The sequence below is a fragment of the Cryptomeria japonica genome, chromosome 10, assembly GCF_030272615.1.
Source record: "Cryptomeria japonica chromosome 10, Sugi_1.0, whole genome shotgun sequence".
Lineage (NCBI taxonomy): Eukaryota > Viridiplantae > Streptophyta > Pinopsida > Cupressales > Cupressaceae > Cryptomeria > Cryptomeria japonica.
In genome coordinates, this window is record NC_081414.1 from 72,859,481 (window position 1) to 72,931,569 (window position 72,089).

At 37.4% G+C, this 72,089-nt stretch overlaps 1 pseudogene; it reads left to right on the forward strand.

Annotated features, from left to right (window-relative positions):
• The first annotated feature begins 23,298 nt into the window (after positions 1-23,298).
• On the forward strand, positions 23,299-45,688 carry LOC131033260 (palmitoyl-acyl carrier protein thioesterase, chloroplastic-like; annotated as a pseudogene).
• Positions 45,689-72,089: the final 26,401 nt, after the last annotated feature.

Below are 72,089 nucleotides of genomic sequence, written 5' to 3' on the forward strand. Positions count from 1 at the left end.
TGGAGAATGGAATATAGAAGAAGATAGGAAGTTAGCAGGAAGCAAGATAGAGGAGAGCAAGACCGTAGAAGAGCGACAAAGAGATTAGAGAGAATAGAATAATGGATATTTTGACGTGTTTACGACCGAGTTGTAAGAGATCAATGATGATCATCTCCGATTTAGTGTCAAACTTAGAGGTTACACTCGTGAATGCGTGTTAATTACTTTATTATTATCAAATAGAGAGCTCTTGAGATAGAAGAGCATTGAGGAGGAAAGCATTGGAATCCGGACATATTGTAGACAATTTAAAGTTATCAAGGATCGTAATAGCCATGGATTGTTCTTCTTGAGGTAGGCTCAAATCTAGTATGTTTTGTTGAAGAGATTTAAGAGATAAAGAATGATCTAGATTTAGATTTATGAACTATTCTAATGGAAGAGTTAGAGTCACAATATGAATAAATCTATAATTTTTTAAATTATGATCATGCAAATATAGATGCAATAATGATATATTTTATGAAAGTTTGTTGATAAACTTAGTGAAACTCTTAGAAATTAGATCACCCAATCCTCTAGAATCAGAGTAAGAGGATGGAGAGAGAGAAACTGTAAAATTGAACTGTGAAGAAGATGAAATATTAGGATTATGACTTATTAAATAGTGAAGTTTATTTTGATATCATAAGAAAAGACTTACACTTTCAAATTAGATCATTGCACGAAGATAAAAGAGGGTTATCAAGTGTCTCATTAAAAAATGCCATATAGATAGGGGCTTTATGAATTTTCATCATGTTAGATAATTATTATGGTAATTATTAAAATTAGTGAGTTGAGTATTTAAATCATGAAAAGTTACATATTAATATTAAACAAAATATGTTGTTTGAGAAAAGAGGTAAATGAACCAAGACATATGGAAAGATAGAGAGCTTAGACTATATAAAACTTAGATTTTTAAACCATGAGAAATGGAATGCATGTTAATGATTACGCTATTTAAATGTTTTGATAATTGAATAAAAGAATATGTACTCATTTTATTTAATTTATATGTAAGATATATACATGTGTTACACCTTTTTACTTTGTATTTATTTGAATAATGTTGATGAAATTATACTTGCTTTTCAAATTACGAAATATTGTATTCATTTAGGTGAAAGAAATGAAATAGTGTTTAATTTACGAAAGTAATAGGGAAGATGTTATTTCAATTAGTCAAAAGATTGTATTCTTAAAATGTATTCTTGTTTGTGGGAACCAAGCTATGGATAGGCTTGTGTATAGAGAGTTACCTTCCGGGACAGGTGTCAAATATGGAATCTTAGAGAGAATAGTTGCTTTTTCCAACTATTTATTTTTGCTATGCATGGCATTATACTTGGCCGAGTAATGATTTGAATTATCAATAGAAATAGATGGAATTCTTTATTTCATGCTCTCTACCATATCCTTGATTGATAATGAATGCTTTTTTCTTAAAAGAATTAGAAAAATGAAAATGCTTGTATCATCTAGGCACGCACCATATTCCCTCTTGTCTTTCGAATTCTTTGGTTAAAGCAATTCATGTAGGGTCGGGTATTCTTGATTGACCAAGAATTCCGAGGAAGCGTAAGCTTCAAGGTTGGGCGGAAAAAGCACCTGAATCTTGTTCTCGTCTTCATTTGATGGACTGAAAGGAAGTGACTCATAATGGAGATTGACAGATGTATCTCACCTTCTTTGTATTTGTATATTACTTAAAGTGATATGAAAGCCTAAGTAGGGAATAAGGATATATATATATATATATAGACAAATTTGTACCTTTCATTTTACATGAAAATTGTATTTAACTCTTTGATACCTATGGTCGTTTTATCAACTTATTGATATTTCTTTATATTGTCTATGAAATAGACTTCTTAATTGACCTATGAGTTTATTTATGAATAAAGAGTAGATTATGTCTTATATATTAATTTACGTCTTTACACTTATCTATTAATAAATCACTTATCCCAATGTTTCAATCCTTGAGTTATTCTTTCTACTATTGTCTTATGTTATTTATAGATTTTTAACATATTAAAAAATAAATATTTAATTTTCTACAAAATAGAATGTTTAATCAATTAAGTCACAAGAATTGTTCTTGTTTTAGATAGATAACTATTAATTGTTGAAATAAACCTCACATAATAATACTATTAATTGTTCAAATCAACCTTTACACTCTCTGCATCTATCGGTATCTCAACATTTTCTTGTACATTTGTATCTACCAGGGGTTCAACATCCACTATCTTAATGTTTTTAAAAATTGAGGGTGAAGTAACCATAATAACTTTACCCTTCCCTTCAACCGGGATGTCTGCAGTATCTATCTTAGATTCTGGTGAAGTATAAAAACCACAGTTCTCTTCAAAGAGTTTAACTCATGCCTTGTGGGTCTCCTTGATTATCTCATTGACCCTTCCTAACATAAGACTGATTATTCTATGCTTGTTGTTAAATATTTTCCTATCTACAACTTCAAGTGTCTTATCCATCTCCTCTAGAGCAATAGAAACACAAACTAATAATAACTCTTGAATCTTTATATGCTTGTCCTCTTGCATTGTTGATAGTCTTCTAGCATCTAACATATCATACAACTATGCCATTATTTGGTCTTCAATTTCTAACAGGGCTTTCTTATAAATATCCAAATATAACAAAATTGCTTCCTCTACTTCTCTTTGTTTATCATTATCTAAATATTCATAATAAAACTATACATGTTCTTTAACATACCATCTTTAGTAATTTCGTCAGCTAACTCTACACAAGTCTTTGGTGGAATAATAGTTCCATTACCAGATTCAATTGCAAGATCAATGTCATCCTTCTTCTTCATCCTTCCAGTACCAGATGGGGTTGAAGGTGTCTCTTTTGGTGCTCTTCTCTATGTCAGTACCCTAATCGTAACTTTCCTAACTGGATTCTTCTTAGCCTCTACCTTATTTTATTTAGTTTTCTTCCTCAATACCCTTTTAAATGCCAAGGGTTTGTCATCTTTAGATGTAGATTTAGTTGCAATATGTTCAATGAATATTTCTGGTTCTTTTCTCTTCCTGCCTTTCTTCGAGACAACATCAATCAATGCTTTGATGTTGTGTGAAACCTTTTCAAAAAAACTTACTTTCCTTACCTTTCTTCTTCTCTCTCTTCTTCCGGTTGAACTCAAGTTCAACTTCTTGTGTCTTCTTCTTAGTAGTGCCAAAGGTTTTTATAGATTCATCTACTGGTGCATCAATTAGCATTTGTGCATAAGCATCATGAATATGTGCATCAACTTCATAACCCATTTCCTCAATCCAAATCTTCTGGGGCCTAACAACTTCCATCAAAGTTTCATCTTTCTTGACCATGAAGCTTATGTCGATTGAATACTTCTCAACAATGTGCTTGGGAACCCTCATACTAGAATTCATAGCCTTTTGAAATGCTTTAAATTAACCCCATACTTTTTCATCTCTCTGACTACCCAATGTAGCAATAGACTGTTTTAATTGCCTCCCTGTCGGGATATCGAATGCCCATTTTCTCTTGCCAAAACCAAGAGTCTCATTGATGAAAAATAACATTAAACGAACAATTAGGTTACCATACCGAAATGTCCCTTTCTTTTCTCCTTTAATCTTTCCTAGGTTAATCGACTGTTCATCCAACATCCAACCACATAGATCCAACTTCTCATTCTCCCTCATGATTTTATGAGCTGCATACATGTAGGAGCTAGAAATAGAATTCAGTCGATTTGATTGAGTTGCCTTGTAACCAATGGCCATGCTATCAAAAATAATATCTATGTCAGTGATAGTACTAATCCTCATTGACTATTTGTCTGATGTTGCACCGATAATCTTGTTGACCTGATCATTTGAAACTTTCTTCTCCAGATGTTGTCCAACTTGTGGTAGACTGATGATTGCCCTGATGGCCTCCTTTGTAATCTTATATGGTCTATCCAACTAGATAAACTCTCCATGCACTCTGCTCAAAACATACCTAACAATTTCATAGATTCAAATTTTGAAATATAAAGAATGTCGGTAAACCATAGATCAACAATATGCTGGTATTTAGGTTTAATCTTTTCAGAATCTCCCATTAACTCATTCATGTACATGCTCTTGATATCAATCATTCCCAAATCCTTGATATGATAGTGAATGTAGGCTCTTACATCTGCAACATACATGACTCCTTCTAGAACACGGGAAAAAGTGCCAACTAAATCATCCAGGGAAGCAACCTGTAGATATCGCTTGAAAATCGGCCTGGGACGGTCCTTGACCTCAACAATAGTCATCTTTGCAACAAACATAGGTACATATGATGATCTTACTTCCATGATTGAAGATAAATACTTGTGATTCACTACCGATGAAAGATCCTAAAGACCTCTTCCAATCACTGGTGAAATCACTCAACCTTAGACTTCCTCTGAATCGATCTAAATTGCTCTGAATGAAAAGCGATCAGAAATGAAGTGAATTCAACCTTTTATCCTCTAATAAAAACCCAAATCCATCATTGATATTATTGACTTCTAGTGGAAGATACCAGATTTCGATAAAATATCTCCATGTTGGATAAGCATCTCCAATGTCTAGAACATCTTCCAGAACCTCTTCACGGGGCATATACAACATCTTCATGAATTTTGCCTACCCCTAAGACATCTGCCTTAGTTGCCGGATGAGCTTCTTACCAGTGCAAGAGCAACCTCCTTTGTTAGTTGAGTAATCGGTGCATCTATTGATTATTCTTCTGACTTCTTGACCCATCTTTGGGTATGATCTTGTCAAATTTCATCAACCTTTTCTTTCCCTTTCTCATTTGATCCTCCATTACCAACCGGTGGATTTATGCTTCTACAGAACTTAGCAATATTTCCAACCTCATTACATGCATAATATGTAACATTGCTCTTTTGATTTGCTTTGCTAAAACCAGTATAATTGCTAGACCTACACTGATTATCCATATGTCCAAATTTTCCACATGCATAACATTTTACATTCATTATGCAATCTTTTTTCTTATGTCCATACTTATTGCATTTAGAACATTGACCGGGAGCAGAATTAGGGTTCTGATTTTCTCTATTTCTACATTGCCTAGCCATGTGACCAAATTTACTACAAACAAAGCATCTACCATTAAATTTATAAGCATTGAACTGCCTTATCAATGCCTTATGGTTTTGATCTTCATTTTCACTACTGGAACTCTGTCCTTGTTCAAATCCAAGTCCACTGGAATCTCCATTCTGCCTATGTCTTGTCAATAACTCATCTAGTTGTGTTGAACTAACAAATGACAACCTCTCCTGTAGGACAAGAATGAATTCCTGAGAAAAATTCAATTCATCTTGTAGCTTCAAGTTCTTCATCCTTTCAGCATCATAATCTTCAAGTGCCACCTCAAGTTTCTTTTCCAAAATCGTATCCATGTATTCAGGATTCAAGATCTCCCTCAAGCTGTTAAAATTACTCCAAGGCACAAGGCTCTGAAACCAATTGTTCAAATTGATAGGGAGGCTCCTAGTTGCGTGAGTCAGCTTGACTCACTCCAAGGCCTTTTCTCCTAGCTTAGTCCAGGAATACTCTTCTCTATTCCCCTAATTTACTCTAGGACCTCACTATCAAGGTTTGTTCCTCACTCATGAATTCACTTTTGTAAATTCAACAGCTCATCAGACACCTTGCAGGGTTGCTCTACCATAGTTTAATCTAACAACTCCTCTCTATTTGTTTCTCAATAATCCTAGGATCTTCTCTCCCTTTGATCCCATCTCCCTTGTTCTAAGGCTAATAGCCTAGACTCCCAAACAACCCTTCTTATGATTTTCCTTAGTCACTGGTACCTAGTCGGGCTATCATCAAGCTCGCCTAGGACCAGTCTGTTGAAACGCCCATCGTCATTCCTTGGAATCCTATCAATGGAACCTTATAGTACATGTCTGGCTATTCTTGACAAATTCCAATGGTCATGAGGATCCCACGAAGGAGCTTCAAGATAGAGCCATGGCTGCAATTACTTGTCACCAATAGGAAAAACAAGAAAACAGAACAACAACGCTATCTATAGAGTCGAACTTGGCATGATTATAGAATTGAAATTCACACAATGTAGGAAAGAAACTTCTACACTATCTACATCACCATCTAAAAATTTAAGTTAAAATTAACAATAGAGAGGAAACTAGGAAATGATCTTTTTATTTATTGTTCACAGAAAAATTGTCTTATGGAAAACTTCAAAATCCAACCGAACCCTTTCCAGAATTCCCATTGGGTCTTATATCTTTTTCACATGTTGTGCATCATCCTTGAATGGATGAGATGCACCCTCGACACAATTAGTTGCCTGCAGTAATCGTCCTTCAACCTCCATCGGGTCAACGCAACACAAAACACTTGGCTTCCGAAGAGTGGCATTGAACAAACTTAGGCCATGATGAGCTCCGGAAATGTTCCATCGACGGCTTGTTTTTATCAACATCAAGAAAACATGGGCCACTTTTATCAATATCAAGAAAACTAATGCCACAGTTAGTCCTGAACAAGTTCCATCGATGGGTCAGTTTCATCAACATCGAGCAAACTTAAGGCTGTTTCATCCATGACCTCCAGTAGTCACTTTTCCCTCGGGTCCGCGGGGTAGCTCGAACAAGTCATGTCGATCACCAATGGTGGGCTCCATTGCTGGTGGTCAAGGGAATATTTACAAAAGAAGACAAAAAGTACTCCACGCCGCTCTAAGCTTGAAATGCAGTCCTTAGACAAAAACAAAATGAAAATTTGCAAAACTTCAAAGGGTATTTGTTCACCCTAAGGTGCTCTTGCACCATACTCCCAAACAAAAGAAAGTTAAGTCACCTCTTTTGGGATTAGTTTCTGACCAATGCCTAGCTTCTAGAATTTTGTTTCAAGCACCCATGTAGCTTTTGCATCATCCATACCCCGCCATTTGATTAGGTGCTCCCAATAGATTTGATGCCTTGTCTTCTTGGCAATCCTTGAACTCAACACTTTCTTAGCCTTTGGATTTGATTTTTCTAGTAGTTGAAGGTTGTTCACTTCATTTGATACCTCTAAGTGACTGCAATCTAAACCTTGAATTGGTGCTTTGTAGGCAACTAAGTCTGCTATGTTGAAAATTGGTGACAATCTTATGTCACTAGGTAGGTCCACCTTGTATGCATTTTCTCCATGCTTGGCTAGAATGGCACATGGACCCAACCTTCTCATTTTCAAGTTGTTAGGCACTCCTTGTTGTAGCCTTGCTTTGTTTAGGTGCACCATGACAAGATCTCCGACTTGAAATTGGAGGTTCTTCCTTCTCTCATCAACCTTTTGTTTGATCTTAGCTATGTTATCCTTCAAGGCTTGCTTGACTGATTCATGTACTTCCTTCATTGACTGAGAAAAGCCTTCTGCATATCCACTTCTTATTGCTGTACTACCTAAGTCTCTCAACTCCAAAATACCCCTTGGGTGAACACCATAGATCACTTCAAAAGGGCTCTTGCCGGTGGTCCTATTTATTATGTCATTGTAAGCATATTTAGCTTGAGAAAGCACTTGATCCCATTTCTGACCACTTTCTTTGGTAAGGCACCTCAAAATATTTCCTAAGCTCCTATTTACCACCTCGGTCTGTCCATATGCTTGGGGATGGTATGTAGACCTAAAGATAGGTTGGTGCCAAGTTTTTGCCAAAGTGTCTTCCAAAAATGACTCATAGACTTTGAGTCCCTATTTGAAACAATACTCATGGGCAATCCATGTATCCTAATTACTTCCTTAAAGAACAACTGAGCAATACAACATGTATCATGAGTGGTCTTGCAAGGTACAAAGTGGGCCATTTTCTTAAACCTATCCACTATGACATAAATGCTATCAAATCCCTTCTTTGTCCTTGACAACCCCACTACAAAGTCCATACTAATGCACTCCCAAGGTCTATTTGGTATGGGAAGAGGTTGGTATAAACTAGCATTTGAAGAAGTACCCTTGGCCTTTTGGAAAACTATGCAAGTCTCTACATACTTTTTCACATCTTGATTCATCCTTGGCTAGTAGTAATACCTCTGAACCAACTCTTGAGGCTTATTGACTCCAAAATATCCACTAAGGCTGCCATTATGCTTTTCTTGTATGAGATTTTCTCTCATTGAGCCTCTAGGCACACAAAGCTGCCCACCTTTAAACAATAGTCCATCTTGTAAAGTAAATTTAGAATACTCACTATGGAAGTGATTTTGATACTCCTTACACACCTTGTAGGCATTTGAGAAATCTTCATCCTCTAGGTATAGGTCTCTAAAACAGTCAACTCCTATGCTCCTCAATTGGATTTCTTGGACTGTTAAAAGTTTCCTGCATAATGCATCAGCAACCCGATTTAACTGTTATTTCTTGTGCTTGATTATGAATGTGTAGGTTTGCATGTACTCCACCCATTTCATGTGTTTAGGATTGAGTTTTTCTTGTGAGTTTAGACAGCTCAATGCTTGATTGTTCGTATATACTATAAGTTCCTTAGGAAGGAGATAATGTCTCCACTTCCTCAAAGCTTGCACTAAAGCATATAACTCCAAGTCATAAGAGGAGTATTTCCTCTTTGCATCACTTAGCTTCTCACTATGAAAAGCTACTGGTCTTTCTTCTTGGCTTAGGACGACACTTACTGCAACATTGCTTGCATCACATTCCACTATGAAAAGTTCTCAAAACTAGGTAATACCAACACCGGTTGAGTAGCTATCTTCTCCTTCAAGGTTTCAAATCCTCTATTTGCTTGTTCACTACACCAAAATGTTTCCTTCATTCCGCCTCTAATGGTGTCTAACATTTGTGCACATATAGTACTGAATTGCCTAATGAACTTCTAGTAGTACTGAGCTAGTCCATGTAAGCTTCTCAAATCTATTGCTGACTTAGGAGTAGGCCAATTTACAATGGCCTCAACCTTGCTGGGGTCCATCTTGAGGTTTCCTTGAGACAACACAAACCCAAGGTAAACCAACTCCTGCTTAACAAATTCACACTTATCCAAGTTCATGGTTAGCTTTTCATCATACAATCTTTGTAGCACATCTTGCAAATGATTAACATGATATGCCCTATCCTTACTAAAAATGAGAATATCATATAGATATACCATCACAAATTTACCTATGAATTCATTCATCACCTCATTCATGAGTCTCATGAAGGTGCTTGGAGCATTGGATAATCCAAATGGCATTACAATCCATTCATAAAGACCCTTTGTAGTCTTAAACGTAGTTTTCCACTCATCACCCTCCTTAATCCTAATTTGGTGGTATCCACTTTTAAGGTCAATCTTGGTAAAGTACTTGGATTCCCCTAAACAATCCATTAGGTCTTCTATTCTAGGAATTGGAAACCTATATCTGATGGTGATCCTATTTATAGCTCTAGAATTAGTACATAATCTCCAAGTACCACCTTTCTTTGGGGCTAACATGGTAGGGACAACACGAGGGCTAATACTTTTCCTAATTAGGCCTTGGTCTAAGAGCTCTTGGATTTGCTTGGAAATATCAACATTTTGTTGGGAAGTCATTTTTTAAGCTGCCTTGTTAGGTAAGGATGCTCCAAGAATGAAGTCTATTTGATGGCTTATGGTTCTTTTAGGAGGTAAGGTGGCTGGTTGTCCATCACTCACTATGCCTTTGAACTTCTTCAATAGGTCTTGAACCTCTATTGGCAAATTTGGCTGCTCTTTCTTGTCTTCCTCCTTAGGCTTCACTACTAACGCAAACCCTATACCTTCACCTTTCTCAAGTGTCTTCAAGAACTATTTTTCACTCACCGAAAGAACATTAGGACCTACTGCCCTCTTTTCACCTTCTTCAAGGATAGACTAAATCTTGAATGTGAGTCCATCTTTCTTGAATGAGTATGCATTCTTGGTTCCATCATGAATAGCTTGTCTATCAAATTTCCATGGTCTTCCCAATAGAATATGGCATGCATCCATGGGTAGGACATCACATAACACCTTGTCCTTATGCCTCCCAATGGTGAAATCCACCCATGCTTGCTCATTAACTAGGACATGTTGGCCTTTTTTCAACTAAGTGACTCTATATAGGTTGTTGTGAGGTATCCTTTGTAATTTGAGCTCACTCACTGCCTCTTCTAACACAATGTTGTATGTTGACCATGAGTCAATGATCACTTTGCAAACCTTGTCCATAATCTTGCATTTAATCCTGAATAAGGATCTTCTTTAGCTAGGCTCTTCTCTGACCGGTTCTTTGATCAAAGTTCTCCTTATCATCAATTTGTCACCTACCTCTAATTATAAGGCAACCTCTGAAGTCTTGTTTCTTGAAGACCCTTCTTGAAGATAGTTCACTCTCCTTTCACTACCTTGTGATGATGATCCCTTCTCTATACACCTATATGCTCGATGACCAAGTCGGTTACAATGGTAACACTTCATTCTTGCAAAATATGAGGAACCTCTACCTTGTCCACTAGATCATCCTCTAAAAACACTGTTTGACCCCCTTCCTCTATTGAATTATCCTTTACTAGTGCCACTCTCCTGCTACTAAGTGAGTTTAGACTCAAACCTTGTGTTCTTTGTTCAGAACTTCTTCCTCCAAAGCCTCCCCTATGGTCTCTATTGTCTTTTCCTCTACCCCTGCCCCTATTGCTACTCGAGTCATGTCTTCTTTTCAGTTTTTCTTCCACTTTAAGGGCAAGTTGATAGGTTTGATGAACTGTCTTTGGGCTCATTAGAAATATTTCTTCTTGGATGTTCCATCATAGATCATTTAGGTACCTAGCAACTTTAAGACTCTCTTCTTCCAATGTATGAGATCTAAGGCTAAGTTTATGGAATTCCTTCATATAACTACTGACATCAAGGTCTTTTTGTCTTAATTTTTGTCTCTTCCTATGAATTTGCACTTCATGGTCATCACGGAGATAGAATTCTTTGATTTTGACTAACATCCCTTTCTAAGAAGAGATGGGTGCTTTGCCCATTTTCTTTCTCTCATCTTGCACAAATTTCCACCATGTGAGAGCATCTCCTCTCATCCTTTACTTGGCCACTTTAACTCTTTGGGCTTCAATTATGCCTTCACATTCAAAATGGTTCTCCATGCCTTCTATCCATTCTAAGACCACTTTTGCCTCCATCTTATCAGTGAAAAATGGCAATCCTTCTAGTGATTTACCACTTAAGGCCTTCAATGCCTTTAGGAAAGGTTCTTGTTCTAGGACAGGATCAAGTTCAAGTACTTTGTCTATCTCTAACACTTTTTTAGCCTTCCCTTTTGCTCCTTCTATTGGTATTTTGGTATGGTTTTGTCATTGATGTCAACACCTGCTAAATACACCTACTTTGGAGATCCAGCAACATTCACTGGCAAACAGTAAACTGTGCAAATAGTTACCGGTATATGGTTAACCGGCAGGATATAATGTTCACCGATACCTACATTGACAAGGAAGACACTTGGTAATGTCGAAGACATCATGTGGACACTTTACTTTGAAGTAATAATCATTGGTATATTCTCATTTACATATTTTCTTTTACCGGCAAATAGGTCCAAGTTATCTAGGGTTATACTGGCAGGGTTATCTTTTCCAGATCAGCATGGCATGCTATGGAGATGATTTATTATTTTTGTAAATGCATTAAGCCAACATGTTCAATCAATTATTGCATCGGATATTGTATTGTTTGTAAAATGTTTTTATTGTAATATCTTGTAGAGCCGACCTACTAAAATTGGTCTTAGGGTATGATATAAATGTAAGATCTTATTTTTAAGATGAGGTGTGGAATGCGAAAAAGATTCAACGAAGGGTATATGCGAGATCAAGAAGGGATATACATGAAGACATCATTTGAAGGTGAAGTTAGGTTTTTGTAGAAGCATATCAGCATTACACCAGTACTGAATCCAGCATATGAAGATGCTATTTTGTGCAGTACATTCTCATTGGATTTAACCATCCAACTATAGTCAGTGTGACTCCCATTTGTGATTGAGCAGTGAGCTCTAGGCTGTTGGCCTTTCTGTATGTGTAGACCCCTCTTTGTACACTTACTATCTGTAGTAGTATCATCTGATTGTGGGTAAGGTTTCCCACCATGGTTTTTCCCCTTACAGGGTTTCCACGTACAAATATTCGTGTCATGTGTTGTGGATGACTTTGTGCTTATGTTTCATGCATTAATACTTACCGGTACAACAATTTTGTATTAACATTGTCTACCGACATACTTATTTGATTTACCGATATTAAGCATTAAGTTGGTTAATAAGTTTTTGGTTTGAATTTATTAGACAATTGATTCACCCCCCCCCCCTCTCAGTTGTCTCTAGGACCTACTATTGGTATCAGAGCCTAGTCCTCTTTTTGCAGAAGTTTAACAACTTGAGGAGATCCAATGTCTACTAATTATTTCAGAAAGGATAGTCCTAAACTTGATGGAACCAACTATGGGATATGGAAAATCAGAATGGAGACACATCTGAATTGCATTGGTAAAGACATCTAGGAAGTTACTAAGAATGGTTATATTGTTGTTGTAGCTAGTCAGACTGCTCCCATTACTTTAGCTAAAGATGAAGAAAATGATTGCAAAGCAAGAGAAGCACTTTTGAGCGCATTATCAAATCAACAAATCATGGGATTATCAGATAGATCCACTGCAAAAGCTATTTGGGATCATTTGGAAACACTGAATGAAGGGGATTCCATAGTCAAAATTGCAAAACTTGAAAGCTTCTGAGTCAGGTATGAACATCTGAAAATGGAAGAAGATGAAAGGATTTCTACTTTTATGGAAAGAGTAAATGAAATTGTTTTGGGTATCAAATGTTGTGGAGGAACCTTGAGTGAAGATGAGATTGTTTCAAAAATTTTAAGAGGTTTGCCACCGGCATATAAAATGAAGGTTACTGCTATAAATGAGTTGAGAATAATGCCTAATACATCAGTAACTAGGGATACATTGATTGGAAAACTTTCAGCTTTTGAAATTGAGGAATTTGGTCCTATTACTACTATAAAAATTGATTTAGCCTTCAAAGCATCAACATCATCTGCTCCATCCTTTGACAAATTAGACTGGAGAGCCTTTTATGCAAGAGAACTTGAAGAAACCAGGAAGGAGAATGAAGAGCTTGAAGAACTTGAAGCACTATTTGCAAGAAAAATGCCAAAAGGTCCAATTGGAAGTAAGTATGAAGGTAAAGAACCCTTTAAATGTTTCAACTACAATAAGATTGGTCATATGGCTTCAAGATGCCCTGATAGACATGCTAGACTAAGAGAAGAAGCTAGAAGGACTTACAAACCTAATCCTGAATATCAGAGATACAGATTTAAGAAAAACAAAGATAAATCTTATTACATTGCTGATGAAGGTGTGATTGATGATTCTGATGAGGATCCAACAGACAACGGATGGGTCTTTGTTGCTATAACAAAAGATCAATCGGTACCTATTGCTCAACCGGTAGAACAAGCCCTAGTAGCTAAAGTTGAATCAAAGGATGAATGGATTATTGACTCAAGATGCTCACATCACATGACTAGAGACAAAGGTAAATTCTTAAACTTTCAAGAAAACAATGGAGGTTTAGTAAGATTCGGAGATGACAAAGCCTGTTCAATCAAAGGTAAGGGTTCAATATCTCTTGATGGTAAACATAACACTGACAATGTCTACTATGTTGAAGGATTAAAACATAATCTTTTAAGTGTTGGTCAATTAGTTGAGAAAGGTTTTCAGTTACAATTTAAAAATGGAAAATGCAAAATCATGAATAGAACTGGTTTGGAAATTGCAACCGGTAATCAGACTAGAGGTAATATATTCCATTTGAATAATAGTGAAAAGGCATGCTTAATTGCACATATAGATGAAAGTTGGCTATGGCATAAAAGACTATGTCATGTAAATTTTGATTGCATGGTTAAAATCAGTACTTCTAAGGCAGTTAGAGATCTGCCTAAAATTGTGAAACCTCATAATACAATTTGCAAGGAATGTCAATTTGGAAAACAGGTTAGAGCTAGTTTCAAAAGCATTCTAGAAAAATCCAATAATGCTCTTGATTTAATTCACACTGATTTATGTGGTCCAGCTAGAACTAAAAGCTTACAAGGTGATAGATATTTCATGCTAATTATTGATGATTATTCTAGAATGTGTTGGGTTACTTTTCTCAGAGAAAAATCAAAAGCACTTGGGAAGTTCAAGCTATTCAAAGCAATGGTTGAAAATGAAACCAGTAAGAAAATTAAATGTTTAAGATCGAATCAAGGAGGAGAATTCACATCTAGAGATTTTAATACATTCTATGAAGTAAATGGAATCAAAAGACAGTTATCAGCACCTCGGACACCACAACAGAATGGAGTTGTTGAAAGGAAAAATAGAACTATTTTGGATGCAGCAAGAAGTATGTTATCAGAAGAAAATCTACCACATGTGTACTGGAGAGAGGCAGTAAGCACTGCTATCTATACATTCAACAAAGTTCACATCAAAGGTGAAACCAGTAAGACCCCTCATGAACTATGGTTTGGTAATACTCCTACTCTTAAGTATTTCAGAATTTTTGGAAGTAAATGTTATATTAGAAGAGATGAGTATATTGGCAAGTTTGATCCTAGAAGTGATGAAGGAATATTTCTTGGTTATTCATCTAAGAGTAAAGCTTATAGATGTTTTAATAAAAGATTACAGAAAATTGTTGAAAGTACAAATGTAAAGATTGATGAACAATTCAGAGGAACTTCAAGGTATATAGACTTTAAAACAGTAACATAAATTATGACAAATGAACCAACAGTAAATCCACCGGTACAGAATGATGATCCAGTTACTCTAGTATCATCAGAGGATTCCACAGTAATTGAAGAACAACAACAGACTAAGACACCCCGGTATGTAAGACTGAATCATTCTAAAGATCAGATAATTGGAAGCAAATTTAAAGGAGTCATGACAAGAGGAAGATTGGTGAATGAAGAGGTATGTCTTATTTCTCAAATTGAACCATTATCTATCCGTGAGGCATGTGAAGATAAATTTTGGATTAAAGCTATGGAAGAAGAATTAGGACAAATTGAGAAAAATAATACTTGGACATTAGTTCCCCAGCCTAAAAACAAAAATGTAATTGGAACCAAATGGGTATTTAGAAACAAACTCAATGAAGATGGTAAGGTTGTCAGAAATAAAGCAAGACTAGTGTGTAAGGGATATTCTCAGAAAGAAGGAGTTGATTACAATGAGACCTTTGCACTGGTAGCTAGAATTGAGGCAGTTAGACTATTCTTGGCCTTTGCAGCTCACAAGGATTACAAAGTTTATCAAATGGATATTAAATGTGCATTCTTGAATGGAGATCTTGAAGAGGAAGTCTATATTGAACAACCTGATGGATTTTCCTTGACAGATGACAATGATATGGTTTGCAAATTAAGAAAAGCTCTATATGGATTAAAACAAGCTCCAAGAGCTTGGTATGCAAGATTGGATAAGTATCTTTTAAAGATTGGTTTTACTAAAGGAAATGCAGATAGCAATTTATATTACAAAGTAACTAATGATGACATCTTGAATATGGAAGTATTTGTTGATGATATAATCTTTGGAGGAGAAGATGGATTATGCAAAGAATTTTCTCTTGAAATGCAGCATGAATTTGAAATGTTTATGATCGGAGAAATAAAATTCTTTTTAGGATTGCAGATTTTACAGACTGATAAAGGCATATTTTTGAGTCAATCTAAGTACCTGAAAGAACTACTTAAGAAATTTGGGATGGAAAACTCTAAACCAGTAAGCACACCTATGACTACAAATGACAAATTATCTCAAAGGGATGAATCTACACCTGTCAGTCCAACTAGATACAAATCTATGATAGGAGGTTTACTGTATTTGACACAAACCAGACCTGATATTATGAATGCAATATGTATAGTTTCTAGATTTCAGAGTAATCCTAGGGAAAATCATGAATCAGCAGTAAAAAGGATTTTCTAGTACTTACAAGGCACAACAAATCTTGGATTATGGTATCCTAAAGATGAAAATTTTGATCTATATGCATACATAGATGCAAATTGGGCATGAGATGTGGATGATAGAAAAAGCAGCACTGGAGGAGCATTCTTTCTTGGAAAGAGATTAGTTTCTTGGTTAAGTAAGAAACAAAGTTGTACATCTTTATCAACAGTAGAATCAGAATATGTTGCAACAGCAACAAACTGTACACAGGTACTTTGGATTAAGCAAATGTTGAAAGACATAAAGGTAAAATGCAAGGAACCTATTACTATATATTGTGATAACACTACATCAATTGATATATCTAAGAATCCAATATTACATTCTAAAACAAAACATGTTTCTATCAAATTGAATTTTCTAAGGGAAAAAGTTGAAGAAAAGGAGATAAAACTGGTTTATGTGAATACTAAAGAACAACTTGTAGATATTTTCACTAAACCTTTGCCTAAGGAACTTTTGAGTATCTCAGAGATCAGCTCGGAGTCTTACCTCCACCAGTAGAGACTTAGACAGTTGATGATTGTCATCAACCGACAAAATTAAATGGACAAATCTTTATTCTAGTATTTGATGAGGAAGCTACCTCCCAGGGGGAGTAGTTGGTATACTGACTTGGTTGGTATTTTGTATGAACTTGACTTTTTGTGACTTTGGCATTTGATGTCAAAGGGGGAGAGATATATGGAGAAACATTAGGGAGAGATGTATGAAAAATGCATTATCTTTTTGAGGAGAGATTGGTATGAGAGTTTGGTATAAACACATATTACTCCCAGGGGGAGAAATGGAGATTGTTGGTTTTTGTACTTGGCATTTCTGTTTTGGCACTTTGATGGTTTTTCCATCTTGTGTTTCCATCAATGCCAAAGGGGGAGATTGTTGGTATTTTGGTATGGTTTTGTCATTGATGTCAACACCTACTTTGGAGATCCAGCAACATTCACCAGCAAACAATAAACTGTGCAAACAGTTACCAGTATATGGTTAACTGGCAGGATATAATGTTCACCAATACCTGCATTGGCATGGAAGACACTTGGTAATGTCGAAGACATCATGTGGACACTTTACTTTGAAGTAATAATCATTGATATATTCTCATTTGCATATTTGCTTTTACCGACAAATAGGTCCAGGTTATCTAGGGTTACACTAGCAGGTTTATCTTTTTCAGATCAGCATGGCATGCTATGGAGATGATTTATTATTGTTGTAAATGCATTAATCCAGCATGTTCAATCAATTATTGCATCGGATATTGTATTTTTTGTAAAATGTTTTTATTGTAATATCTTTGTAGAGCAGACCTACTAAAATTGGTCTTAGGGTATGATATAAATGTAAGATCTAATTTGTAAGATCAGGTGTGGAATGCGAAAAAGATTTAAGGAATGGTATATACAAGATCAAGCAGGGATATACATGAAGACATCATTTGAAGGTGAATTTAGGTTTTTGTAGAAGCATACCAGCATTACACCGTACTGAATCCAACATATGAAGATGCTATTTTGTGTAGTACATTCTCATTGGATTTAACCATCCAACTGTAGTCAGTGTGACTCCCATTTGTGATTGAGCAGTGAGCTCTAGGCTATTGGCCTTTCTGCATGTGCAGACCCCTCTTTGTACACTTACTATCTGCAGTAGTATCATCTGATTGTGGGTAAGGTTTCCCACCCTGGTTTTTCCCCTTATAGGGTTTCCACGTACAAATATTGGTGTCATGTGTTGTTGATGACTTTGTGCTTATGTTTCATGCATTAATTCTTACCAGTATAGCAATTTTCTATTAACATTGTCTACCGGCATACTTAACTGATTTATCGGTATTAAGCATTAAGTTGGTTAATAAGTTTTTGGTTTGAATTTATTAGACAACTGATTCACCCTCCCCCCTCTCAATTGTCTCCGGGACCTACACCTTCAACCTTTACCAACACTTCATCTGCCTTGGTTTCAACCTCACCAAGATTACTTTCCAATTCTAGAAACTTCTCCTTCAGGAGTCTATTCTCTTCCTCTTGATCATCCACTTTCTTTTCCAGCTCTACATTGGTCACCATGTTGTTGTCTCCTACAGATTCCACTAAGGACATCTACTCACCTAGCCCAAATCTTATCTACTCTAATACCAATCTGATAGGGAGGCTCCTAGTTGCCTGAGTTATCTTGACTCACTCCAAGGCCTTTTCTCCTAGCCTAGTCTGGTAATACTCTTCTCTATTCCCCTAATCTACTCTAGGACATCACTATCAAGGTTTCTTCCTCACTCCTCTTGAATTCACTTTCGTAAATTCACTAGCTCATCAGACACCTTGTAGGGTTGCTCTGCCATAGTTTAATCTTACAAGTCCTCTCGACTTGTTTCTCAATCATCCTAGGATCTTCTCTCCATTTGATCCCATCTCCTTGTTCTGAGGCTAATAGTCTAGACTCCCAAACAACCATGCTTATGATTATCCTTAGTCACTGGTACCTAGCCGGGCTATCATCAAGCTCGCCTAGGGCTAGTCTGCTGAAACGGTCATCACCATTCCCTAGAATCCTATCAATGGAACCCTATAGTACATGTCTGGCTCTTCTTTCCAACTTCCAATGGTCGTGACGATCCCATGATGGAGCTTCAAGACAAAGCCATGTCTGCAATTACTTGTCACCAATAGGAAAAACAAGAAAATAGAACAACAACGCTATCTATAGAGCCAAACTTGACACGATTACAAAATTGAAACTCACACAATGCAGGAAAGAAACTTCTACACTATCTACATCACCATTTGAAAATTTAAGCCAAAATTAACAACACAGAGGAAACCAGGAAATGATATTTTTATTTATTGTTCATAGAAAAACTATCTTATGGAAAACTCCAAAATCCAACCGAACCCTTTACAGAATGCCCATTGGGTCTTATAGCTTCTGCACATTTTGTGCATCATCCTTGAATGGATGAGATGCACCCTTGACACAATCAGTTGCCTGTAGTAACCATCCTTCAACCTCCATCGGGTCAACGCAACAAAAACACTTGGCTTCCGAAGAGTAGCATCGAACAAACTTAGGTCGCAATGAGCTCCGGAAATGTTCCATTGATGGCTTGATTTTATCGAGATAGAGAAAACGTAGGCTGATTTTATCGACATCGAGAAAACTAAGGCCACGGTGAGTCCTGAACAAGCTCCATCGATGGGTTAGTTTCATCGACGTTGAGCAAACTTAAGGCGGTTTCATCGACAACCTCCGGTAGTCACTTTTCTCTCAGGTCTATGGGATAGCTTGAACAAGTCATGCCAATCGCCAATGGTGGGCTCCACTACTGGTGGCCAAGGGAATATTTACAAAAGAACACAAAAAGTGCTCCAAGCCACTCTAAGCTTGAAATGCAGTCCTTAGCCAAAAAAAAAAGAAAATTTGCAAAACTTCAAAGGGTATTTGTTCACCCTTAGGTGCTCCTACACCAGGAATCCAAGAACACTGAGAGGGGGGGGTGAATCAGTGTTCTACTGGAATGATTAATTTTAACCTTATTAAAACATGCATACACCAACCAGTATACCGGTACATATAGAATTGAAGGAAGTAAAGCAACCAATAAGACAATCACATAAATGAATACCATAACACACAGAATTGTACATGGCAAACCTTAAAGAGGAAAAATCACGGTGGGATTTGTGAGCCACAATATCAATCCACTGCCCATATGAAGAGATATTACAAAAAAATAGGGGCCTGCACTTGCAACAAGGCTTACAGCCTAGAGCACACTGCTCAATCACAAAAGAAGCCTCACTGACTACATACAAATCTAGACTACAATTCAGAGAAATGATTGAACTGTAAAGATAGCATCTTTTATGCCTGAATACAGTTCTAATTAAGCTCTGTCTACCCTATACCGAAATAACCCTTTACAAAAATATCCTCACATACATAATCTCTCTCATATATTTCTTCTCTATTACATTACATAACCTTATCACATTCTTCTATCCATTCATTCCACAAAATGATCTAACCAACTAACCTATATACCCTTTACAATTCATCATGCCTTATGTCAACTTACAAAGATAATTACAATATGAATATACATGTCGGCTAGATAACATAAATACATGAATATCAGAAACAATTTTTGATGCTGGATCCAAAATATGTTGGCCTCCAATACCGATAACTTGATTCTAAACCATGTCGGCCTGCATTGCCGGTGACTAAATAATTCCTTCTAACCTGCCAGTGTCAGTGTCGGTGAAGTGTCTGTTAAGTGCTTGCCGATACACAACTGAACCAAAATATGAAGCCGGAACAAGTTTCCATGTTGCCATCAATGACAACATATTGAAACCAACCAATTGAGTGTCAATTGCCAACAGTCCTAAGGGGTCACCCATGTGTTAGAACACATGAGTGACCCCTTGGGACCACATAAGACCCCTTACGACACCATTTGGTCTTAGGTGGTCCAATTAGGTCCTAAGGGGTGCATGTACATACATACACATACATACATGCATACATACATACACATACATGTACATACCTACATACATACATATACACATACATAAATACATACACATACATACATACATACATACATACATACACAAAATAATCATATACACCTTAGGATGTATACATACACATACATACATACACCTCAGGACATGCTAGAATACATGTGTGACCCCTTAGGACCACACACGACCCCTAATAGCATGTCTTGCAGTGTATGTATGTATGTATGTGTATGTATGTCCTAAGGTGTATATGATTATTTTATGTGTATGTATGTATGTATGTATGTATGTGTATGTATTTATGTATGTGTATGTATGTACATGTAGGTATGTGCATGTATGTGTGTGTATGTATGTATGTAGACCTATTTATGTATGTATGTATGTATGTATGTGTATGTCCTAAGGTGTACATATAATTATTTTATGTGTATGTGTGTCTGTATATTGTTAGAAAGTTTAGATAACTAGAAGACAACTGAGAGGGGAGGTGAATCAATTGTCATAGATTACAGGAACTTTTAGCAATTAAAACTTTAATACTGGAACCCAAAACAATAATACAAAAATAGCAGTTAATCCAATTAAGCATAAACAGTAATCACAGAATAAAAGCCATCCACACAACACCAAGATTTGTATGTGGAAAACTTGGTAAAGGGAAAAACCACGGTGGGAAGCCTACCCACAGTCAGATAATACTTTTGTAGTAAGTATGTGAATTGCAATGAAGGGTCCTGCACTTGCATGAAGGCAAATAGCCTAGAGCACACTGCTCATTAAAAAAGGAGCCTCTCTGACTACATATAAATCCAAACTACAATCCGGAGAAGTATTGAACTGCAAAAGATAGTATCTCCTATGCCTGAGTATAGTTCTAATTAAGCTCAATACCAAAGGACTAAATCCTCTTACATAAACCCAATTCAATCTCCAATGATTGACCAACTCCTCTGCCTAAATGATATTACATTATTCGCACATTACATTCCTTGACCGTGACCTCTTACATTAACCTTGATGGTCTACAATGAGATCTTACATCTTATTTATACAAACCCTCGACCATAAACAATCAGGTCAGCCACCAGATAATAAACCAATTACATAATTCCAAACCATGTCGTACATAGACCAAACAAGTAATATCAACACATAAGACATCTCGGAAATACATCAATAGGTCATATCCACATGTTACATTAAATCCGGTCCATAACCTAGATCAACCAGGACCAAGTATAGGTCCAAACGTTACATTAAAGTTGGTTTATAACCTAGATCAACTGGGACCAAGTATAGGTCCATACACTTCATCAATGATCTTCAAATGCCAAGTCTCAAACATGATCACCAACAACATCCTGAAACTCCATCAGAAGCTACACCAACACCACTTATGCAATTCATCAAAGATCTCCACTAAAAGATCTACTGGTGAAACCCTCGCCGCAACCAGAAACCAATCTTCTAAGCAAACAGGATAGCATCCAATCACCAAACCAAAACCAACTAACCAAATATGAATATAAGTATCACGAACAAGCCAATTCCATCACTAGATTATACCGGAGCCTACCGGATCATGTCAAATCCAAGTTAACTAGAAACCACTCATCCTACTGAGACTAGAAGGGTGTCAGTAAAGCATCCAAACAACTAGTGTTGACATTAATGACAAAACATCAATGCAACACATAATCAATTCCACCAAATGGCCAACAATCTCCCCCTTTGGCATTGATGGTAACACTAGATGTGAAAAACATCTAAGTACCAAGAAATGCCAAACAAGTCTCCCCCTATGGAAGACTACCAACAATCCCCCACATATAACTCTGAATATCAATATCTCTCCTCCTTTGTCATTTACTTTTTCACATCAATATAACTTCCCCTTTGACATCAATGCCAGAAGTCTGATAGAAATATCAAAACAAAAAAAACATAAGCCTCTGAATCTCAAAGCTGACTACTCCCCCTAAGCAGTAGCATCCCACATCAGTGCCAGAATGAATAATATCTTTGATAATGCATGTCAGACTGATGCCAAACCGCATCAATCAAGTCTCCACTGGAGGGACAGAAACTCCCAATCTGGCTCTCAGGTACTCAATGATTCCTTGGATAAAGGTTTAGTGAGAATAACACATGGACTTTGGTTCCTCGGCCTAAAAATAAAAATGTTATTGGAACTAAATGGGTTTTTAGGAATAAATTGAATGAGGATGGTCAAGTTATAAGGAATAAGGCTAGATTGGTTTGTAAAAGATATTCTCAGAAGGAAGGAATGTATGTATGTGTATGTATGTGTATGTATGTGTATGTATGTATGTATGTGTATGTATGTGTATGTTTGTGTATGTATTTGTATGTATGTGTATGTATGTGTATGTTTGTGTATGTATTTGTATGTATGTGTGTATTTATGTACATGTATGTGTATGTATGTATTTATTTTCTAATTTTCTAAACTAATATGATACAATAAATACAACAACAAAAAAACTATGTTTTAAAAACTATTTTCTAAAAACTATTTAAAAAAGTTAAAAAAAACTAATTTGCTATCAAAAGCTATTTAAAAAAAAAAAACATAAATTAATATGATACAATAAATACATTTAAAAAAAAAATTACAAAAATGGACTTACCACTGAAACACTTCTGGTCAGATCACTGCAGTTCTTCTCACCCTCCCGCTCAATGCAAAATGAGGGGCTTGGGAAGATTTTTGGGTTTATATAGCGCAACGTATTTTCAGCCAGAAACGTTCTGGCCATAAGGGTTCCGATCGAAAATCTATTGCCACGCGAGCGCTACGTGGCCGCCAAATCGGTTCGACCAAAAGGTTTCTGACTGGAAGCGTTCCGGCCGAAACAGGTACTGTTAGCCTAAAGTGCGACATAGATCCGTACGATTACCCAAATAGAATATATTTTATGTTGAGATTAGTTAAAATTATGTATTGATAAATAAAAGGTACTTTTTGTGAAGGTAAACTTAAAACATATAACCAAAATTATATGTATATAAATAATTTGTCTATATATTGACACAAGAGTAGCCTATCCCTACTTAGATGTGTGTGTGAGTTGAAAATGACCATGTATTTCAAAGTATATGCACATTCTCAACTAAAATGAAGTACAAGTAAAACTACTAGTGAAGTACAACTACTAGCATAAATATCTAAAATGCATTTAACTAAAAGATGTTGAGATGTCACTTATGTGGCACTTATATTGTGTTTCTCATATTTAGTAGACTTCTACACGTATATCTCTTGGGTAGATTATTTAAAATTTAATACTAGTTTAGTAACCTAGATTTACTCAAAGAAATTGGATTTTCCTTTACAATTACTAATGTGGCTCACAAATAAGTAAGTGTGATCTTGTTAGGCAAGAACAATGAATAAAATTTAATACATCTCAATTAAGAGACTTTTTTTTTAATATAATCTCAATAAATCCAAATTGTTTTTTGTTAAGAAAAATTTAAATATATATATTTAGAACTTGTTGATATGATCAATCAAAAAATATCTTGTTGATGTATTGACAAAAAGAGTATTTTTCACCCACTTTGATTTGAATGTAATTCTAACATGAACATGTATTTTAAAATATATAGACACTCTCACAAGAAAAGTAAATATAAGTACTAACACAAACATTTTAGGATATATCTAATTATCTAATGTTACAGCATATCACTCTTAAAAATGAATATCGCATTCAACAATAATATCTCATAAAATCATTTAGACAAATGTTTAAGAAAATTATGTTTTTCTTTGCAATTAGATACCCGATCTTATCAATGGCTCCTTGGTCTTCTCATGAATTAAAAAGGTTCTTAATTAGCCCACCAAGCATCAAGTCTTGTTGAGTGCAAGGCTCCAACATCATAAGGAATGAGGCCACATTTGTACCCCGAACAAATTTAATCAACTAGATACCCCTCAATCCTCGACTCTTAACTAAAAAAGATGAATAATTCTCCATCTATACACCCTAAAACTAACTTCAAAAACTTGTAAACTTAATGCTCTAAAACTCAACTTCAATCACTGTCTTTATAGGTGCATCATTTATAATCGAGAAGAAAAACAAAGCATTGATAGCATACTTACAACCAAATTCAGTAATTGCCACTGTTGTAGACTGAGAAGTATTTTGGCACCAACTTCTTATTCTTCGATACATTCACTTTCCCAGCTTCTTTTTCTAATCAATCATTATCGACCTCAACAAACTAAACATGGGCTTCAACTACTAACCCATTGCTCTTTTATATACCTCTCTAATGAGATATAAACACAGTTTATAATCTTGTTTTATGCCTGCCAAAGCTCTGGAGTTTGAAGGAGCCAAAATGGTAGTAAGTGCAGCAGCAATGATGATATCTTCTTCTACAAGTAGTCGTCAAAGCACAATGCAAAACAAGATCTATTTGTCTACGTCGTTGCATGGAATGGTGAGAGTGAATGCTTCTATGTCTACGTCGTTGCATGGAATGGTGAGAGTAAATGATGGTTCTAGGGTTTTCGATGTGAATCCCAAGAAATCATCACCACTCTACAAGGGAGTTGGTATTAAGATTAATGCAATTGCTGCTGATAGCTTGAAAGTGAATAATATTTGTAGACACCTAAAAATGGTCAACGCTTGCGGAGTCATACTTTAACATTTGCGCATTGCCTCATTTTAGGTTTTTGCATCGCATTAACATTTCTCCTATGATTCATACTTGGGTTTTATCATTTGTGAACATCGAGTCATTCTTCTACATTCTTCATTTATCTCGCTCTCGAATTTGGTCTTGTCGACAACACTATCCAGTCATGATTTTAATCGATCTTATCCTATTGCATCAATGTGCGTGCTTATTTGTCATCATTTTGGACATCGTCAATCCTAATTAGGGTTTTGTCCTCCTATCAATCTTGTGATCAATTTGTCATCGATCGTTGTCCTCTTATCAATCTTGTCATCTGGCGATCGATTTATCATCAATCCTTCAATCTTGTTGTTTAACGATCGATTTGTCATCAGTCGTTGTCATGTTCGATCTTGTCATTTTGCGATCAATTCGTCATTGATCATGGTCATTTTCAATCCTGTCATTTTGCAATCTATTTATCATCAACTCTTGTCATCTTGTTCGATCTTGTCATTTTGCCATCGATTTGTCATCGATTGTTGTCTGTCTCAAATATGTCAATTTGGATCAATTTGTCATTGTTCCTCGTCAATTGGTGCATTTTCTCAATGAAATCATTTATCACATTGGTCATTTATCAATCCAAAATCAAATCATGATCGAGTCAATTATCTTTCATCGAGACCTAATTCATCTTCTAGGGTTTCGTGATTTCATCATTTAACCTGGTTTGTCATTTCCTCCTTTAGGATTAAATAATTTATTTATTTATCCTAAGTCTTCTTGTCACAATTAAATGTTCATTTAATTGGCTAATTATTCCTCTTTGTGAATTAATTAATAAATGACAAATTATTAATTAATTTACCTAATTTCTAATTTTCATCAATTTCTTAATTCCTAAATTCCTCAATTTCCTAATTTCTTAATTTTCTAATTCCTAATTTCAATTTCCTCCTATTTCTCTCCTAAATTCATGGAAATGACATGTCAATTTGTCATAAATTTGTCATAATTGACAATCAATCAATTTTGACATAGAAGTTATCATAATTTGTCATAAATTATCAATCAACAAATTTTGCATAGAAAGTGCATAATTTGTCATAATTTGTCATAATTGACATAATTGATTTGCAATTTCCATTTGAATTGAATCATGCTAATCTTGTCATCTCTCCAATTCTTCTATAAATTGGATGAATTTCTTCAATCTTGGCTAATAATGAGAATAATTGGTAATCAGACTATCGAATTTACGCTTCTAGTACTCTTGATCAAGAATCTTGTCTACTTGCTTTCAATTGTGTGTGTGCACTTGTAGGTGAGATCCACAGCCAAACCATTTGAAGAGGAAAGAAGAAAAATGGAGCCGCATGAAGGAGCATTCAAATCACATCTTTGGTTTGCATAATTTTTGCTTAAATTCTAGTTTTGAATGCTTTTGTTTCATGTCTCTATTGAGTGTTGTTTAGGATAGATCATTGCAATGAATGCATTTGTGATTGAGCTATTACGTTTATCTTGTCTTGTGATGATTTCCAAATTCCTAACGTACATTAATTGGTGAACCTGATGTGAACACTAACCTTCTCACCTCTTTATGGTGTTTTGAGTTCTCTCAAGTTGATTTGCAGGCCAAAAAACCCAAAAACAGGGTCGTGCAGGGTTTTCTGGAGACTTCTGCGCCTATGTCCTGCATCTTGTGCCTGTGTTGAGCATTTTGCACCTATTTTGAAGACATTCTGCACTTGTGTCCTGCATTCTGTGCCTGTGTCATGGGTTCTGTGCCTGTGTAAAGTCCAGAACAGGGGTAAAAATGCAGTGTTTTATTTGAAATTTGTTTAGTTTTTGCATTCTATTTTCTGTGCTTTGGATTTTGGTACTAATTATCTGTGCAGAATCTTGGCATATGCATGGAAAAGACAATAAATCAAACTACTAACATGTGTTATGCAGAATCGATAGTCAAAGACAACAAATCAAACTCCTAACTTGGGTTTTGCAGGTTGCCTTGGAGAAACAACTAAACTTTTGTGTTTGTGATTTTTAATTAGGCACTTAGTGATTTCTACATAGGTTGGAATAAACGTGTTTGTGCTTTGATTGTTGAGTGTGACATTGGAGTAGGAGAGTATGCTCTCATCCTTCTTAGGGTGATTAGAAATCCAGATCTTCGATACCATGCTCGTGTCTTTGATTGTGTGTCTGCTTTAGAGGGCCTGCCTTCCCGACCACTTTGCTTTTGCAAGCAAGTGATAATCATGAGAAGGGAACGACCCAAAGTGAGTACGGCTAGAATTCCTTGGCATTCTAACTCACTATAAAAAAATACTCGATGAGCGAAAGCTTTGAAGGAAGTATTACGTGGGAATTGCAGTTACTTGGGAAGTGATGACCCTTGGACTCTTTCTCATATCAACATCTAAGTAGGGCCTCTTGGTCTAAATCATGCTTGCGCGACTACATTTGTTTGGTATCTTTATGGGCTTAATGTCTCAATCACGCTTGCGTGACATCAAGGAGTAATGCTTAACAGAAATCCTTACTAAACACCTTGTTTTTAGAGGCCAAAAAACCCTTCTAGTTGCTTGAGAAGGACAAATTCGGATACTTGGAAGAGATACTAAGTTCACCATGGGGAGATTTCCATGGGGACTGATGCTTGGCTTCCCTGAGAAGTGAGTGCCATGGAGGGGAGCCCGTGGGGTCAAGCATCTATGTATTCTCCTTGAATCCCATAATGAGTCTACCTCTCAAGTACCTAATGTCCTTGCCTACCATAAGAAATGTGGGAATGAGCATGATTGTATTGAGTCTAAGTTGCAATATCTTGTATTCTTTGCTTGTCAAAAGTTGAATTGCATCCCATTTCAAAAATCAAAACAAATTGATCCAACATAAGTTTAAACACAAGAGACATTCATCCAACAAAAGTTTATCAAGATTCAGAATTCATCTTCAAACATGGTTGTCAAATATTGTTCAAAATCTTGTCTCAACATTCATGTCACTTACATTTAAGTTCATCCTAGGTTGCATTTTGTAAAAGTCATTGTCAAGTACCAAGGCTAGGTGTCACCTAAGTCATATTCCTTTGCATATCAATAAGAGTCATCCATTTGCATATGTCTTCTTGCATCAAAGTCATATCATTGTCATTCATTCATATTTGCATACCCTAGGTCTCTTCATTAAGCTTAGGTCATTATCATATCATATTAAGGTCACTTGCATAGTAATGTCCCTTTGCATATAATGCCAAAATTAGGTTTTGTCATACTTGAGTAATCCAAATCTTTGATAAACCCTAAGTCATTGTTAGGAAGGTCTAGACCTTATCAAATCTTTTGTCCTTTTGTCATCAATATCATTTGGTCAAACCTAGCTTAGTATCCAAGCATATAGGGGAGACTTTGTCATTTGTCCTTTTGTCACTTACGTCCTTTTGTCCTTTAAGGTCTAGATATCATTCCAATTTCCTAAGGGTCCCTCTCTTAGATTTGCATTTCAAAAGTTTGTCAAAATCTTCAAAAACAACCAAAAACATAGATTGCATGCTCGTCTATATAGTTTGCATTTAGTTGCATATCATACATTATCTTTGAAAATTCCAAAAACATTGCATTTGCACAAGTGACATGCCTGTTGAGACAAGATCAAAATCTAAAAAGATGGGCGAACCAATGTATCAACCCATGGACAACATAGCAAATTCGCAGTTTCAAACTAGTCAAATAGTACAAATTGAAGGTTCATCAAACACATCTCTACCACCATATGGAACGGTTCAACTTGGGCCACCTCCATTATATGAACCAGTGTTTGTACCTATGAAACTAGGACATGGGAGTGTTCCACCAACTCCAAGAGGAAGTGCGCCTTTCAATTTCAATCGACCACACCTGCAACATGACATTCAAAATCAAACATTATATGAAGAACAAACCCTCTTACAAGGATTTGGTTTAGAACAAGGCTTTCACCAAGAAATGAATCCAAATGTCCAACTAGATTCCTCATCCGATTTCGATACTTCTGATGATGTTGACATGTTCCTTCAAGATCCGAAGATAACAAAAAAGATGGATAAGTTCTTGAACAAAGTCTTTAAGATGTTTCCACAAAAGTATCTTAACATGATGAGTAATGTGACATCTTCAAGTGACCAAATCAATGTGCAAGAACAACAAGGTGGTGAGTTGTTAAGTTTTTCCCTGCATCCAAATGAAGAAAATGCACAACAAGCAACTCAACCTACCTTGATGAGTAAACGTGCTTCAAAGGCATTGACAATGACTATTCCTCAAAAGTCACCATTTGAAACGATAAATAATCCACTATTCAACACAACACCTATAACGTAAGATCAAATGAAGAACACGCAAGTATTCACAGCTGTCCCTCAACAAGAAGTGGTTCCTTACATGCATAAAGTGGGATCAAAATCTAAGATGCAGGAAAGCTTCACAACTGGAATGCCTAATGTCACCAATGTACAAAATAATTCCATGATGCAACAAAGTTCTTATGTCCCATTAAGTTCAATATCTTTGCCGAATACTATTGCGACAAATCCTTCAATAATGGCAACACAAAGAGCTACAGATAGTGGTTTGCACCAACAAAAATTGTTGCAACAATTGAGTAATATACAAAAGGTACAATTGAATGTGCAAACAAGTAATGTGCAACAACAACAATTTCACATTCGACAACAAATTGCAGCGCCTTCAGCACCATTACAAGTTAATGCAAACTTGCAACCATCATAATGGATTGGACAAACAACATAGCAAGTTAATGCAAGTGCTATACCCCATCCTAAGGAGAAGCAACCAAAAGCGCCTAAACAAAGTTTTTTACAAATGATGGGATATACACCACGATGACAATTGGCACAAAGTCAACAAGTTCCGATCTGTCAGCCTCAACACCAACATGTGCCACAATATGTGCCAAGGCAAGCAAGCTATCCTACTTTACAACCACAATTGGCACCTGTGCAATATCAACAACCTACTCAATTGCAATATCAACCTAGGCTCCAAGAAGCACAACAACAAGGTCAATATCAAGGCATAGCACAACCACAACAACAAGCGATGTATCAAGAACTTTATATGCCGGAAACACCAAAAATGGCCATTTCAGAGTATCAACAACCGATTGGAAATGCGATGTATCGACAAAGGATACCAACTGGGATTAATGATGGACCTCTAAATTCTGATACAATTGCGCAACAACTTGAGAAGTTGCAACGAAAAGTTGACGCATTAGAAACTAAAGGAACAAAGAAGTTGTATACAGATCAAGATTTATGTCCTAATCCATTTGACAAGAGTGTACAAATGCCTCCATTCCCTAAGCATTTTGAGGCACCTAATTTTGAGAAATATAAAGGGAATGGCAATCCAAAAGATCACATTTGAGCATTTTTCACAGCATGTACTGAGGTAAGCTATGAAGAGACGTATTTAATGCGCTTATTTGCACGAAGTCTCACGAGACAAGCTATGGATTGGTATTCACATTTGCCAGGAAATATAAAGACTTGGTCTGAATTGGCTCAAAATTTTTTATCTCATTTTGCGTTCAACATCGACAGTGATGTGACCATGTCAGATTTATGCAACACCAAGCAAAAGCAAGGTGAATCATTAGTGACTTTCTTGCAACGATGGCGAAGCTTGTATAGTCGTTCTTCTCTTGATATACCCGAAGAACAACAAGTGAATCTATTTATCCAGAATTTGGTCCCAGAAATGATGTATGAGCTAAAGTTGAAAATTCCCAGTACTATAGAGAAACTCATTAAGAAGGGAATGAGCATTGAAATAGCTCTGGTAGCTAAAGGAATTATCAAGCTCAATAAAGACAATGACAATACCAATTATTCGGGGGATAGAAACAGATTTTGGTATAAGAACAAGAATGTCACTAATGATGGAGTTATTGATGCAAGAGCGGTGAATGCAAATCAACCCCCATTCACGATCAAGAAATTGAGTGTTCCTAATATGTCAACTATGGAACAAAATCAAGCACCAATGAGCAATGTTACTCAACAGTCGCAATATCAACAACATGCTCAACAACAGCATACTCAACAACAAGGCCAACAACAAAACCAGCAGCGCAAACCCTTCCGATCGCGGGATGGGCCTCCTCGACAATTTATGCCATTGAGAGAGCCTATTGAATCAGTAATGAGACAATTGATACAAGCAAAATTTATTAAACTACCAGATATCAAGGCAGAACCAGCTGTAAAACCGCATTGGTGGAATGATAATGCGTACTGTGAATATCATCGGTCTAAAGGACACAAAACTATATCCTGTTTCCCATTGAAACACATGATTCAAGATTTATTAGAGCAAGGAGTAATTGAGGTAGATCCACCCCATCCGACCTCTAACACTGATCATACTATTTTCAAAACTCCTTTGCTTGATCATGACAAGGGTAAAGCGTCTTCTTCCAACTCTGCCCAAACGGCCAATTATGCAAGTTCTGGTTATAATAATGTCATTAATTGTTTTCATGCATCAACAAAGTATGTTTCTACCCTGAGAATAAAGGGACAAGATCCTTCTTGTGCGGTCACCACTCGTCAATCCAAGATAGTCCTGAAAGGAGCTCCTGTAGCTCCTCCCAAGCCAACTCCTGCAAGTCAGTATAATCTTTTGGATCACCTAGGAAAGACACCTGCACAAATATCAATCCTTGAGTTATTGAAAATGTCTCCCATGCATCGTGCAGTCCTGGATAAAGCTTTAGTTGAGTCCACTATTCCGACAGATATTGATGTTGACCAGTTTCAAGCCCGGATTGGACATTTAGCCGTTTCCCAAAATGTCGCATTTTCTGACAATGATATCTCACTCGACAAGCTCCCTCACAATGATCCTTTACACCTTGAAGTCTTTGTTCATAACTGCAAAATCTGATGAGTCTTGATAGATGGCGGAGCAGGTCTTAATATTTGTACTTTGAGAGTGGTTATTGGCCTTGGGTATATAGAAAATGACATTGATGCTTCTAAAAGAATAACAATCAAAGCATATGATGATGCTGAGTGCCCATCCAAAGGGATAATTACATTGCCTATCAGAGTTGGTCCAGTGACAGAAAACACTTTCCTGCAAGTCCTCGACCTTGATCTCCCTTATAATATGATCCTTGGCCATCCATGGATTCATGCAATGAAAGCAGTTCCATCCACCTATCATCAATGTTTAAAATATCCTTACGATGGAACTGAGATAACAATTCCTGGAGATCCTAATCCATTTCAATTTTGTGCTACTCTAAAGGATACCCCTCAGCAGCAAGTCCCAGTCAACAGAGAGGCCAAATCACATAGCTATGTGGATCCTAATCAATTGTTAGAGGCTGTCAAAGGAAAATTGAAGATACAAGACCAAGGATGTGGAGAATATTCAATGGATCAGACATTCCTCATCGGGAATTTGCCAATATCTCCAAAATCATATGGCAAACCGCATTTATTGCAAAAGGAACCTAAGGTCATTATTCAATATCAGCCTCCTACTACATTTACAAGATGGGGAGAACTTGACAAAGAAACTGTAGATAATGATGTCATAGATTGGCTTTATAAAGATCCAACTGAGACCCCATCTATCAAGTTGCCAGTGGAACGATATGGCAAAGGATTTACTATGCTGCAAAAGAAAGGATATGATGGTTGCAGTGGCTTAGGCCTGAACAACAATGGAAGGCTAGAACCTGTCATACCCAAGAGATGACCTCCAACTTTAGGGTTAGGTTTTGTACCGTTGCGAATTGGATCCACATCTACCAAAATGCCCACGTGTAGAAAAGGGCGTGATTCTGACGATGAAATAACACCTGAGGATCCCCGACCCGAAATTGATTCTAATGAATGGGAGTGGAGTTCTTTTTCTTCTATTTCCTATGCCCTCAATAATATTTTCATTGACCCTGATAATTTGCCTATGGAAGACAAACATGAAATAACTCCTCTTCCTAAAACCTGTCCCCATGCTTGGATAGAGTCATTCTAGGATCCAAGCTCCGAATCCGATACAAGCAGTTTGGATAGTGACACTATAGATGTTCATATCTTTACCATATCAGCCCTCTCTCTCCTTACAACTGATGATGACATACCCCTCATCTATCCCCAGCTTATCCAACATGACCAACAAGAACCGCTTACATTGGACTGCTTTCAAAATGACGAAGCAATTGCAGAATTCCTTGGACTACGGGAAGGCATACCACAAGGTGATCACAAGGCAGATTTGCTATTGACCTAGATTCCACGGCATATTTTGGGGAGTCAACTCCCTCTTCCAGTCATCAAAATGAAAAAAGAAAAGAAATAGTAAAAAATCAAAAGAATAGATCTTTGGGTGAAAACCGTAAGGCACTCTCTGATCATACAAAAGTAAAAAGAAAAGACTTACCTGCGGGTGAAAACCTCTCTGAGGCGCCCAAAGGTGGAAGAGTGGACATACCCCTGTCAAGTCAGGACAAATCAACATTGCTTGTGGAAACGACCGAGGAAATCAATTTGGGTACACCTGACAACCCTAAGGTCATTCATTTTGCTGCTTCCTTATCACAACAGGAAAAAATAGATTTTGTCAATTTCTTTCTTGAGAAGAAAATCAGCTTTGCATGGTCCTATGCAGATATGTCTGGCCTTGATCCAGAATTGGTTCTTCATCATTTGCCACTAAAAGTGGATGCCAAGCCTATCAAATAGAAACTTAGAAAGATGCATCCTCAGGTGGCTCTTTTGGTCAAAGTGGAATTAAAAAAATTGCTAGATGTGGGCTTCATCAGACCCATTGATTATGCAGACTGGATTTCAAATTTAGTACCAGTTAGAAAAGTAACTGGGGGCATCAGAATCTGCACAGATTTTAGGGATCTCAATAAATCATGCCCTAAAGATGATTTTCCATTGCCAAACATAGACATCATAGTGGACATGACAACTGGATATGAGATGCTTTCATTAATGGATGGTTTCTCCGGCTATAACCAAATTCGCATTGCTCCTGAAGATCAGCATAAGACAGCATTCACCTGTGCTTGGGGTACCTACTGTTGGAATGTGATGCCCTTCGGTCTTAAAAATGCAGGTGCAACATATCAAAGAGCAATGATGACAATTTTTCATGATTTCATGCACACTCTGATGGAGGACTATGTTGATGACTTGTTATGCAAATCTGTCACTAGAGATAGTCATCTGGCCATCCTGGGCCCAATCTTTGACTGAATGGAGACCTACAAACTCAGGCTCAATCCAAAGAAGTGTGTCTTTGGTGTCACAGCTAGAAAGTTACTAGGATACATTGTTTCTCACCGAGGCATTGAGGTCGACCCTGCCAAAGTTAAAGCAATAATGGATATGCCTCCACCTTCAAATCTCCGGCAATTAAGAAGTCTGCAAGGAAAGCTCCAGTCAATTCACCACTTCATAGCTCAGTTGGCCGACAAATGTCATCCATTCCAACATCTATTGCATAAAGGTGTCGCTTTCAAATGGACTGAGCAATGTCAATCAGCCTTTCAAGCTCTTAAAGAATATTTGTTGTCGCCACCTATTCTAATGCCTCCAATAGATGGAAAGCCATTTTTATTGTATGTTTCTGCAACTAAAATGGCATTAGGAGTTCTCTTGGCCCAACAAGATGAGAACGGCAAAGAGCGAGCCATTTACTATATCAGCCGGACACTGGTAGGCTATGAGCTAAATTATTCAACTATTGAAAGGGCATGCTTAGCAGTGGTATTTGCAACGCAGAAAATCCAACATTATATGCTGAGCCACCAAACATTGTTGGTTGCAAAAATTGACCCCTTAAAATATTTGCTTAGCCGAGCAGCTTTGATGGGTTGCCCAGCAAAATGGGTCATGATTCTCAGTGAATTTGACATTGAGTATATGGAGCGAAAGGCAATAAAAGGACAAGTCATAGCAGATCAACTTGCAGAGGCTCCTATTTCTGATGATCATCCCATGTTGACCGATTTTCCAGATGAATCAGTCTTTGCTTTCACATCATCTAATGAATGGAAGTTATACTTTGATGGGTCCCATACCAAGTTCGGGTCCGGAGCAGGCATCTTGTTTGTCACCCCTCAAGGTGATGCTATTCCAAAGTCTTACAGAATAACTTTCCCCTGCACCAATAACATTGCAGAGTATGAAGCACTGGTTACAGGACTCCGAGTGGCAGTCCACTAGAACATCAAGCATTTGCAAGTCTATGGAGATTCTTAATTAGTCATCCAACAAGTGAATGATGACTATGAAACAAAAGATGAAAAGCTTATTCCCTATAAGCATATGGTAGATTTCTTCAAGACCAAGTTCATGGCTATCCATTTCAATCAAGTTCCAAGAATGCAAAATAAGTCGGCAGATGCGATGGCTATGATTGCTTCCATGTTGAATATGCCAAGCAATATGGACAAATGTGAATTTTTAGTTGAACAATTGCTGGTTCCTTCTTTTGACATTCCGACAGCGGATGTGATGTGCGTTCTTGTTGGTCCCAACTCCCCATGGTACAATGATGTCTATCAATATTTAAAATCCCAAACCTTACCACCCAACCTTTCCGCTAACCAACGCCGAGCCTTTATCCGACAGACAGCCAAATATGTCATCATCGCCGACACCCTTTACCGCCGTTCCTTTGACCATACCCTCCTCAGGTGTTTGGATTCTGACGAAGCACAAATGGCTTTACACGAGGTTCATGATGGTATATGTGGGGGCCATTTCAATGGTCTAAGCTTAGCTAAAAAGTTGGTTCGTGCTGGGCATTATTGGCCCACTCTGGAAAAAGATGTTCATGATTTTGTTAAGAAATGCTACAAATGCCAGATTCATGGAAACTACATTCATGCACCAGCCCAAGAGCTTCATTCTGTCATATCTCTGTGGCCTTTTTCTCAATGGGGATTGGATCTTATTAGCAAGATTCACTCGACCTCTGCAAATGGACACAAGTTCATCATCACAGCCATAGAGTATTTTACAAAATGGATTGAGGCTATCCCAATGACCTATATCACGGGTGTCCAAATTTCAAAATTCTTGCTGAATTATATCATATACCGGTATGGGGTTCCCCTTGCCATAGTCACTGATAATGGTCGTCCTTTCAAGAATAAAGATGTTAAAGAGCTTTGTGCAAAGTTTCATATCCAACACCATTTCTCTAGTCCATACTATCCACAGGGGAATGGTCAAGCTGAAGCATCAAATAAAACCATTATCAAGATCCTGAAAAAGGTTGTCAATGATGCTGGTTGAGATTGGCATGTACAGCTGAATCCAGCACTATGGGCTTATCGCACTTCTATCTGCACACCTACTGGCGCAACACCTTATTCCTTAGTGTATGGTGCGGAAGCTATTTTACCTTTGGAGATGGAGATTCCTTCCTTGCGTGTTTCCTTGCAACATCTGATTGATGACGAGACACACAGAGTTTCTCAGCTGCATCAGCTTGAGATGTTGGATGAGAAACGTCAGACAACTTTGACACATTTGCAAGCATATCAAAACCGTCTCCATCACTCTTATAATAAGAAGGTCAAAGGGCGACACTTCCAAGTGGGAGACCTGGTTTTAAAGGCAAACCCTAAGAATGTACAGTCTACTGATATCATCAAAGGTAAATTTGAACCTAATTGGGTTGGTCCTTTCATAGTAACTGCCGCATATGGCTCGGGGGCATATCAGCTTGCTACCCTGGAAGGTGAACCTCTGTCCGATCCTATAAACAACATGCATCTTCGCAAGTACTAGGCATAATTTTCTATCAGTACTTCTTCAAATATGATCCTGAAAAAATACAAAAAAATGAAAAAAATGAAAAATACAAAAAAATGAAAAAAAGAAAAACAAAAAGAGCAAAAAAAAAGAGCAAAGAAAAATGATTCGCCCTCTAGTGAAAACCTGGCAAACAGGCACTTAGGGCAAGTACCTTGGTGAAAACCTGGCAAATAGGCGCCATGTGTAAAATGAGATCGTTGCTCCGTCATCTATCATGACCTTTAAGCTATGCTTTTTCTCGGCCGGTTTCTCATGTCTATCTTTGTCTTGACCCGATGTCCTATTCCAGGCTCGTTATTGGTCAACATCATTGTCTTACATACCCCGGTTCTTTGTCCATATGTTTTGGTCCTGGTCTATGTATGTCTTTCCAATGCACATTGGGTGTGTTCCCTTGTCATGATCGATCACTGGAACTTTTGCATTTAAAAATGTCCTGAAAAAATCTTCTAAAAACATTTAAAAACGTCCTAAAATAATTCACAAAAAAAATTGAAAAATGTCTTGAAGAAAGATCATAAAAATTGAAAAATGTCCTGAAAAAATTAAAAAATAAAATAAAATCATATAATGTCCTGAAAAAACTCCCTAAAAAAAAAATTGAAAAAAGTCCTAAAAAAAGTATCTAAAAATTGAAAAAATGAAAATCCCTAAAAATCATAAAAAGTCCTGAAAAAATGACCACAAAAACATTTCAAAAACATTAAAATCCAAAAACACGCATTTTGCAATAAAGGATCCCTTTTTGTGCATAAGACAAATCACTGAGCATCCCTCCAACGACACGCAATCACATATTGTGCTTTAATGAAATCATGTGTTAACAGATGAACTCTTTCAATCAAACTAGACATTCAAACTGATCAAAATTGTCATGTTAATCACTCAACATCAATATCATTTGTCCTTGTCCCTAATATCATGGGTCTTATACAGGGTGTGGTATACTCGAAACCAGACTGTGTCCTATCTTAGACGAGGTACCACATTCCCTGAAACCAGACAGCATGATCGTCCTCTCAGCACTTTCAACTTTTGACAAGGAAGATCAAGGTGTTTGTTTGATTTGTTGGAATTTGTGCATCTTATCTTTTTATTGATTTATCTTTAGCTTCGGTCATGTTCCTATGTTGCTCGATGATGTCACTGAGTGATTTAGAGTGACCGGGATGGATCATGGTCCTTTTTTTGGTTGTGATTGTTGTTTGTCTGTGATGTGTTTGTCTTTTGCAAAAAGGGTTGCATTTCAGCTCTAGCCTTCAATGCCATGATGCTACGCATCCATTTTGCTACATAAAAATAAAGGTTCTCACCTGCAAAGTGCATTACTGAAAGCAAGTTTTCTTCATCTTTAACTGTCTTCTGTCTCATTTTCTTCTTACTAATATTTCTTCCGTTAGTTCGGATAGTCAGTTCGGTTTAGTGCTCTGATTTCCCCGCACACATATGTTGCATCTTGCATCCATTTGGTTAGTACATTTGCATTACAGTTGTATCACATCAAGCATCTTATCCATTTCATATTATAAATGCATCAAAAATGCATAAGCAAAAAAATATATACATCCATACATATTCCACAAAGGTACATAAACAGTGCATAAGTCATCCATACAGGGAAAATCACATAAGTCATTTGCATCTCATCATATCGATGCATATCATATCATATGTCACAATAATATCGGAGTATAAAATCAGACTGTCTGTCCTAAGTATGGCCCGCAGGCTGACTACAAAATGTCAAAATACATAATGTCCACTGTCTGTCTAAGGAGTACATGCCTCTGTCACTGGGTGCTCCCTCTGTCCTCCTCATCCTTGCAAGGTCTTGCAGATGATGTCCCTCCTGGTCCTGGCTGTGGTGGTCTCATAGGTCCACTCACCCCCATGTTGCTCAATGACCTCCGAGAGCATGCCCTGCTCTCTGTCCTCGATCGTGCCCGATATGAAGGTGCTCTCTGCTCTGGTGGAACTGCCCTCTCATATAGTGTCCTCCAATGGCGTATCTCCTCTCCGGTTTCTACCAGCATTTGTCCTAGCTCCCGTACACTGGCATCCTGAATCGACCCAATATACTCTGTGACTCTCTATTCCTCTCGCTGTGCCTAAGCCATCGCTGCATCTCGAGCTGCTGTGAGTCTAGCTATCTCCGCTCTGAACTGATCATGCTCTCTCTCTAAAGTCTCAATGTGATCCTGCTGACTCGCTATGGTAGCCCTAAATATCTCCATCTCCTCTGTCCTAGCTGTCTCTGGCTTTATGGGTATGTCCTGTAATGCCTCCTGCTCCCCATCTTCATCTTTGTCCTCATCATCCCCACCATCCTCATCTCTGTCCTCATCCCCTCCATCATCCTCATCCCTGTCCTCATCCTCCTCATCCTCATCATCTCCCTCCTCCTCTCCTATGAGTGGGAAGTCCTCCTATCGCCTCAGTACTGGAATATCTGGATCTGTCAATGGCACTAGCCGCCATCGTGCAAACCATCTATCATACTCATCTATCATCCTGGCGTCTGCCACATCTGATCTCCAATACCATTGTCTCTGCTGTAGCTGTGAGAAGTCTACATATGCTGTGTGTGGCTGAATCATACTCCCCCACTGACTCGTCTCTCTATGAGATCGGGCAAAGTGCGCAGTCCTCCTAGGTACATCCTGCCTCTCTCCAAACTGTCGTCTGACTCTCTCTGGTAGGTACAACTCAATCACTCTCTGACGATTCACTGGTCACCCAATCAAGTACCTCTCCTGTCTGCAATACGGTAACTCCTCACTGTCATCTGACCATCCCGGACAATCACGATATGGCCTCCATATGAACTCTCTCAATCGATCTAGCTCATGTCGCCAATATAGTATGTATCCAAAAGGACCTTGTCTCAATGCTCCCCCATAGCAGTACACATATGGTCAGTGTGGTACTACCTGTCTATCTATGATCGATCGACATATGGCTTTGTGCTCAAATGCCCATACCTGTAGCAATGTGACTCCACAGCTCAAAGTCTGAACTTCCTGATATGCTATCTGATGCAACTAAAAATACAGCATAGCCAGTACACATGGTCCCCATGCGTACACTATCCCCTCTCTCGCCATCTGCTCTAGCACTCTTCCCCATCCAATAGGGAATCCATGTCCTCGTCTGTCTCCTGCTAGTAGACATGCTATCACCATGGCTATCACCATATATCGTCGATCATACTCTGATGCCATAGTCTCCCAGCCAATCTCCCTCTCGACAATATCTATATCATCTGCGTCGCACTCAAATAGTCTGCACAATGCATCTCTGCCTATCACTGGGTCATACTCTATCATCTCTCCATGAATCAGAATGTGGAGGATACGCCATACATCCTCCAGTGTCACCGTTGCCTCTCCAGTTGCCAGATGGAATGAGGAAGTCTCTAAATGCCATCGCTCTGCCAATGTGGTAAGCAGTCCTGTGTTTGCCCTAATCTCAGACATGAATGTGACATAGTATATCCCAAGTCCTGCTAAGGTATCTCTCTCTGTGCTCCTGAGTCTATGTCGTAGCATAAAGCAATCTGGTCGGTTTTCCCGTGTGATCAATGGATACTATCGACTCTGCATCACAATTGGGGCAAATTTTGTCAGTTTTAGGGTTTGCTCCTACGGGTTGCATTTCCTCATTTTCATGTCTAATCAGGGTGTTTTTCATCTAATTTGACCTATTCTACCCTTGTCCCCTTTTTCCGGATCATTGGCATATCATTTTGACCAAAATTAGGGTTGGCATTGCACAATTGCGCCTGTGTAAGGTAACCTGCGCCTGTGTCTCCCTACACAAGCGTAGAAGACCCTACACAAGCACAGGATTCGCCCTACACAAGCGCAGGAGTCCTTTTCTGCATCCCCTGTGGGCCCCGCAATGTCCCGCAAGCGATTAAAATTCATGAAATTGAAAACATGGGTATTTGAGATCCATACCACTGCTCTGGCATCGTCCGGTCATCTGAATGTGCGTACACATTCCCCGAGGTGATCCACCATTGGAATGTTCGTCATCTCTCTGCAAGTGTTCTTGTCCAGAGCAACAAATTCTCCTCCTTGGCTAGTGCAAATGAGCACTTTTTCACTCTCTTGGCCTCATTTATAGCTCTTTGTCAGTGCATAGATGGACGTGCACTCTCTTCATCTTATGTTGGTCGCGGTCTTTTGCATCTTCAATTGCTTTTCCTTCATGCATCCGATCTTTGATTGTCAGTCCGTTCGATCCTCTCATTCTTATCGATCAATTGGCCTCTTTTCTAGACATTTCCGGCCAATTCCTCGAGGGGGCATGCATATGTCATTATTATTGTCTGGGGCATTTTCATTATTGTTCTTTGAAACAACACTTAAAATCGCATTGTCTCAAAGAGGGGCAAAATGTAGACACCTAAAAATGGTCAACGCTTGCGGAGTCATACTTTAACATTTGCGCATTGCCTCATTTTAGGTTTTTGCGTCGCATTAACATTTCTCCTATGATTCTTACTTGGGTTTTATCATTTGCGAACATCGAGTCATTCTTCTACATTCTTCATTTATCTCGCTCTCGAATTTGGTCTTGTCGACAACACTATCCAGTCATGATTTTAATCGATCTTATCCTATTGCATCAATGTGCATGCTTATTTGTCATCATTTTGGACATCATCAATCCTAATTAGGGTTTTGTCCTCCTATCAATCTTGCGATCAATTTGTCATCGATCATTGTCCTCTTATCAATCTTGTCATCTGGCGATCGATTTATCATCAATCCTTCAATCTTGTCGTTTAACGATCGATTTGTCATCGATCGTTGTCATGTTCGATCTTGTCATTTTGCGATCAATTCGTCATTGATCATGGTCATTTTCAATCCTGTCATTTTGCAATCTATTTATCATCAACTCTTGTCATCTTGTTCGATCTTGTCATTTTGCCATCGATTTGTCATCGATCGTTGTCTGCCTCAAATATGTCAATTTGGATCAATTTGTCATTGTTCCTCATCAATTGGCGCATTTTCTCAATCAAATCATTTATCACATTGGTCATTTATCAATCCAAAATCAAATCATGATCGAGTCAATTATCTTTCACCAAGACCTAATTCATCTTCTAGGGTTTCGTGATTTCATCATTTAACCTGGTTTGTCATTTCCTCCTTTAGGATTAAATAATTTATTTATTTATCCTAAGTCTTCTTGTCACAATTAAATGTTCATTTAATTGGCTACTTATTCCTCTTTGTGAATTAATTAATAAATGACAAATTATTAATTAATTTACCTAATTTCTAATTTTCATCAATTTCTTAATTCCTAAATTCCTCAATTTCCTAATTTCTTAATTTTCTAATTCCTAATTTCAATTTCGTCCTATTTCTCTCCTAAATTCATGGAAATGACATGTCAATTTGTCATAAATTTGTCATAATTGACAATCAATCAATTTTGACATAGAAGTTGTCATAATTTGTCATAAATTATTAATCAACAAATTTTGCATAGAAAGTGCATAATTTGTCATAATTTGTCATAATTGACATAATTGATTTGCAATTTCCATTTGAATTGAATCATGCTAATCTTGTCATCTCTCCAATTCTTCTATAAATTGGATGAATTTCTTCAATCTTGGCTAATAATGAGAATAATTGGTAATCAGACTATCGAATTTACGCTTCTAGTACTCTTGATCAAGAATCTTGTCTACTTGCTTTCAATTGTGTGTGTGCACTTGTAGGTGAGATCCACAACCAAACCATTTGAAGAGGAAAGAAGAACAATGGAGCCGCATGAAGGAGCATTCAAATCACATCTTTGGTTTGCATAATTTTTGCTTAAGTTCTGGTTTTGAATGCTTTTGTTTCATGTCTCTATTGAGTGTTGTTTAGGATAGATCATTGCAATGAATGCATTTGTGATTGAGCTATTACGTTTATCTTGTCTTGTGATGATTTCCAAATTCCTAACGTACATTAATAATGTTGGATTGGATGGTTTTGTTGAAGAAAAAAGCAAAATAGAGTTGAGTCCAGATTGGGCGGGAAGGTTTGTGGAAGACAGTTTGGTATTCAGGCAGTGTTTTTCCATAAGGTCATATGAGATTGGTCCAGATAACACAGTCTCTGTTGAAACCTTGATGAGTCATCTTCAAGTAGGTACAAGACTTGCTATCATCAATAGTTTCAAGCCCATTTCATATGATCACTTTAGATAATCCAATGCAGTTTATTGTTTTTATCAAGAAGTCCATTTATACTATTAAGAGAAAGGTAATTGCAATTGGTCATTTATTATTTTTCTTTTTGGGTAAGTAGGAGACAGCCCTAAACTCCATTAGGCTTTGTGGGTCAATAGGAGATGGGTTTGGTACCACCCTTGAGATGAGTCGTAAAAATCTTATATGGGTTGTTTCTCGTTCTCAGTTGCAAGTGGAACATTATCCCTCATGGTATTTTTTTTAGTTTTTTAGTAGCAATGTTTTGAAGATACAAAATGATTTACTTGCACTTCATTACTGCAGTTGTTTATTCTTTATTGATAGAGATTGAGCACTTTGAGCTAAATTTGAGAGTGATAGTTCAAATGATTTTGGTTTTTTTAATTTTTTCACTAGTTTTTAGAAAACTTGTCTTCTTTTTAAATCTAGTTATTTATAAATAATGACAAATAATCACGCATGTAAGATCTGATTCCTTTTAAGACAAATATTAATATTTATAATTGATTGAAAGTGAAAGATGATTAAAAACTTGTAGAGTTGGTGATTGCCAAGTTTAGGTAGTTTATGGGTCATTTAATACTTTAACATTTGGATCAATCAAGATTATTAATGCAGTGAATATAATATTGTTATTTAAAATTACAAGCTTAAGAAATATTTTTATATAATTAGAAATGATTTTGTGTGAATATATTCAAATATGTTATTTATTTTCACTTGTCCTTTTCATTGTATACAATTGTGTTTCTTTATTAGATCTCAGTATGCCTAGTTGTCTCCAATTTTATGCAATCTTTATGACAAAATAAATATATTATTAGATATATAACACCTAATAAATTATTATAGCTTGATATAATTGATTAATAGGAGTAGAGAATGATATATTGGACTTTAAATTTAAAACATTTTAATTGTCATATTTTCATACAAATGAATATCATTTCATGATTCTTTCATTTTTTAATAGAATTTTCCTAAAATAAATTTGACCCCTGATTTAAAAAAAAAGTTTTGCACTAATTAATTTTTTATATCATCTTTATCATCCAAGATGGCCATGGTTGAAATTAAATATAAAATTATAAGAAAATAAGGCTTGAATTCATCAACATTGCATTATTATAACTTCTCAAGATTATTATTTGCATTCTATAGGGGTGATATTGTGGAGATAGACACATGGGTGAATACATCAGGTAAAAATAGTATGCAATGGAACTAGATTGCTCGTGATATTAAGACAAAAATTGTCCTAGCACAAGGAACTAGGTGAGATTACTTTATTATTCATATGTTCTACTCTAGATTTTTTGGATTTTCATATGTATTCTTTTAGTGAATATTTGATCATAAGTTTGAGTCTAATTTGTTCATGTATTGTTCATATAGTATTTGGGCAATGATGAATAAAAAGACAAGAAAACTTTCAAAGATTCCATATGGAGTTAGAGAAGAAATACAGTCTTATTTCACTAAAACAAAAATTATTGAGGAAGAAGGATCTCAAAAGTTAAACAAGCTTGAGGATAGTACTGCTCAATACATATATTCAAATTTATCAGTATGTATCTACTTTAATAAATTTAAAGTTATTTTAAATTACAAACAAAATAGAAATAGATTATGAAATAAAAATGTCTACTTTATAGTTTATTGACATGATCTTTCTTTTGATTTTACTTATAGCCACGTTGGAGCGATTTAGATGCAAATCAACATGTGAACAACATCAAATATATTAGTTGGGTTTTGGAGGTAAATATTGGATATATCTTGTGATTAAATATGTACGCTTGAGTTCTCTAATTCCATTGATTAAGGTTGTTCATAATGTTTCAAGGGATTGCTCTCTTTCTCTCAAATATATATGCTAGTTGTTTTCTTATATAATTATATGTTTATATAATACAGTGCTAGATTTTATTCTAATTTTGATGTAAAGTAAATTATGCATTGAACTACAAGAATGTTGTTTTATAACATTTTTTATTTTATGTATTTTTATAGACTATGCCCATTGCTATTCTACAAGACAATGAACTTGAAAGTATTACTTTGGAGTATAGGCGTATTCTATCACATACTCTTCAATCATTATCAAGTCCACAAGTTTGTAATATGATGGATTCTATAAATGGGCATCTAACCACTTGTAAATTGAGTCCTATATTACAATTTATCCACTTGCTTCGATTGCAAGATAATGGATTAGAACTTCTTAGGGCGAGGACTAAATGGAGGCCCAAGATAATTAGGAAGGCCTACACCAGCTAAAGTATTGATGTAAAAATGTCATATTTATTATAGTTTATAAGATAGAATAATAAAATAAATATAAATTAAAACCTTTGAATATATTTTATATATTTTAAATATTCTTTTTGGGTTATTGAGGAGGCAGATCCTCGTACTTGGTTATGAAGTTATAAATTTTAAATATTTATTCATGTGTTGTTATTTAAGGCATAAATTTTATAGGTATTTTACCCAAAAAATATATTTTAAATCAAAGCTATGATGTGAGATTGGACTATACTATACATGGGACTAGATTAATCAAATGTGTGTAGATTGGACTATACTATATGGGACTAGATTAATCAAATGTGTGCAGATTGGACTATACTGTATGGGACTAGATTAATCAAATGTGTTCTTAAGAAATCTTTCCACATTTTATTTTGAAACGATTTAGATCACACTTAGTGATCCATCATCATAATGAAAATAAAATAGTGACTAGGATTACAAAAGAAGCTATCTAAATAGAAAAACACATATAGAGATAGTAGAAGAAATGTAGCAATATATGGATGTTAGGAGTGAGGAAAGAAAAGAAATACAAGTAGAATGTTTACCCACTTTATATGAAATGGAAAAAATGATCACAATAAGGGAACCAGATTGGTTACTAATAATTAGTTCTTGCTATTTTATATAAATGAAGAAAAGATGAGATCTAGAGAAAACGATGATGGATGCTAGTGTAGGAATAAAAGTATTGATTATATGCTAGAGAAAGAGAGAAGACTACATAGATGCACAAATATTAAACAATATTGACACATAAATTGATTAAAAGTTGAAATAGTGGAAAAATTAATGAACTAATAATATATAGTTAACTCCAAAAAAGTCTAATTAAATCTAAAATGGAAATTTCATATTTATAATAATTTAATAAAACTAAATTAATTATTATAATCATTAATACATTATGGCTAGTCAAAAACCCTAGAAATGATAATGGTTTTCTCCTACAATAATAATTCCTCCTATGAATGCAACAATGTTGGTGTTGTAGATCAAGATGAAGGTGAGAGATATGATTCAAAAAAATTGAGGATGTTTAGGGTCATAAATAGGTCAAGGAGGATAATGATTTTCTAGTCAAAAGAGTGAGATGACATGGTACAACCACATGGAGGAATATGAAGAGGAATCCCCCATGTTGTCATGGCTAGAGGCACTATGGAAGGTCTTGTTTGAGAGTTTGGGCTTTGTGTTGCACAAGGTGCATGCTTAACTAGATTTATTTGGGTCTAAGGTAGATGATCAGGGTCTTAAGGGTCTTACACTTAGAAGGGATTTATTTATCCCTCTCCCAAGTGCCTTGCAATGCGATGTGAGGTAGCTTTCCACACTCCCCCCTACTAGGGAACCTTGAGATTTAGGGAAATGTTGTCCCTTGATAGATACTTGTGCTTTGAAGGGTGTTGGTGGTACTTGTTTGCAATATGAATACTCCTATGATGTGGATGTTGGGAATGCTAGTGAGGAGGAATGCCCTAAATGTTGCCCTCCTATCAATGATTCGAGTGGGTTCCACTAGCACCACCCCTGGGTCCTGTACATGTAGTGAATGCCAATCAAGAACATGAGAAATATTGGGATGATAGGACTTAAGCAATGAAACATGAAAAACATTGTGGATCCGGGCGAGAGCTAGAGGTAAGGCAAGTCGGTAAGCAACTAGATTAACCACTTCTAAGATGTCAAAAGGTCCAACTATTTAGGTGCCAATTTTGAAGACCTCCCAAAGGAAATGGAGCTCTTTTGAGGTCTTACTCTCGGATCTCCTTTTCCATTCTAGATGATTTTGTAAGTACCCTCTTGGATGATCCTTGGTTTCTAGGGTAGAATGGTCTTTTCCCCCAAAAATGGGCTCCACGTTTTACTCCTATGAGTGAGGATACCAACAAGTTTCCAGTGTTGGTTAGACCATCTAGGCCCTACCTTTAAAAAATTGGGATAAGTAAGTCTTTATGCTTGTAGAAAACACTTCTCGACAATACTTTAATGTTGATTCAAGACCAAAATCTTTGGTAAGTGTTTTATCTTTGCTTGACTTTGTTTGCTTGTGGAGAAAAAGAAGGAGTTCCCATCTCAAGTTACCCTTTCTTCCAAATATGGCATTTGGCTACGACAGATTTAAGTTATTTAAGCCTCTTTTGTTATTTTCCATTGTTGTTGTAAAGTGGATCATATTATCGCTAGTTGCCCTAATAACAAGAAAAACTATTTCATTTGGAGGAAAAATAAACAAATGCCTATTTCTACTAAAGAGGATATTACCACCATTGATGAAGCACAAAAACAAGAAATTGGAGAGGAATCTCTTGTTGAAAGTTTGGTATGTTGTATTTAATGGTTATCTTTGTGATTATACAAGTGTCTAAATCCTTTAAAAATCCCAAATTAACTAAATAAAAACTCTAATAATTATTGATGGACGTAATCATCATATTAAATGAAAACAATAAAAAAAAATTTAGAGCATCTGAATTTTTTGTAATTATAACCATTTAATTACGTGTATAAATAGAAAGAAGGTATTTCTTGGTTGAAGCTAAGTGAGAGCAAGTACACATAAAATTACGGAAGAAATGAATCTCAGACCATAAAAAATCTACTTCAACCATTGACTGATGCTATAAAAATGGTATAACTTTCCAATACAATTTGAAGATTATCAAATATGAAAGTGCTATGTCGATATTTTTGCACAATCTTCCTCAGTTTTTTTTGTTATTTATGTTTGTTTAGATATAATCATGGCATGTGAAATTAGTATAAGCTGAGACTTGTCCAATATATGACCACAGAAAATGCTCTTGCCAATTCAATCAGTCATTAGGGTTTTCACTGCCAATATATGTACGTTAATTTCAAATTAAACTTCAATCACTCTCTTTACAGATGCATTATTTATTTTAAAGGAAATAAAAAATCATATGATGGCACCTACAACCGCATTCAACCACATTCAGTAAACTATTCCCTAGTCAAATATTCTTGAATGTAAGGTCTTTTTCTTTTATGTCACATACCAATATTTATGACTGATTGAAAGGAAAGATCTATTAAATTTTCAAAGATTTAGTGGTTGTTAGATGTGAGTGGTTGAAAAGATGATTTAATATATAAATATTTGAATTATGAATTTATTAATGTAGGGAATGCAACATTTGTAATTATAGGTTTATGAATATCTGATTTTAAAATATCTCTGCGAGTTTTATTGGGGATTGATGTGTCATCCATTGTGATGGTGAAGTAATGACTGGAGGTTTATGAACATAAAAGATTAAAATGTAAATATATTGTAATATAAATTATGTTTTTTAATTGTATATAAGTTTTTTATGTTTTGTGATATAATTGATTTTATTCTATCTGATGTTTTGTTAAAGATCTTAGTATATTTAACGTTTCTTATGTTTATACAAAACTTATTATTATTTTTTCTTTTGATAAAAGTGGATGAAACCACTGAAATTATATTAAAAATTGTTTTTTTTTATAGGTGTCTGGTTCAAAGAGCACTGAAGGGAAAGAACCAGTAAGAAAACCCTTCAGTATTTCTCAAGAAAACATAAGCCTATCTACCCATTACAAAAGCCCATAGGCAACCCAAAAAAAAATCCCCAGATACATAACCATCTGCATTAGATATAAAGGAAGCTATCATAACCAACATAGAAGAGAACATCTCAAAATAGAACCAGTGTCATCCAACCAAAACCAGTGCCATCAACCCTGAACCATCCTGTCTACACAACACATGAGTCTAGGCCTCTGAATAGAATAAAACTCACAACCAGAAGATATCCTAAAATAAGTGAACCTGCCAGCACAAAAATGGTGAGCAAACATATGACAATCCAGATAAGAAGAAGAGAGGGATGATGAAGACCCTGAGGAAGCAGAATAAGACCGATCCATAATGTAAGCCAAAGCAACAACCAAAGAAATAGCAGCATGATAAGAAACCATCTGAAACACCACGCTAACTACAATTTCTAGCTCCTCAAAAATAGCCACCAACCACCAATTTTAACAAGAACTCTTCACAGCAAACAGAGCATTTTGTGTTAGAAAAATCAAATGCAAAGAAAGAATGGATACCATGACTACAAGCCACCGTGAATATAAAAGAGGAAGAGATAACCAAAACATGATTAGCCCTCCAAATCAAGAAAAGGCAGCTCACAAGAAAATGAGCAGAAAATGCAAGAATGACCAACAAATGATGAAGCATACTCATGCCGCAGAACATAACCTCCTGGCACCACACCCCTAATCATGAAACATGCAACTCCCTAGGGATATGAACAAATACGATGCCAGGTAATTAGAGAATGATGGGGCAATGCAACTAATCATGACTCAAAGCCCCCGCCAGATAGCCACCAAGCCCAGACCACAAAAGATACTAATTACCAAATAATGCAGAAGATCAAACATAAATATCTATGACAAATATATATGATTTCTAACATAAATTGAATACTTTATGATTAGATTATTACCCAACACCATTCCACACAAAAAACAAAGACACATCATCAAAAGAGTCCGAGACACCCACCAACAAGATATCCACAAGTGAAAACAAATAGCTAATCAGAACATACATTAGACATAGCAAAGACCCCCCAAACACCAATCAGTGAAAAAAGCCCAAAGTACAAAAAGAAATGGAAAAGGTACCAGCCAACCCAAAGTTGTCCCATCACCCTCCATGCTCAGTGAGGAGATACTACCGGATATACCTACAACAAAGATGTTGCCATAAGGCAGGACAACATCCTCCCTGTAGCCATATACGAAAGAAAAACCACACCCAACAAGGAGAAGGGAGAAGACTACACCAGAAACTAAAGAAAGATGAAAGATAGCACCCCAGCAGGAGAAGCCACAACATCCTCCAGGCTCCATGATGAAATTCTAACTGGAAATATCAACAACAAAGATATTGTCAAGAAGAGCAACACCCTCACTGCAAATACTTATTGAAGAAAACCACATCCAGCATAGAAAATGAGGGAGGCTTCTAAATAAGACCCAAATCCTGCTAAGAATGAAGCTTAATGCAAGAGGCTGGTATGTCCAAAGGAAGAACCTCAAAGAAATCGGCACCCTCAGCAATAGCCTTATTAGCCAAAAAATCCGCAATGACATTGATCTCCCTGTAACAATGAGAGATGGAAAAAGTGGAAAAGCACTTCAATTGCACAAAAATGTTATCTAACAAATACTGTAAATGCCAAGAGAGACATTTTTTGGCAACAACTGTCTGAAAAACCAACATTGAGTCACCTTCAATAACAATGTCTTTAATATTCAAAGAGATGGCGAGATCAAGACCAAAGGATAAAGCCTGAAACTCAGCTACATTATTAGTACCCTGACCAATATATTATCCCACAGCTTTGATGATCTTAGAAGAATGATAAAAAATGACCACTCCAATACCAAACCTTCCCGGATTTCCCTTAGAAGCCCCATCAAAATTTAGCTTGAAAGTAAACTTTGGGGGGGGGGGGGGGGGGGGGGCGCTCTAGTTGGCCATCTTACATTTAAGAAGAGAAGATAGACCAACTGATATAGCCCCATGAGAAGGCATTATACGAAGAGAACCCCATTTCCAAGTGACCCAATTATCCCAATGACAAAAATACCTGAGGTGCTCTAATTTTTATGGATGTAAGAAAGCACAACCTCGCAAATGGAGGATTGAATTTTGCAAATAACATCAACAAGAGTAGCAGATTTATGTTTAAAGATCTTAGAATTCCTTTCAAGCCAAAGATTCTAGATAACTAGTGACGGAGCCATAATCCAAAGAGATGAATAAAACGAAGAGGAGAACAACAAGGGCCAAACCATGAAGTGCGAAAACAGATTGGGACAAAGAGCAGAAGACCAACCAAGCATCCCAAAAAGCCAATACCAACACTCACGAGAAAAAGGAAAAGCTGAAAAGGATGGTCCATGGATTCCATACAATATCCACAAAAAAAACAAGGGAATAATGTTGTAATCCCAAGCCTGTCCAATCACATCCCAATGAGAACTTTATCTTGGACTGCCAACCAAGCAAAAGACCCCACCTTAGGAAGACAAGTCGGATGCCAAAACATTTTAGTGTCCCAGAAGAGGGAGGTTGAAGAAGCCTGAGACAAAGAATTATAACCATCTTTTACTGAATAAGCACCTGAGGCACTCTTAGTCCAAACCAAGGAATCCTCCTTATCTTGAAAGACAAGAGGTCTTTTCTGAAGTTCTTCCATAAAAGCAAGTCTAAGGTCGTTATCAATAGGCAAGGGAGGAATATTCTTCCATTTAGCTACTAAATATGTACTTGTAGAAACAATATCAAAATAATCTGCAACAAAATCCCTCCAAAGATCTGATAAAATACCAGGCAAAGGGGACCAATCTCGGATAGTTGAAAGAGCAGGATACCCATTCCAGACTTCATCCCAAAACCGGGCCTTCTTCCCATTATGAACAACCCAAGATAGATGTGGTAAAATAACCATCCTGCAAGAAACCAAAAAGTTCCAAAATGCAGAACCCTTTGGAAGAGACGTAGCCATAAAAATCATTTCTCTAGAGGCTCCCCTTAAATACTTAGCAAGCATGATGGAAGCCCATTTACTTAAAGGGTCTGCATATAACTTCCACACTAGTTTAGCCTCCAGAGCCTTATTCTGAGCAACTAAATCACAAATACCCGAGCCCCCCAGTTCTTTAGGATGACAAATTTTGTCCCATGCAAGAAGATGAATCTTCTTTCTACCTCCCACATTATCAATCCAAAGGAAGGACCTAAGGGAAATCTTAATGTCCTTAACAACTTTAGGGGGAGCCTGCATAATAGACAACAAGTATGTAGGGATGGCACTCAGAACTGATTTAATTAGAAGGATATTACTAGCCATCGTAAGCCACTTGTGATTCCAGGAGGATATTTTGGAAGTGATCGCATGCACAACTTTATCCCAAAAGGAGGTCTTTTCAGAGCCCAGAAAGAAAGGAATGCCTAAATACTTGCAAGTAAAAGTCCCTACTTGAAAACCCCAAAAGCGGATAAGTCTATTTCTAACTAGAGGAGAGACATTCCCAAAGAAAACTTTAGACTTCTAGTTATTAACCTTCTGTCCAAAAAATGCAACATAATCAGAAATAATTTTCTTTATAACTCTAGCTTCCCTCAAAGAGGCAACCCCAAACAGAAGCGTATCATCAGTAAAAAAACAATGGGATTGTGAAGAAGGAAGGCCATCAATTTTGACACCCGACCATAAACCAGATGTCGTAGCATTAGAAATGGCCCTACTTAATGCCTTAGCCAAAAGAATAAAAAAAAACGGGGAGAGGGGATCCCCTTGCCTAATTCCTCGAGAGGAAGCAAAGAACCCTGATGGAGAACCATTAATCAATATTGAGAAACGGGCAGAAGATATGCATGAAAACACCCATTTAACCCAACAGCGTGAAAACCCTAGACGATTCAAGATAGCAACAAGGGATTGCCAATTGACATGATCATAAGCCTTAAGCATGTCTAGTTTAAGGATCATGGCTGGAACCTTTTGTTGCAATATGGAGTGCAGAATTTCATGAGCTACAATCGCACCTTCAGATGTCTCCCTACCAGGCACAAAGCTACCCTACTCCATGGAAACTATCCGAGGAAGGAGCCTAGAAAGCCTAACCGAAATTACCTTACTAAAAATTTTATAAAAAGTAGTACACAGGGCAATCAGACGAAATTCAGAAAAAGAGCTAGGATTATCCACTTTTGGTATAATAGCAATAAGAGTAGTATTAATCTCTCTCAATGTCGACCTATTTCTTCTAGACTCTTTCAAGGCTAACAAAACATCATTTCCTATAAAATTCCAACACTTGTCTAGAGCAGTAAAACCATTCGGACTCGGAGCCTTTTCCAGGTGCATAAAAAAGACTATCTCTTTCAGTTCTTCCAATGAAAAGGGAGCCATAAGCATCTTATTACTCTCATGAGACACTAAAGGGAGGATCGAATTTATGAAACCATTATCTAAAGCAATAGGTTCAGCCATAAGCAAATACTTAAAGAACCTGATAGCTTCAGAAGCAATATCATCCTCATCAAATAGACTTGTTCCATTAGAATCAACAATACATGAAATTCTATTGTGAAGCCTCTTAAGCTTAGAAGAATAATGGAAAAACTTAGTGATGCTCTACAAAAAGACCCAAAGGTTAGACTAGAACTTGTGGTTGTATAACAAGCAAAAACACACAAGAAACAGTTAGTGTTATTCAACCAAGAACTAATCTACGCAGGCATATCAAAAGAGATACTAAGATCATGCTAACATATTTAAAAAATGACACAAATGTAAGAAGGCATCTCCAAATGCCTCTTAACATGTTCTTAGCTCCTTCTCCTTTGTTCCTCTCCTCTCCAAGTTCCAAAATAGTGTAGCTCTCAGTAGCTTTTTGCACTATGGATGCTTATGGAGGTTCAAGATTGTAGATGATCTCAAGCTTATGCTATGCAAGTGTAAAACAAACTAATAAAACATATTTATTTTAGTCCAAGATAACAATATATTGGTTATTTATGCTAAATGCTCTCTAAAATTCACTATAGATTAAATGCATACAAGTATTTCAGGATCTGGATTATGAAGAAATGGGCTCTATTTATAGGAAAAATGGAGCAATGGATGGTTGAGATTGAGCAATCTCAACAAGGGTCAGGATTGAATGATTTGAGATCCATGTGAGGGCTTTCAACCTAATCCCTGGTTGACAAGTGTGAATGTGAGATAGGTTGAGAGGAAAGGGAATAAGCATTAAATGCTTGACATGACCTGAAGGTTAACTTGGAAGTTAAGGTCAAGGTTAGTTGAATGGATAAATTCTTTATTCAAAGAATAAAGCTTTTATCCAACGGATAAACTCTTGTGCAAAGGAAAAATGGATAACCATGGTCAAAGCAATAAATGCTTGAGGAGACACATGAGTGCAAGTTGAAATAACCATAAATGGTTATGTAAGAGCCATTAATGGTCATGTAAGAGCCATTAGTGGTTTTGGAAGACTTTGGAGGTTAAATTGTTGAACACACAAAGCATTAAATGCTTTTCAAAGACATTGAAGTCTTTGAGAAGTGACTCCAAGTTGCTTAGGAATGTGACAATAATTAGGGAATGGATTAGGCTAATTAGGAAGGGGTTAGAAGAATCTAGAAGGGGGTTAGGATTGCAAGTGGATTTGGTGGGTGAGGGAAAATAGGATTTTAATTAAAATAAAATTAATTTATTTCAATAAATGTGTGCAAGTTGCATTTGTAGGAAAATGCAAGTGGGGGTATGAATGATTTAAATAAATGTTTAATATAATTTATTTAAAAGAGGAAAGAGGATTAAATTGAATAAATATAATTTATTCATTTAATTGATTTGAATTTGGTATAATGAATTAATTAAAATAAATTGAATAATTTATTTAATTAAGAGGAGAATGTTTGAAGATGAATTAATTAAATATTAATTTAATTAATCGATGGCCAGTGGATTTTTAATTTAATAAATAGTAAATATTTATTTAATTAAACTGGACATATTTATGTGACTATAGTTAGTATTTCTATCCCCTTCGGATAACCAAAGGTCCCTAGACTTCTGCCTCCAATAAGATTCTTCCCTAGCCAAAACCTCACTCAATTAAAGATTTAAAAAATTAAGCCTATTAGAAGAAAGAGTGGACATACCCGAATTAATGATACTCTTATTAAGCTACTCAATTTCTTCTTGAATCCTAGCCTTTTCTCCAAATATATTCTTGAAGTGTGCCACATTCCAATCTCTAATCTTATGTTTTAAGAAAGCCAGATTCTTAACAATCTGAAACATCCTAGACCCAGGAATAAACGGGGTAGAAAGCCACCATTGTTTTAATGAAGGCAAGAAAGATTGATCCCTAAACCACATTGGCTCAAACTTGAAAGGTAATTTACTAGCGGCCCTATCCTCAAGAATAGAAAACAAAATAGGGAAATGATCGGACCCAATGAAGGGGAGAACTGAGGAAACAAAATCTTGATCTGAAATAAACCAATTTTTAGAAACCAAAAACTGATCCAGTCTTTCAAAGATTTGACAAAAATATCTCCGCATGTTAATCCATGTAAATGGCCCATTAAGAGGTTTACAGTCAACCAAATTCAAAGAATAAATAAAGTGACAAAAATCTGAGATAGAATGCTTATTAGGGATGATTCCCTCAGCCTTCTCATCTAAACCAGCAATAGCATTAAAATCACCCCCAAAAATAAAAAAGGCATCACGCAAAGGAGATGCAACTGAAGCTAAAAATTCCCAAAGTTTCCTTTTTTCCAACACCCCAGTCGGGCCATAAACATTAAAAAGCCAAAATTTTGAGTTTGATAACCTACTCTTAACCAAACCAAGGATCTAGTTAGATGAGGAAGCAATCAAGGAGAAGTCCACATAGGCATCTTTCCAAAGGACCGCAAGACCACCTAAAGCACCTGAAGAGGAAGATGCACTAAATTTCCAAATTTTCCAAGAAGAGAATAACCTATCAGTAGATGATAAACTTAACTTGGTTTCTTGTAACATTACCACATCACACTTCATTAAGTCCAATTCAGACTTAATCAAGCGTCATTTGTTAGGGGAATTTAAGCCCCTAACATTCCAAGATATAATCCTCATTGGCCCAAAGGGGAGGCATCAGCTCCCTTCCAAACACACAAAGAAACCTGAGAATCCTTGCCTACTAGGAAGGCCTTGTGAAGACATCTCTTAGAAGCCAAAGCTCTTGTAACCGGGGGGCTAAAGGGTTTTCTTGATCATTTCTTTTTGGAAGACTCCAAAGAAGAAAGAAGAGTTGATTGAATGCCCACATCAATTTCTAATTTAGTCTTGACATGCTTAGGCTTCCGACCTCTTTTGCGTGCACAAAGGTGAAGTAGGGGAAAGGGGGGACTGAATCAAAGGAAACCCATTGAAACCCAAAGGAGTAGAATCCATGGGTGCCTTATCTTCAATGGGACTTACCCCAAGAACCGACAACACCATAGCCCTCTCCCTACCTGATTCAATAGGACCCAAAGATGCCCCAAGAACCGACGACATCAGAGCCTTCTCTAGATTAAGAAGATCAAAATAATTATTCGTAGGAAAAGCAGCTAAATCATTCTCCGATTGCCTAAGTCGACCAAAAGCGAAGAGATTACTCTATTAGCTAAAGTAGAATTAAGAGCCACATTATTAGTATTAACAATATCTTGCACCTGGGAAATAAGATTCTCATTCAAAACGATATCAACCTCCAAGGGATGTTCAGTATTTTTCATACCTGACCCAGGAGTTTCTAACTCGGCCCTCAAGTCTTTCTCCAAATCAGCAGAATGCGAAGAAGGTTTTCCCGTATTCAAAATGTCGTTAATATTATCCAAATTAGAGACATTATCCAAGCCAACTCTAGGAGAAGGAACATAGCAATGAGGTAAGTCTAACGAAACCCTAGTTGAGATATTTATATCCAGAGGGGAAGGAGCAGAGCCCAAATGAGCAGCATGAAGTTCTACATGATCTTTATTCCAAACAAACATTTCCACATTCTTATCAAATGAGGAATCAATGACTCCTAACCAAATTTAATCATTTTCATGTGAAAAAACAAAGGAGAATCCATAATAATCGAAGATCGACCAAACTCCATAGAATCCCTAATAAGGTTTTGACGCCAAATACCAAAGGGTGACCAAATGTTGCAAGTATTAGGAGGAGAAACATTAGCAAAAAGTAAGACATAGATTTTGACCACAAACAACCCATCTTCGAACACCGAATGGGACAACAAAAATTTACCAAACGAGTCCCCAATCTTTGTTAAAATATCAGATTCTACAAATTCAAAGGGTAACAAAGGGAGTTTAAACCAAGAAGGGACTTGCTTCGGACCAACCCCAAAGGGTGCAAAAAAAGGTTTCCAAGTTTCCACAAAAATCAGATTTTTCCCAAGCCAAAAAAATGGAACACTCAGAGCCTTATCCTTAGCATCTCCAGAATCAAAAACAATAATAAATGAATTTGCGGATAAAACTTGGAAGTACAAAGTGCCATACCAGTGTGCATGTTTAAGCGCTAAAATTTTCAATAGCGCTCAAACAACAGCGCTATTATGTGTATGTTTAAGCACTATTGTTTGTTATCGCGATTGAGGGGTCAATTGAGCACTTTTATTTTTAAGTAGTGCTATTGCATAGGTCTTGTAGCGCTATTGTAATTTTAGTGCTTTTGTTAGGGGTTTAGTGCTATTGTGAGGGTTTTAGCGCTATTGTTTAGGAAGTGGCGCTTTTGTTGAGGAAAATAGATGCCCCAGTGTGTGTGAAAAAAAATCTCCCGATGTCAATGATGGATGGATAGGGATGTGAAGTGAGAGTTGTTTTGAAGCATAGTAGCCCTGATGAGACTTAGGTCATTAGGATAAATGCATGTTGGAAGTCTAAGTGTGCCATGATTGCTTACCTGTTGAGACCCGAAGATACTTGATCAAAGTATCTGTTGATAGTCTAGGTTTAAACTTAAGAAAGTTTGAAAACAAAGCAACTAATGATGATTGATTGATGCCCATGTGCAGGAGGATCTACGCATGTTACAGTTATGCGAGAGACATCCAGCGACATAGGGGTTACGGGATCGACTGACAAAGGTCGAGATTGATTGCATTACAGTGAATGGGTTGTACGATGTGATGCATATGCCCGTGATTCAGATGAATCACGGTTTGATTACAGCTTTAGCAGAGCACTGGCACAGTGAGATGTGCAAATTTCACCTTGCATAGGGGGAGATGATGGTGACATTGGAGGATTTGTGGCGTATCCTTCATATTCCTATTCGGGGTGAGCTAGTCACATATGATAGAGCATGGGGGACTCTAGCAGCGCAACGATTCTTTGATGAGGATGTGTTCATTGATGACGGCTCCATAGCTTGGGAGGACATCGCGGCATTGTACGAGCCATTGCCCGCAATTTTATCTGGGATCGTGGGAGGGCTACTATGTCCTGATAGGTGCTCACATGGTTTGGCCATTGGATGGGGACAGGTTATATAGCAGATGATGACAAAGGGGACCCGATTTGCTTGGGGACCATGTGTGTTAGCGCACATGTATCAGGAGTTGCATGAGGTAGCGTACCATGGGAGAGGCTCCTTGGTAGTAGGAGTGACGATGCTGCACATTTGGACATGGGAGCACTTGTTGGTCACTCAACCAGTGAGTCTGAGATTTTAGGCTATTGTTCAGCCTTATATGTTCATGTACAGTGGCATGATGAGTCAGCCCCACCTGGGGAAGTTAGAGTGGTGGCGGTGGGCATTGGATGATCTTGATGCAGTGATCTGGAGACCTTATCTCGAGTGTGAGCCCTGGGAGGATGATGCAGAGTCCTTTCCATATGTATTTATGACCCGATTCCTGATTGGGCGGACATCGTATGATGTAGAGAGACAGGTGCCAGGAAGGGTTCTAAGGCAATTTGGATGGCAGCAGGGACTGCCAAGGGGATTAGGAGAGTACGCCAGAGTGGTGTGAGAGAGATATACATGGGGGCTAGTACTTCCATATGATCAGGCATTGGTGGAGTTCCAGATGCTTCAGGCGAGGCCATGGGATATACAGCCGAGGGTGGTGGATGTTGGGGTGTCAGATGAGTATACACAATATATGGCAGCTCATCTGATTCTACAGATATCCGATCCAGCAGAGCCGATTCCTGCTTTTGAGGATGAGAGGGGACGGAGATGGAGGAGGGGAGGAGGTTGAGGACCGATAGCAGGTGGAGGAGGGAGAGGAGATGGTGGAGGTGGAGGAGGAGATGGAGGAGATGGTGGAGGTGGTGGAGGTGGCGGATTAGGTGGCTTAGGTGGTTGGGTCTAGTGGAGAGGGAGAGGTGGATTGCCACTGCAGATATCTTAGGGGCCATTGGTGCCAAGAAAAGTCAGATTAGGTGGCCAAGGTATGCAGAGGGAGATACCAATGGACAGAGGGGAGGGAGCCACTGGAGAGGCACCTATGGAGACAGGGGAGGGAGCGACTAGAGAGGGAGCTACAGGTGAGGCACCTATGGATACAGGAGAGGGAGCAGGTGGAGATATTCGGGAGTGACTGATAGTACTTTTGTAGTCTCGACTTACAGTAACTGAGACATGGGCAGAGGATTTGGAGGCAGAGGTTGTAGCTAGAGATGTGCAGGTGGGGGATTTGGAGGTAGAGGTGGCAGCTAGGGATGTGTAGCTATTTGCACGAGAGTCAGAGTTGACTACAGTGTTGCGGGAGAGAGATCAGGCCATGGACAGGTTGAGCCAGTTGTAGGCGAGAGTAAGGGTTTTGGAGGGAGCACAGGGATAGGGGCCATCTGTAGAGGCATTGGCGAGGGACGTACGAAGAGCATGTGAGGAGGTGGCTTATTGGCGGGGCTTATATGAGCAGGTGGTACCATCTAGTTAGCGGGCACTGAGCTATTCACAGATGCGGCAGGCCAGGTCAGAGCAATCATAGAGGATGCAGAGCAGTGGGGGTGTGATGGGTCCTCTACGGAGGGATAGATCAGGGGATGCAGGAGCTAGTGGGGGTTTGATGGGTCCTCCACGGGGAGATAGATTAGGTGGTGCAGGGACTAGTCTTGGAGCAGGTGGCAATGATGGTGCAGCATCTAGTCAGAGTAGCATCAAGGTAGGATGCCAACTTAAGGCTAACTGTCCTTGCACTAACCTTTCATTATCCAGCACATCACTATATTCACTTTGCATAGATTCCTCATCACTTTCTATGATGGTTTCAAACATATTAATGTCAGGCTCTGCTTCTGGCCTCATAGATTCTTCCAAAGCTTGAGCCACTGCACACTGATGAGGAGAATGTGGTCCATCACAAGCAATACACCAAGGAGTATTTTCTATATTATTAACAGTTTTCCCTTTCAAAGGGTCTGGTGTGTCTTGGCTTTGGGCAATTTTAGGCTTCTCAATTTGGGGTTTACCATCCTTCCAATTTGTATTGTATGGCATATCATGTAATCTAGGAGGTCTATATTGCCAATTATAATGGGGCTTATCATTTTTGTTGACTTTAGCAGTCAAATCTTTCATAGCAGTAACCAGTTTTTCTATTTTATCGTCCTCTTTAGCAACTTTGTTAGGTTGCTGTCTAGTTTCATGCCATAGTCTACCATCTGTCCTTCTTCCTAATTTTCCAGACGCTTTTCTATTACTCTCTACATTTATGGCAATTCTAAAAGCATCCCTCAGGTTATGAGGATTTTTATCTCTCAAGATATAAGCCATTTTGGAATCAAATGCATTATAATATGTATTAAGACACATATTATCATCTAGCCTCATTACCTGATACAATCTGTGCATAGCTTTCTGGAATCTAGCATTGAAATCAGTGACTATTTCATTTTCAGATTTTCTAATGTTATTGAACTCATTCAGCATGAAACTCACATTAGTCTTCTCACCATACTATTCTTGAAAGCAATTTTTAAAATCTTCCCATGAACCTATGCCAGCTACTGGAAGACCTCTGTACCAATCTCTTGCATCATCCACCAGAGATTGAACAAACAGTTTCATAATAACATCTTCATCTGCTATCTCATAATCATTTATCAAATCCCCAAAAGATTTCAGATGTTCCTTAGCACTGACTGCATTGTTCCCAAGTTTGTCTCTTAGCTCAGTAGGAACATGATTTGGATATCCTGGGATCCCATCAAAAAACAATTGCCTATATTGTTCTAGATTGATTAACCTTCTTTGAAAAGGGGAAATAGCACTATTATTTCCCATAATCATTTTAGCTTTTGGGATCGGAGTTTGAGATGTTTGGGTGTACTGTTTATTTGAGGGTACTTGACTTACTGAGGCAATATTAGCATGTACTGCAGTTTGAGTATTGACCTGAGGAAAAGAGACATGTTGGGGATTAAGCTTGCTAAGATCTTCCGATGGGAATGTAATAGGGGGAGCTTTTAAGTAGTTAATCTTTCTTTTAACTTCCTGATTCGCTGCTTCTAACTCAGCCTTTTCCAATTCCATTTGGAGGTCTTCCTTTTCCTTCCTCATCCTTTCCATCTCTCTCTCATGTGCTAGGATCCTATGAGAAATCCCTTCTACAGTTTTAGATTCTACTTCATCATCTACCCATATCTGTTTTCCTTTCTCTAAATTGACTCTAGGAAGCTGGGAGTCATTAGATACTTCCTTAATTGGCTAGGCCACGGACTTAGAAGCTGGTCTAATCTTAGGAATTAGGATCTCCCTAATCACTGGGCCTTCCTCATCACTTTTTTCTTTTTCTACACTTCAAGATCAACTATCTGTCTAAGGAGCCTATCCCTCTCCATCGATTTGGCTTTAACTTCCTTTTCCTTATTTGCCTCCTTTTGGGCTCTTAGGGAGATCAAATGATGGACTCTTTTGTTTAAATCTTCAATCTCTTGAGACATCTTATCCTCATCAAGGTAATTTTCTTCAGAGTCTGATGCATTAATTTGATCTATGTCAATTAGGCTAATGTTCCCATCTATTGTCCTAGGAATAAAGTGCCTAATTGCATTTGAATTGGTTCTATCTTTTGCAGAAACACTAACATGGGATAGATCTCGATTTAAAATAGGTGCATCATCAATATTTCCAAACAATCTTGAATGGAAACCTAAAATATCATGCTCTGAATCTCTAGAAGATGAATTTGACTTTGCATAAACAGGTCGATCAAGTGTCTTACCAGTACTATTGTTTTTTTGCACCCACGCAGCATTTGATGGCTCATGCATCACAGATCTCTTCTGGCCTCTTCGTGACTGTTCTGGCAGACCTTCTTGCAAGATTTCACGAGGATGTTTCTTCATGAATGATCTCGTATTCTTGTTTCCTTGCATCTCGCTTGTCTTTCTTTTAGAAAATTCGTATCACACAAGGACTGGTTCAATAGTAACAGAGTCGCCACCCACAAAACTATGGGAAAAATGAAAACAAGCAGTCTTACCCACAAACACACAACAATATTCTCCACAAGTTTCAGCACAGATCTGTGTTTATATCTTTATTATAACTCTCCCCAGCAGAGTTGCCACTTTTGTTGTTCACCAAAAGTGATAACCCAAGTATAGCTGCAAATCTATCTATGAGATAGCCAATCTCAATCAATGAAACACCTCAGGGCTTGGACAACATGACAAGGATATGAATCCTTCTACTTTTCAGGCTCTGCAAAACCTAGGTGGGTATACCTTTGATGCATTTAATCAGACCTATTACACACAAGACTGCATCAATCAAAAGCAGATGGATCTCAAAAGGTTCAAAAACTAAGAGATAACTGCAGATGGGCTAGATCCACACTTGCAACTCAACATTTTGAATCATGATATGGAGGGACACTTCCACATAACATAAAATATAAAAGATATTCTGATTTTTAATTTTAAAAGATGTTCTGACAACCTTTCAATATTACAATAGACCAGTGCCTTATCCAGGCCACAGAGTCATGCATAAAACTGGATGAGAAATCTTAGATGCAAGTTCTTTTCAACATTAAATTTTCATGTATCAATGCCTTACATTAATACAATCCTCTGCTCTATCACAAAACCATACTTATATGTAGATATCCAATATGCATTCAAAATCATTAATGCTGGGTTTTAGGATTTAAATCCTTCCTTGAAGAATACCCAAAAGACAACATTACACTCTTAGAGGAATCTAATAGAGACAACTCAAATTATCCTTGATAATATGAAATTATATGAATCTGAGTACATTTTAGAGACAATTTCATGGAAACTCACACATGCCTTGCATATGTGTGAGCCTGCAAACTGAAACTAAACCTACAGTAAAGACAACACTGAAAACATAGATGAACACACTGTCATTTGCATTGATAAAAGGATGCCATCACTGGAACCTGCAATTTCGGATTTCTCCCTTGGAGCAAATCTCTCAAAAACTGGAACCCCTACAATTGAGAAGAATTCGGAATAAAAAGGAGGAGAGAAGAAAATCAAATCTGCAACTGAATTGCCAAGTGTCTCCTCTCTGCAAAATCTTTTGAAAGATATCTTCACTTGGTTGTTAGGAAATCAAATACTTGTACTCAGAGCCTTAACTATGACACTGATTCCACATGCTTCGGCCGTCCCTTCAAAATCGAATTCATACGAGAATTCGTATCTTTCGCTCCAACGGGTCATAACATTCCTACAAGTGTTTCACTGTTACCTTTTCGTTACTGATGGCTTTTTCTTTAGTCTGGGTCCCACTTTTCTATTGGCTACATAATACCACGTGGCATCGAATCATTGGCCTTAAAATTCCCTTCGCATTCTATTTGATACTAGCCGCGTGTCTTTTTTTTACAACGATGTTTCCACCTTGGCGGGCCCACACTTTCTTCTTTGACCACATGTTATCATGACACGTGGATGGTTCTTGTTCATTCTCGGTATTTCGCGGGCATAAGGAGTGAGCACTTTACCCTTGCGAAATAGTGTGTGCCGTTGGATCATCCCTCAAGTTGATCACTAATTAATCTTTTGAAAAGGTTCTCAGGAATGGTGGGTCCGCGGACTCGTCACTAACACCTGGCATCCAGTCACCTATGGCGCTGATTTGTCGCTCTGTCATTCGCCAAAAGGAAACTATGAGGGGCCCCACTTTCGTCTCAATAGGTCTATCCCTCACGTCATCATCATGACACGTGGACGGTTCTTGTTCATTCTCACTATTTCGCGGGCATAAGGAGTGAGCACTTTACCCTTGCGAAATAGCGCCGACCGTCGGATCATCCCTGCAGTTGATCAGCATTTAATCCTTTGAAAAGGCTTTTAGGAATGGTGGGCCCGTGGACTCGTCACTAACACCTGGCATCTAGTCATCTGCAGAGCTGATTTGTCATTTTCTCATTTGCCAGAAGGGAACCATAGGGACCCACATTTTCCTTTTAGATCGCATTTCATTATGACACGTGGACGGTCCTCGTTAATTCTCGCTATTTCGTGGGCCTAAAGGGTGAGCATTTTACCCTTGCAAAATAGCGCGAGCCATTGGATCATCTCTCAAATTAATCAGCATTTAATCCTTTGAGAAGGCTTTCAGGAGAGGTGGGCCTGCGGACTCGTCATGGACACTTGGCGCCTTGTCACTTTCGGATCTGACTTGTCACTCTGTCATTTGCCAGAAGGAAACCACGGGGTCTCAATAGATTGTTAACAGCTATACCTGCCAGGTCATTTATGGGGTCCACTTCAAACCTTTAATCCTAACCCGCCGACTGTGGTGACTTGTGCCACGTGCTACCTTTTAACACGCCAGAAGAAAACCACGGGGCTCCAACCACCTTTGACAGCTACAACCTTTACTTCCTCTGTCATGACACATGGACGGTCCTCGTTAATTCTCACTATTTCGTGGGCCTAAAGGGTGAGCATTTTACCCTTGCGAAATAGCGCGGGCCGTTGGATCATCTCTCAAATTGATCACTAATTACTGGGCCCGACAACTTTAGAAGAACATCATACAAGGCATAAAATTTTCAAATAATCAATGTAACTGCCTAGGCAAATAATAAGGGGGGACACCTCCCACGACCCCACGACCCATATCTTAAGTGAATAAAGTAACAGAAGATTAGAAACCAGAGGGTTTAACACAAAAGGATAAAAAATTAAAAACCCTTAAACCCCTAAGGTTTAGAACAAAGCTGAAGCACTTAAGATTACACCCTATTCGAAAAAAAAAATTTAATGAACCATAGCCAATTATGGGAAAAGAAGAACACAATTTTAAACAGTGATAACAGTGGCTCTGACTGGGGATGGTTGATTGCGAGATCAACACAAGAAAACTCAGAAACTCCGAAGAAACAGACCAAAACACAGACCAAAACCAGGAAAACAGGAAAGAAAACAAAGTATATACAAACAAAGGACCTACCGTGCATGGACATTAAGAGAAATAATGCTTCAGGAATTGTCCATGCACTGGAAATTCCTGCATTTCATCATTCATATTCTTCAAAAAATATGAATCGTTACCATTCAGGTCACAAACCACAAAAGGGCCAATCCATAGTGATTCAAATTTTTTATGCTTTCCTTTATCTTGTCCTTTTGCATTCCACTGAAGAACCATGTCATCAATTTGAAACTTCCTTAATGATGTCCTTTTATCAAAAAGATACTTTGACTGCAACTGGATCTTCTAATTTTTCTTACGGGCAGAAGTCCTAAGCTCCTCCATTTCTACAATTTGGATCATTTTGTTTTCCATCGGTTCAGATATCTCCATGTCCTCATCCTGCAAAAACTTATACACTGGAAGAAGGTTATTTACCGGTAATCTGGCTTGGGTACCATAAACCAACTCAAAAGGTGACATTCCAATGGATTTTTTAACTATGATTCTATCTGCCCACAGAGCTAACTTCAACTTTTGATCCCAAGATCTTTTATTTTCTTCTAAAATTTTCTTGATGATATTCAACAGGCTTTTATTGCTGGATTCTGCCTGTCCATTCCCCTGAGGGCGATAAGGTGATGAGTATGACATGAGTATACCGTGACTATTGCAAAAACCTACAAATTCTTCTGATCTGAAACACATAGCATTATCCATTACCAATTTCGCAGGTGTTCCAAATCTAGTCACAATACTATCCATCAGGAAATCAATGACAATTTTACTAGTAGCTCTTTTTGTAGGGACGGCTTCTATCCATTTGGTAAAATAATCAGTGGCCACTATAATCCATCCATGACCTCTTCCTGACTTCTCAACAATTTCTCCAATAAAATCAATGCCCCATTGGACAAAAGGAGCTTCTACAGAGACTGGATTTAGGGGTAAGGCTCCTTCATACTTGAGCTTAGAAGAAAATCTTTGACATGGATCACATCTTCGAACATGTGCATGGGTATCTTTAAATAAGGTAGGCCAATAATACCCAGCTCGTATTATCTTACCAGTAGTAGTCTTAGCAGAATAGTGACCTCCACATACTCCATCATGCATTTCAATTAACACCTGTTTGGCTTGAAATTCATCCAAACACATTAGTAACTCTCCATCTCTTTTTCTCCAGAAAAGATCACCCTGAATGAGCACATACTTTTGGGACTTAAGCTTCAAAGTTCTCTTCTGATTCTGTGTCATTTCTTCTGGGAGTATGTTACCTTTCAATACTTGGATTATCTCTGTGTACCAAGGTTGTCTCTCAATACTAGTAACCAAAACATCTTTAACCTCAACATTGTGTATTTCTACATTCATGAGATTTGACTCAGTCATGAGCTTAGCCAAACCTAACCCTCTCACTAATTTAGTGATCTTTATCTCCAAATTGAACTCCTGAATTCTATTGATCCATCTACACCTCTTCCCAGTAACTTTAGACTGAGATAAAATATCTTTAACTGCAGCATGTGGAACATAAGCAATGATGTTTGCATTCACCAGATATGGCCTAAAAGCTTGAACAGCTTTAACTAAGGCATAAGCTTGTTTCTCCATGATTTCATATTTTAGTTCTGCCGCCTGCAAAGATTTACTATGGAAGGCTATGGGATGTTCATATCCTTCATTGTCCTTTTGTAATAATACTGCAGCCACCGTGTGATATGAAGCAAAAGAAAACAGAGAAAAAGGCTTACCATAATCTGGAGATTTCAACACTGGTGCCTCCTGGATTGCCTTCTTAATCTCATCAAAAGCTTTTGAAGCTTCTTGATCCCAATGAAACTTTGTGTCCTTCTTGAGCAACTTGACAATAGGCTTCACTATCTCGGCAAAGTTTGCAATGAATCTCCTGAAAAAATTCACTTTGCCTAAAAAGGATTGGATACCTTTCACATTTTTAGGTTCAGACACTCTGTTAATTGCTTCAATTCTTTCAGGGTCTATTCTTACTCCTTCCTTGGAAACTATGTGTCCCAATAACTTTCCTTCAGTGACCCCAAAATGACATTTCTTGGGATTCAGTGATACACCAAATTCCAAGGCTTTATTGAACACCTTCTCTAGATGTCCACAATGATCATCAGCTCTCTTTGAGAAACAGGTTAAATCATCTTGGTAAACCACCATAATGATATTTATGAATTCCTTAAAAGCCACATCCATAGCTCTTTGAAATGTAGCTCCTGCATTTTTTAATCCAAATGGCATTCTCACATATACATAGGTTCCCCATGGAGTAGTGAAAGCTGTTTTAAACTGTTTAGACTCCTTTACAAGCACTTGATTGTATCCCGAGAAACCATCCATCATGGATAAAAGATCACATCCTGTCACTCTTTGTAGCATTGCTTCCATATTTGGGGATGAGTAATTATCTTTTAAGGAAGCAACATTAAGATTCCTAAAATCAACACACAATCTGATGTCTCCATTCTTCTTTCTTACTGGGACCAGATTAGAGACCCATGAAGAATGTCTTATTGGTTTGATAATTCCCCCTTCTCTCAATTTAGTCAACTCTTGTTGCATTTTAGTTTCTAATAAGGGGTTGATAGGTCTCTGTTTCTGTCTGAAAGGCTTAGCATCTGGAAGTAAGGGAACTTCATGCTGAAAAAGATCTTGTCTATATGCCTTTAGGTCTTCATAAGACCAAGCAAAGACATGCTTATACCTTTTCAATAAATTGATAAGGTTAATCCTAACATGAGGGGGTAATTTCTTTCCAATATATACCAACTTGGGGAATGATTCTGTCCCCAAGTTTACCTCCTCCAATTCTTCTAACTTGGTGGTAGATTGCTGGTATAAATGACTATCATTATAACTAAACATACTCTCTAGCTACACCAACCCTTTAGGTATCTCATTGGTTTCCAACTGGACAATATCATTTCCAAATACTGTCTCTCTATTATCCACCACTTCCACCAATGCATTGCAATCAATCTTTTGTCCATCATAATCATCAACACATTGGATGAACCTAATAATATCATCATCATCAGCAAAAACTTGCCAATTATACACATTATCAGGGATAGCCGGCCTAGATTTTATTTCCACTACGGAAATACCGGTTAGCGTTGCATCATCATTTTTCAAAGCAACATTAGCTAGGAAATCTGCCATAATATTTTTTGTTCGCTCTATCCAATTAATAGAAAATGCATCAAAATGCTCAATAACATCCCAAACAGCATGCTTATATTGCTTCAATCTATCATTCTTGGATGCATATCTAGATCTCACCTGAGAGACAACCAATTCTGAATCCCCCATTACTTTCAACAGTTGGATTCCATGCCTTTTTGCAACCTCAAGTCCTAATAATAGGGCTTCATACTCTGCAATATTATTTGTGCACCGGAATGCCAATAAGAATGAGTATTTGAAAGTTATACCTGAAGGGGACACAAAAAGAACCCCTGCGCCAGATCCTTCTTTGGAGCAAGCTCCATCAAAATACATTTGCCACAACCCATACTGTTGTGCTTGTAGCTCGACTACAATTGGGTCAGTATTCTTCAATTGAGGTGATATTGGTTGAAGTCTAAAATTGTCTAAATCTACATCAATCATACAATTAAGCATACTAGGGTCCACATTCTCAATTACCTTAGGAGCCTGTGGCTCCCTGTATAGTTTGATCTGATTGCCACCAATAGGAATAGTAGCATAAGACAAGTCCAGTTGAACATTTCCCCCTACTGCTGCCGCCCACTGCCTAGAAAGTAACATACCATAGTGGGGTTTAGTATCAGTAACTATAACATCCATTTTATAAGTGGCTTCAGGAAATGCAGCTATTTTTACTTCTACATCTTTCATTGTACCTATCACAGGCACTTCTCTGTTATCCATGGCATAACATTTCCCATACATAGTGGTTACTGACAACCCTAATTCTTTCATAACACCATAGGGCATTACATTAGCAGCTGCTCCTGAATCTATCATGCAGTTTTTAATCAACCGGTTATTTACTAGCAAAGTAACATAGAAGGGATCTACCTGAGAAGGCTCCTGAGTGATAGTGGTTCCAACATATACCTCTGGGGTTTGGAACTCTTGATCCTTTCCAACTTTATCCGAACCAGTGGGTAATACTAGGTCACTATCAGATACACTAGAGAATAAAGACAAAGCTACATCCTTATGTTCTTTAATCTTTAGCAATTCTATTAATGGAACAGTAACTTTCATTTGAGTTAAAGCTTGGGCCATATCAAATGCAGAATTAGTACATTTTTCAGTATTAACCTTAACCTTTTCTGTTTTGAATTGACTGGCCTTCCTCACCATCTCTGCCCTTTGTACATCACCAACATTTTTGTCATCTATGCCTTTAGGTAAGTCTTTAACTTGTTCCTCTTTTTCTTGACTGGCTTTAAGAATAGCAGTAACACTGCTTGATGCCCTTTTCTTTGTGACTTCTTTTACAAACATAGAACCCGGCTCACCTTGGTCAGCGTCTCTCTTGGTGCTTCTTAGATTGTAGTTATGTTTTGCTTTGGCAATTGCAGCCTTAGTGAGATTTTTAACTTCTTCCTCACTAGGCCTCCTAAGATGAATTTCTTCATCTTCAATTGTTACCACATTCAAGGTAGGATGCCAACTTAAGGCTAACTGTCCTTGCACTAACCTTTCATTATCCAGCACATCACTATATTCACTTTGCATAGATTCCTCATCACTTTCTATGATGGTTTCAAACATATTAATGTCAGGCTCTGCTTCTGGCCTCATAGATTCTTCCAGAGCTTGAGCCACTGCACACTGATGAGGAGAATGTGGTCCATCACAAGCAATACACCAAGGAGTATTTTCTATATTATTAACAGTTTTCCCTTTCAAAGGGTCTAGTGTGTCTTGGCTTTGGGCAATTCTAAAAGCATCCCTCAGGTTATGAGGATTTTTATCTCTCAAGATATAAGCCATTTTGGAATCAAATGCATTATAATATGTATTAAGACACATATTATCATCTAGCCTCATTACCTAATACAATCTGTGCATAGCTTTCTGGAATCTAGCATTGAAATCAGTGACTATTTCATTTTCAGATTTTCTAATGTTATTGAACTCATTCAGCATGAAACTCACATTAGTCTTATCACCATACTGTTCTTGAAAGCAATTTTTAAAATCTTCCCATGAACCTATGCCAGCTACTGGAAGACCTCTGTACCAATCTCTTGCATCATCCACCAGGGATTGAACAAACAGTTTCATAATAACATCTTCATCTGCTATCTCATAATCATTTATCAAATCCCCAAAAGATTTCAGATGTTCCTCAGCACTGACTGCATTGTTCCCAAGTTTGTCTCTTAGCTCAGTAGGAACATGATTTGGATATCCTGGGATCCCATCAAAAAACCATTGCCTATATTGTTCTAGATTGATTGGCCTTCTTTGAAAAGGGGAAATAGCACTATTATTTCCCATAATCATTTTAGCTTTTGGGATTGGAGTTTGAGATGTTTGGGTGTACTGTTTATTTGAGGGTACTTGGCTTACTGAGGCAATATTAGCATGTACTACAGTTTGAGTATTGACCTGAGGAAAAGAGACGTGTTGGGGATTAAGCTTGCTAAGATCTTCCGATGGGAATGTAATAGGGGGAGCTTTTAAGTAGTTAATCTTTCTTTTAACTTCCTGATTCGCTTCTTCTAACTCAGCCTTTTCCAATTCCATTTGGAGGTCTTCCTTTTCCTTCCTCATCCTTTCCATCTCTCTCTCATGTGCTAGGATCCTATGAGAAATCCCTTCTGTAGTTTTAGATTCTACTTCATCATCTACCCATATCTGTTTTCCTTTCTCTAAATTGACTCTAGGAAGCTGGGAGTCATTAGATACTTCCTTAATTGGCTGGGCCACGGACTTAGAAGCTGGTCTAATCTTAGGAATTAGGATCTCCCTAATCACTGGGCCTTCCTCATCACTTTTTTCTTTTTCCACACTTCAAGATCAGCTATCTGTCTAAGGAGCCTATCCCTCTCCATCGATTTGGCTTTAACTTCCTTTTCCTTATTTGCCTCCTTTTGGGCTCTTAGGGAGATCAAATGATGGACTCTTTTGTTTAAATCTTCAATCTCTTGAGACATCTTATCCTCATCAGGGTAATTTTCTTCAGAGTCTGATGCATTAATTTGATCTATGTCAATTAGGCTAATGTTCACATCTATTGTCCTAGGAACAGAGTGCCTAATTGCATTTGAACTGGTTCTATCTTTTGCAGAAACACTAACATGGGATAGATCTCGATTTAAAATAGGTGCATCATCAATATTTCCAAACAATCTTGAATGGAAACCTAA